This window comes from Rosa chinensis, chromosome 5 (genome assembly GCF_002994745.2).
Source record: "Rosa chinensis cultivar Old Blush chromosome 5, RchiOBHm-V2, whole genome shotgun sequence".
In the NCBI taxonomy this organism is placed as follows: domain Eukaryota; kingdom Viridiplantae; phylum Streptophyta; class Magnoliopsida; order Rosales; family Rosaceae; genus Rosa; species Rosa chinensis.
The window spans coordinates 37,188,196-37,260,010 of NC_037092.1; the positions used below are offsets into that span (position 1 = coordinate 37,188,196).

The following is a 71,815-nucleotide window of genomic DNA, read 5'->3' on the forward strand; positions in this document are numbered from 1 at the left end:
CTAGTGGCATCAAAGGAGTGGAGCTTGCTGCAATTAGCAGAGGAGAGAAGGGTTTGTGGATTGAGGTGAGTTGGGTTGAGGAAAAAATAGAAGAGAAAAGATGGGAGGAGGACAGAGAGGAAGACTTTGGCTACAGATGACATGGATCTAGAGATAACTCTGTGGAAGGGTTGAGAAAAAATAAACCGCAAAAACTAAAACAGTGAATACTGGGACTAGAAGCCCGAACAAGAGCATGCTCCCCTGATTCTCAAGCCGAAGATCTGGACCCGATTAGATCTAGATCGAGGCAAGAGAAAAGGGGGAGAACGGTTTCATATCTATTTTCTCTCTCTAGTTTCTAGAGAGAAGGCAGAGCATGGGGTTTTTCCTTCCACTTTTTCCATAACCGGCCATTAGAGATAGGTAGGTGTGCTAGGTATCTTCAATTTGTAACCGAGTAGGCAATGAAATTATTGTTACTACTCGTCACAAAGTTGTACACATCATGCATGTATGTATAGTTATTATTAAAGTAGAACAGATCATTGAAAAAAATTGAAGAACAGATTGAGCGTAGAAAAGGCAAAACTAGAACCTTGTAGATTTGGTGTTCAGTGTCCAATTGCAAATTATTATATGTTTTCGAGAAAGAAACGGTGCCAGGAGCAAAACATGTGTCTTTGCCACAAACTATGGGTTTTTTTTGAACATCTAAGGTTGTTTAGGGCCTCAATCTGGGTTTATTATTTCTGTTGAATTTTAGTTTTCTAGTTAGTTTTAAATTTACTTCTAATTTAATCTTTGGTTTTTAGGATTGGTTGTTAGAACCCTAGGGTTTATTTTGTAGTATTTAAGCAACCTTAAATAAACGATTGCAAACAATCATCTTTCATATTATTATCAATCAAAATTATATTCTCTGGTTGACTCCAGTTTTATCGTTTTAGGATTTAAAGCTTGTATTTTCAGCTTACTCGAACTATGTCAATTATAAATTCTTTTATGTAACAAAGTAGATTAAATTGAACAAATAGAGTACGTAACATATATATTGGTGTTATTTTTTAGGGCTAAATACAAATTACCACCATGTGGTTTAGGTCCAAAATTAATTCAGTCCATGAACTTCTAATTTCATCAAAAACACCCCTGTACTTTCAATTTTGATCTAAAAGGTCCAATTTGTTAGTTTTCCGACAATTGAGTTATTTAACTTGTTAATGTGGCTCATATATGACCAATGTTTTATGATGTGGTGTCGAGATGGTCTGCATAGTCAATTTAGGAGTGAGTTCTACTAATAAAAATAAATAGTTTTTCAACAAATAATTCAACTATAACTTGAACCCATAACAGAATATTAATGAATTAGACCTATTACATTAAAATTGAAAGTGCAGGGGTGTTTTTGATGAAATTAGAAGTTCAGGGACTGAATTGATTTTGGACCTAAACCACAGGGTACTAACTAATATTTAGCCCTATTTTTTACCAATCCATGATGAAGAAAAAGAGTAAAGAAGCATCTATAGTGAGGATTAATGGTAAGTTATCCATGTATAGGAAAATTAAACAATTCAAAAGAAAAATACCAAGCTAAATGAAGGCGATGGAAACAAAAAAAAAATTAAAAAAATGAAAGGTTTTCTGTAAAAAAACAAAAAGACAAAAACTAAAACTGATACAAGGCACAAATAGTTCAAAGAAATAGCCGTTGTGGCTAGTGGAAAGATGATTACTGATCCTAAACTCATGGGCCAGCACAGCTGTCAACTACAGTTTACAGCTGACCAACTCTTGTTTACTTTCGTAGCCCTTAAATAAAGCTCAAACTTCTTTTTTTTGGTTTGTTATTATTGTAGATTGTACTTAAAGTTTACCTTCATCTTATCCAGGGATCATCATTTGGCCCGCAGGCCCAAAAGCCCATGGGCGCCCATCCGGCCCTGTCCATTAGGCACGAGGTAAGACTAGAGCGGAGGGTTCAAAGCCAAAGCCCAGGCCAGGCCCATTAAAACCCATCTGGCCCGACCTTATAAGTCTAACCTGAAAGCCCATTTCTAGTATTAATTTTTTTTTTTTAGTTATATTGAACTAATTATTGCATTAGGTTATATTTTCCTTTAATTTTGTATTTTGTTTTGTTCAATCATTAACATATCATAATTTTTTCATAGCTTTTAAAGAACATGACATATAAATATAATAGGCTTGGCCCTGCCCACCCAAAAAGCCCAGACCGGCTCAGCCCTAAAAAGCCTGTACGGACCTGATCCCATGGGCAGCCCTGGGCCTTGATTTTTAAGAAAAGCCCGGCCCTGCCCAGCTGGAAAAATAGAAAAAATATGTTGTAGCTCTGCCCGGCCCGGTCTAAGCCCATTGATTTTGGGCAAGGCTGCCCATTAACGACCCATAATCTCATCTTATCGATTGCATTCGAGCTTTAGATTTTGTCGCAACGAGAACATAAAGTTTACCTTTATCTTAACAATTGCACCAAAACTCTCTTCATCACTGGTATCCAAATTTTTTGTTTCATCAAAAATGTATCTATGACTAATTTTAATTGACAGGACCTCCGAATTTCACCCTAAAATCTGAAATGGCTTTGTGGAGTCCACATCAAAACTTCCCCTAGAAGTGGACTATCCAAATCTTGTAAAAACATTCTAACACTCCTCAATAATCATATCCATCCTCATCTTCTGGAGCCTACCTGCTCTTCAATAATCCCGAATTTACATCAAAATGAATTCAAACTTCATATATCACGTTAACTATTCAAACAATCTATCAAAAAATGGGTTTGATCCAACAGTTGGATCTTCCCGAATCAAAATCCGAATTTCTAAAACTTCGGAAATTCCTGTTGTTCCCAAAGTTCATCTTATGACTACCAAACTATATCCATTTGTTCGTAATGATGAGCTCTACCCAATACACTAAACTAAAACACCTAAAACGGCCAGACGCCCCCCCACGCGTTGCCACCTCTAACCCCTAATTGGGTCACCGTACCTATGTCAAATTGTTCCTAACAACATCCCCAATAACTTTTCTAACTACAACATTGATCAATTTAAGTGTATAAATCAGAAATTACCTTGAACACTCTGAAACCCCAAATTTTCTCTACTCTTCAATTCGTCCTACGTGAACTAAATTGGTGGAAGAGGCTAGTATGGTTTGAAAGAGTGTGATGAAGCCTTCAAAGCCTGAGTGGTGGAGAAAGCTATGGTGGCCGGAAAACCCACAATTGACCAAGTTGATCGAAGCGGCCCCAAGGAAAAATTTCTCTTCAATTCTCTCAGTTTAAGGCTTGGCATGAATTTCTTCCATGAATGGCAAGAGGAAAGAGAGGCGGTCCATTTTTGGCCCGTGGCGACATCGGTGGTGGCCGAAGAAGGAAGAAAAGACCGGGTTAATGTTCGGGCATGATATGGGTCGGGTTAGCGATTAGGTCAATGAGAGAAAGTTTGGGACTAAGGTCTCGGCTCAAAATGGAAATTTCTCAAAATAGAAATCTCAAACTGCTATTTGTAGTGGTTTCTCGAAATAGTAACTCGAGATTTTTATATCGTAATTTCTTCATACAAACTTCGATTTTAGTGTGCTGTATGTCCACGAACTCAGTTTCATGTGTTCTACAACTTTCTAGAAGGAAGTTTCCTCAAAAAGTGAATAGAACAAAAAGTCAACTTTTAGCATCCTTGAATGTATAGAAACAAGGGTAAAAAGTAAGGATAATTGTCATTTACTGTCTAAATGACTAGGTAAACAAGTAAATTTGGGTACGGGGTGTAACAGTCTCCTCACCTTATAAAAACTTCGCCCTCGAAATTTTGTACTTGTCAACTGAAGAGATAGGGATGTACCAAATGCTAAGTATATTTATTGAAGAAAAGGAAACATATGAATCTAACGGAAGAGATGACGATAGGGTAATAAAGAGAATGGAAGTATCACTTGGCTTAGGCAAAGTATAACAGTTTGATCTAAATTGAATAATATACTCACACTAATCTCTTATGAAGGATGACTTTCCCTGTGAAGCATAGCCTAAAGTCTGGTCTGAGGTGCTGGACATCCACGCTGACCTCTACCTCTCCTAGTGTTATATCTGCCTATTGCACTAGCACAAGTACCACTGCTGAATGGACCATCAGATGCACTGTCAGATGCAGTACCAGAAGCACCACCCAATGCCTGTCTGGAGTTTTGACCAAATCCCGATATATTGCTCTGAATCAATTGCAGGCACTCTCTCATATAGTGACCCTGCTAGCCACACTGATAACACACTCAACTACCTGCTCGACAATGACCCTCATGGTATCCACCACAAGTCTGACACTGCGGAAAGTAGCTCTGACTCACATAAGTATCATAAGGATCACTAAACTAACCAGTGTTGTCCTTGAAGTTCCACTCATCCGTCTGATCATATCTCGTGTCACATCCACCAAAACTTAGTCTAGCTCTAGAACCAAAACTGTTAGGTCTACTGCTGCCTTTAGACTTAGATCCCGACATAGAAGCAGTCATCTTGGGTGGACCCTGACTAGGGCCACCAATCTCCAAAGGTCGTGAACGAGATAGAATCCTGGCCTCATATCTCATAGCAGCCTCAACAGCCAATCTAAACTCCGGGTAGTTATAAGGTGCCAACCAATCCTGATACTCCTTTCGGAGTCCCTTAATAAATCTATAGGCCTTCATTCCCTCAGTCGCTACCAACTTAGGTGCATGGCCGAATGCTGCAATGAGTAGAAGACGAACGACCCCGCCATCATGGCCAGCACGCCAACAAGAAACACCACCTCACCCAAACACCCTTCCCCGCATGGTTCCGAAGCTCCCATAGCAGATCGGAAAAATCCAATCTGAATCGAGCCTGTCGAACCCCCACCTCAATTCCATCCTGCCAGCTGCCGTCGTCGATCAAAGAGGACAGAACGCCGGTACCACCAGTCTACCACCGACAGGGTCTCCAAACGATCTCAAGATGCAGAACCACCACACGGCTTGCAATCTCGTTAAGGTCCAAGTCACGCCATCGTAGCAGAGGCTGAGAAACAACCATCCAAGCTTCCTCGCCCAACTACACTCACGGCGGCTTACTAACAAGGCTAACAGCCTAGCGTGGCACGGGAGCTGCTGGACGAGGACCTGCAAGCTTACAGAAGGAATCCTAGCCGCCCTCTATGAGATCTCGAGAAATAATCAAGAACGGGTTTATTATTAAGAGAATAAGGCATTGACACGAGAGTGCTAGATCCTGGTGTCATAGGAGAGGATAAACCTTGCACAGAGTGACATCATCTTCATTCTTGTACATTTCTAAGAAACTTTGTTAACGTAATACATTATTGGGGTATAATTTCCTAGCATTACTCCTGGTCCTGTATATAGTGTGTATCTAAATCTAAAGCCTATTTTGGGCCCAAACACCAACGGTTCTTGAACATTTATGAAGTGCCGACTCACCACAATCAGGTAAATTAATATAGAATGCATTCATATGCATGCAAACTAATCTAAATTTTTCTCTGGGTAAATCCATGAATATATTAGACAACAGGATGCCAAAACACCACGTGGAAAAGCTCAAAGAGCAAAACACAGACCCGCCTTGCCGAGGAGGAAACAAAAGAAAGACAAGATTAGGCCTGGGACTTTAGACCCGAGAAACAAAGGAACCGTCCCGAACCGAACCGGAACCGACGGTTCGGTGCAGTTCTTAACAAAAAAAAAGAGTTGTTTACTGTTAAAACCAAACTGAACTATTTTTTACGGTTCGGTTTCGGTTCTTATCATTCAAAACAAAAAAAACCCGAACCGGACACTTGTCCTATTAGTATTGGCTTATGAGTTATGAGTCATCAGTTTAGGTCTTTAGTTTGGTAATTGCTTAACTCGTTTACCACTTTAGCCTCAGTCTCAGACTTTAGTCTTCTTCTTCCCCTCTTCAGTTCGTCGACCCAATTCATCAGTTGATTCACCCTAAAAATTCTTACCCAATTCATCAATTCCTCATTTCATAAACCCTATCCTCAATTCTTACCCAATCAAATAAACCCCAAATCCCCAATTAGTGTTTGAAAACCCTAATTTCTCCGAAAACCCCAAATCCCCAATTGGAGAAATGGAATCTGATTCTACTCACTCTACTCATTCTAGTCATTCAACTCATTCTCCGGAAGCCGGCAATGAGATTGTGGCAGCTGAAGCATCTGAACAACCTGGAGTTGATGAACACACTGGTGAAGCACCATCTCCCAGTCCGACGGCGGCAACTCGTTCTTCGAAACATAAAGGGAAGAAGAAGGTTGTGAGCAGTGTGAAGAGAAAGAGGGAGAAGAAGATGAAGGCAGAGAGATCATCTGTTTGGGAGCACTTCACCAAATTCGACAAGCCATTAGTGGAGATTGTTGACGGAAAGGAGACAGTAGTCAGCAATACGAAGCGAGCTCAATGTAAGTACTGCCCGACTCATTTGGCTTGTGATTCTAGGGAAAATGGTACTAGTTTGCTTAGGAAGCATATAGAGCTAGTTTGCAAAGGGTACCCTGGTAGGAATAACCTAGAAGAGAGTCAACAAATCTTAAGTAGTGATGTGTTCGATCAAAAATCTACTTTAGTTTCAAGGCAATGGTCAGAAGAAGCATGTCTAGATGCTGCTTGTGTGATGATTATATTGGATGAGTTGCCTTTCAGTGCTATTGAAAGGCCAGGATTTAGGCATTTCTGTAAAGTGGCAGTACCAAGATGGGATGTACCTTGTAGGAAGGTGGGGGTTAAGAAATTTTTGCGAATGTATGATACAAAAAAGGAGACACTTAAGAGATAGCTGAGAGGACATTTTGTCTGTTTGACAACAGACACATGGACCTCATGTCAGAACATAAATTATATGGTAGTCACTACCCATTTCATAGATTCTGGGTGGAATATGCACAAAAGAGTGCTCAATTTTTGTGTTGTTCCAAACCACACAGGCATTACCATAGGAAAAATCCTTGAAAGTTGCTTGATTCAGTGGAACTTAGATAGGATTTTGACTATATCAGTCGACAATGCTTCAGCGAACAAGGTTGCCATAGAGTACCTTCAGAAAAAAAAAAAATGAGTGAATGGCCAAGGAAACCACTATTTGATGTGAAGTTTATGCATGTGAGATGCTTAGCTCACATTGTAAATATTATTGTGAGGTCTGGTCTACATATAATGGATAGATCAGTGGCTAGCATTAGAAATGTTATTCGATATGTGAGGAGTTCAGGGTAAAGACTTGATGTATTCAAACTATGTGCTGAAAAAGAGATATTAGATTGTAGCAAAGTTTGTGTTTTAGATGTGCCAACAAGGTGGAATTCCACCTTCATCATGTTGGACACAGCTTTAGAATTGAAGAAGGCTTTTGACAGAATGGCAGATGAGGAGGATGCAAAATATAGGTCATATTTTGATGAAGAGGACGATTTAGATGAAGAACTTGATGAAGTTGAAAATATTAGGGCAGCAAGACACTCTAGAAAGAGGGTAGGGCCCCTCGTTGATTCTGATTGGGAGAAAGCAATAGTTTTTGTAAAGTTTTTGAAGGTGTACTATGATGTCACAGTTGAAGTGAGTGCACAACTCAAGCCTACAGCACATAAAGCCTTCCACGACATAGTTACAATCAGGGAAGAGTTGGATCAGCTGTTTCACAAGCCCATTGACAATCAATCAACTGAGTCTGACAAGATTTTGTTTGGAATGGCTAATAAAATGAGGAACAAGTTCAAAAAATACTTTGGATCCATAGAAGACATCAATAAGCTTTTTTTTGTTGCACTTGTCTTGGATCCAAGGTACAAGTTGAAGAATGTTGAGAGAGTGTGTGAAATGTACCTTGCCATGGACTCAGTTGAGATTAAGAAGAAATCAAATGAATTGAAGTAGCTTGTGGTCACTCTGTGACATTTATGCATATTCTAGTGGTGGTAACAGTGCAGTGGGCGCACAAAGCACTGCACAAAAGAAGAAACAGGGCAGCAGCAAAGCAACTGCCACACCAAGACCAAAAGGTCACAAAGGAGGAGTGAGGGCTGCAATGCTAGCTAGCATATTGGAACAAGCAGCTTGAAGGTGAAGCAGTGGTGGTTGGAGGAGAGATTGATCGATACTTGCTAGATCCTATTGACTATTGAGAAGCCTGGAGATGATGAAAATTGGATTGTATTGAACTTTGTCCTGGGCTTTTAAATAAGCCATCTCTTAGTTAAGCATCTAAACTTATAATTGTTTGTCCAAGCCCACATGCACAAGAAACCCTAGCTAGCTAGTCAAACCGCCTTGGTCATATCTGTTACTTTTGCAATTCTGCATATTCATTGTTTTTTTTTCCATTTTTTTTTTCCAGAGCGGAAACATTTGATTATCTTTCCGGATTGAGATTTTCTTTGTCAAACTCTTACACGATCAATAGCAACTTTGCCCCGCAAATTAGTGCTTGACCTACAACAACATATATATTTGTTTTACTTATTTGAGTGCAAATTACAAACTGAACTGTCTAAATGATGATTTATAGAAAATTGTATTGCATGCGTATAGGTAACAAGAAGGAAAGACATACAGTGTTTTACAAGTTGTTTAATTTGGTGTTTGCATTGAGGAATTAATGTGGAATTAGGTGAAGATTAGTATAATTAACCTGCAGCACATGGATCTTAAAGTCAAACATTACCGATTAATTTAAATAAAACATACACCTAATTGTTATTCCAAAGTAAAATAGACAAGACACTGTTCCACAGTTAATTTCAAATACACCCTTTTACGTTTATCTAACTTATCTACATGTATGATTTTGATTCGGTTTCAAGAAGAGTCAAGATTTGCTGACATTAATTTCTCAAAAGCATACGTGCCAAAGGATACAATAGCAACTCACTATATGAGTCACTTGCTACTAGCACAGTCAAGATATACAAGTGTCATGTAGTAGCGCTATGAGTATGAAACCCAAATGCACCAATCAAAGTTGTATGCAGCTTAAGCCGTAGTTCTATGACCTTTGTGCACATAAGGATTTGTAGCATGCGAAGTTGCGTACTGCTGCATTCAGACTTATTTCCTACAAGATAGACATGTTTCAAAGTTCAAACGATGTACGTAGTATAGCGACTGCCATTAAAATAAGTCAATAGCCAATTAATGTGTCATTACAAAATGAAGAAGAATACCTATAATTGGATCACTCAAAACCACATCGTCATTTATCACCCATCTTTATTTTTAGGGAAATGCTAGCCTCAGACGCATGGTGTTTTTGAGTTAGACAACACGGCGATCCGTGTTTATTGAGAGCAGAACCAATTAATGTATTTCTTTTGTCATTTTTTCCCTTATGCTTGTTCTCTTGCTAAAAAGTATATTAGAATTTAGCAAATAATGTTCTTATCTAACTATTTTGTTCTCTTATTTCAATAACTCCTTTTGTCTTGTCCTTAATTGCCGACCCTATGAAAAATTTCTAGATACTCTCCTGTTTGAATATCCATCACTCTCTCTAGAAGGGAATAGCCTAAGGTGAGGCTCGTGAACCCATCACCTCAGGCCCACTAACTCTTTGGTGCCCAAAATTTTGTAGGAACACAATTATATAATTATCATAAACTAATGCCAACGCAGTGGCATATGCTACTCCCCTCATTGCAACGAACTGATTTTCATGAACTTTTTTTGTTTTGTATATAATAAGTATATGCAAATTTATTTTTATGTTTCGCAATCAGAGGCTCAGAATCAATTACATTGATTGAGGATGATAGATTGACATTGATATTTGCATTTCAATTTTCAATAACCCTAACCGACCAAAAATCAAATTTGAATTCGCTAGTGTACGTGAGTGGTGGGATTAGTTGAACATTGTTAAGTATCTATTAGAGTATTAGTGTAAACTTTGAGCATCTTAGGCTTCGTATGAACACACTTCAAAATCAAAGCCTCCATACGCCACTTACGGCACCAAAAGTTAAAAGCACTATTGCAGAAAAGGTGTACAATGACAAGTGACAGGAACACTTTAGTTGATGAAATTATATATATGATATGATATCCAAGATATCATCTAGGTATGAGTCCTATTCTGCTACATCGATATCATCCAACATAAAATAAAGTAGAATTAAAAACAAGGAAAGAGACAAATGACTTGAAGGGGATGTGGATGGTTTTTCTAGATCAAGCTTTGTCAATGGGAGGACTCTTTTTCTGGCCAATCGTCCCCCCTTGGAGAAATTTGAATAGGACGCCTAATATTGTCAAGAGGCCTCTAATAGCCTAAAGTCTACTTTGGATTGATTGTATTTGGTTTTTCCAAAGAGATGGTGTATACTTAATGAGGATCATTGAATAATAGTGGTGAGTTTGGTGACCCTTCTAAAGTCGAGTGAATTAAAGAGGTAAATGAGCCCACCATAACTTGTCACTGCTCTGCCATTTTGGCCTTGGAAGTGTGACTAGTTTGAGAAGAAAAGGTTGCATTGTGATCAATACGATTGTTCTAGATAAGCATTGACAGGTTCTATGCACTGTGATGCAATCAATATGTTCGTAGTTAGTTATCTGTTTATATGGAATTCAATGGTTTTTAGTTTACGGATTCAAATTTGCTCATCCTGAGTTTACTATGACCTGTTAAATCACGAGAATGTTGAAAGAATTAAAAAAAAAAATAGTGTTTTAGAAAAATAGATGCAGAGAGAATAGTAGAGATAATTGGGAGGAAATGAGTTTTACTTTCATTAATAATAGAAACCTCTTTATATAGAGCATTACAACCATAGAATCAGAGTCTAACAAGGAAACATAATCGTACAGTGATTGGATATCTACGAATATATCTCCGAGAATATCTCTAATATTAACCCTATTACAACTGAGACAAATAAATAGAGTATGGACCACACACACAATCTAGGTGTCCTTATACAAGTATAAGGTTAGGAGAGGTTTGAGAGAAAAAGTTGAGGTTATCTTCCCTGTCCGGCGGCGAGCCACTTCGCCGTCGTCGGACGAGTTTTCGTTGACTCCATGTGGGTCTGGTAGGCCGGGATTTCCTCGATCAACATCCTTGTTCTGATCGGGGCGATCGCGATGGCAGTTTGTGAGGTTAGGAAGGGGAGGATCGCGGATGTCGGGCTTTGGTTGGTTTGTCGCTGCCATGGTCGGCAGAGTGGGTTGGTGTCACGGGTTCAGCGTGGTTGTGCTATGGTCGTGGCAACGCAACGGGGTTCTGATCAGGCTAACCCAATCTGGGTTGGGTCCTTTGGATCCGATCTAGGGGAGAGTCTGATTGGCAGAGGCGGAGCTCACCCATGCCGTGTCAGGGATGGCATGTTAATGGTAGAGGTCCGGCCACTCTGGCAAGGCAGGGCAGCTGGTGGCCCAACAAAGGTGGATGTAGCGGGTTTTGGCCAGCCAAGCCTGGCGGTTCGTGTTCTTCCCAAGTCTTGTGATGAGGCTTAGGCTTGGGCCCTTTTATTGGGCCTGGCCTGGGCTGTCTTTTTATTTTTTCTATCTTTAGTTTTATTTATCTTCGCTTGTTAGTTTTGTCTTGTCATCGGCGTGTAATAAGTCCCTGCATTTTTTTGCAGCGCTAGTCGGGCTAAATGCCTGTATATGCACTCTAAGTGTCTTATCTGGCCTAGTGAGGTGACGATCTATGATTAAATGGTCGCAACCTCCTAGTGGCAGAATGAAACTAAGTGTCGTTGGATCTATTTTCTGGCGGCAACATAGTAGGAAAGCTGTGAGTTTGGTAATTATGCTTCGTTGTAATCGAGTTATCTTTCCAGTATGTCATCGCTATGACAAAGCAAATGGAGTAGTCAGTAGAACACTTTTTGCTAATTGGTGCTTGTTAGAATATATGTACTTTATAGAGACTCCCGATATCATTTCGGGATGTGTTATATATACTTATTGTAATCAGGGGTTTAGGCTCAATGTCCCCCCCCCCCCCTTGTATTCGGCAATTTCATTAATCAAGATTTGAGAGTAGCAGCACCAGCCCTTCTTTAAAAGTAAAAACAAGTATAAGATTATGTAGATCATAATATTTTGGGTTAGATATGATGGAAGTGATTAATTTACATAATACATCAAACACGATTTATTTATTTTTTACTTTTCATTATTGTTTTACATAACAAATAATTTTCTCAAGAGTTGAACTCATCAAAATCCCTCACTTACAAAAAAAAAAAATTATACCATTAGACTAAATGATCATGGGCTATAATATAAGTATGAGAATGTAACGTGTTTTTTATGTTTTTTTTTTTTCTTTTCGCATATGCTAAAAGACTGACTCTACATATTTCTCATTTCCCACTATGTGTCCCAATTGCTTCTTACAAAATACAAAAGATGGTGAAGGCACCACCTTGAGTGGGGGACTTTTTTCTATAAGTGGGAACTATCCTAATTACGTTATACATGCTTTTAGGTGTAGACACTTTGGAATGATCTAGTAACGGCTATTTGGCGTCCCACGTTTTCAAACGAGAAAACTAAAACATGTTATTTTAATGATTTGAGGAAGAGGAGGGCAAATGAAAGTATTACAGCTAATTAAATAAGTTTAGATCCAACCAATTGAAATGCTTTCCGTTTTGTGATGGTCGTAGTCATTATCCAATTATGGTAGGGGCTGTATTCAGGCAATAGTCCAATATATCCTCGACATTTCTTTGCTTTCCGTCAATACTAATTAAGCTTATCGCCCGACCAACCTGAGGTGTTTTTTTCTGACCGTTAACAAATCTATGCAACTTGTTTAGCTTAATAATGGAGGACTTTTTTTTTTCCTTCCTTAATCGAATAGTTTCATTAATTAAAGTCGAAGCTCATCGATCAGAATAGTTCCACTCTAAACTTCATTAATTAGATATTTATGTGTAGATCATTTATATAATTTTTCAATCAAATTAAAAATCGTTAAGACATACATAATCGTGATTTATTAGTTATGAACATGAACGGTTCATGTTTGATACATTTGGTTCGTCCATTGATTTGATATAGTTCGATACCTTAACGATTAGCTATTTGGAAGAAAATTTTCTGAAGCGGTCTACTCATACATACATAAACATCTAAGAGCAACTCCAACAGCTTCCCTATAATTTCTGTATAATAGAGAAGCAAAAGTCAAAGCTTTAGCATCTTTTTCTTCTCCAACTCCAACAGATTCTCTATTCTACATCAATCTCTAAAATCTCCATATTCTTCCTTAAATTTTAGAGATTGCTGTAAATATAGGGAATTTGGTTTTCTCTTTCATCATTTTCTCTAAAATAGAGATAATTATAGGGAATCTGTTGGAGCAAAAGAGCCTTATTTTTTCCTAAAGTAGAGAAAAATCTAAATATGGGGAAGCTGTTGGAGTTGCTCTAACGGTTGATTTGCAATAATGTAATAAAAAAGTGGGTCTCTCAAACCGTTGATTAGAAAATCGTCAACTAGTCCTCATTTTATCCTCATTAGAAGAGCTCTTATAGAAGCGATCCCGACAAACAATAGAAGCTTTATAATGCAATCTTCTTATTCGAGCATATCCCACGAAAGTGTAAAACATATTCATGTCAAATGTAAATGTAAAGTGTGCCTTCATTCTATCTGATATGTTTGATATAATATTTTAATAAAGCTCCAACCAAGACCCTTTATTTTATTATTTTATTTTTTTGGAACTCAAGGTTGATAGCTTGGGATCAACAAGCAGAAAATGACTAGAGACTACAAACACTTAAAAATAGAGAGATTAGTGAGCAAACAATCAATTCTCTATTCAAGCACTACAACTCATTACAATTCAGAGACGCTCGCATAAATGCAAGACTAGTACAAACAAAAATAGCCTCGCCTCCTAAGGAAAAACGATCATCTAAATCCCACACGCCTACACTCAATTGTGGTGCAAATGAAGCATAGAAACATCTCAGAAAATTCCCAGAAGTTATCTCTACTTACACTAGACTTGAAAAACAGGTCAGTCACATTCAATATAGTTACCAACTCCCATAAAAGTCATGATCTGAATAACCTAGCACTTGAAGACCATATTTCAACCCAAAATACGAAGATGGTCCAACTTTTGGGCTAGGCCAGCCCAAGCCACTAGGTAACAAGTGAGGGTGACAAGACACCCTCCTTGCAAACTCTTGACCTAGGCCCAATCAACCCAAGCCCAGACTCAGGCCTCCAAGCCCAACTCTAGAGTCCAACGAAAACAGGGCTTCTCTTCCCTTTTACTCCTGTTGGCCGGTCCACTACTGACCAGGCCACCATCTCCACTTGCACCGCCACTGCTATTTGTGGCGATCGACTCCTTTCGACCATTGAGGAGATTTGTGACACCAAGAAAAACCAAAACAAGCAAAATGACAAACAAGTTTGATCAAATTAGAACTCTTGCAGAAATGCCAACATCACCATGAAAGAAAATCGACAAAAGGCTAGCCACCAATCAGCCAAAGCACGACCACACCCCAACAACAGCACCACCGCCACCTCTCTACCACGGTTGGTCACCGCCAATTTGCATGAAGCCCTAAACTAGGGTTTCAACTAGGGTTTGAGTGTTTTACTACTATGTGATTAAGACCCTTTAATAAATATCTATAATACCCGCAATAATTACCCTTTAAAAGATCATAGAACAAGGAGAAAAACATAGGTCACCATTTTAATATCGCATATTATAGTAGAGCCAACTCGGAATTAAGGCTGTCTTCAAACTTGAAACCCATATTTAACTTCTTAGAGCATGTTTAGCATACTCTCTATCTTGGCTCTTTAGCTATTTTGGGAAGTATGTTTAGCTTTTTGTCAATTTTAAAAGCTGCACCAAACTCCTAAGAGCAAGTCCATCCGTAGTCAAGAAATGTCAAGGTCGAAAAGTCCAAGTGTCGACCAGTCAAGAAACTGTTCACTGTTTCTTGACCAGTCAGTACTGTTCATTATTTTTATTTTTCATTGTTCATTGAATTTTGTACAATTTTATTTTACTGTTCATTGAAAAAGTTGAAAAAAGCCTATAAATAGGCATGGGATCAGATGGACGATCCAGAAAGCTCGAGAGAGAGAGAGCTTGGAGCTCTCTGACCCGAGATGCACTCGCGACTGACTGGAACTTCCACGTCCGGCCACCCAACGACGGCGGGATACCACCAACGTTTTCGTCTCGTCGTCGCCATCACGCCTGCGGTCTCGGATGCTCATGCACCCGATGAGGAGGGAGAAACGACAGAGAAAAGCCCGAACCTTCACCAGCAAGCTCTACAATTTCCGATGACTCTGGCCACCGATTGGGCCGCATGTGGTATGGAACTAACTCCTCTCATCGTGCTCTACACTCTAGTATAATTAGATTTTCGATTTAATCGAGTTTTGACAATTTGGTTTCTGGGTTCATCTCGGTTCCGTCGCTGTCTTTGATGCCGGCAGCTTTTCGGCACCTCAGGGCTTGGCTTCCAACGTCTCGTCCTCCACTTTCTTCCTTCAGCGCGTCGCCTTCTCCAGTTGTGTAGACGACGTCACCCACGTTTGGGGCTGGGCCGAGCTGGCAGAGGGCTTGGCTGGTCAAGGAAAATGTCATGGAGTTGGCTTTTTTCTTGGCTTCGGTCAAGAAAAGTTGGCTTTTGGCTGGTCAAAAACCCACCGCTGGAAACCCATTTTCCCCCTCCATGGTCACCACCTCAGCTTTTCCTAGCTGGTGACTGGTCAAAAACAAACCGGTGGAGTTGCTCTAAGAGCATCTTTAGCAGACTCTCTATTTTAGCTCATTAACTAAAATAGAGAGAACTGATACAGACGTTTTAGAACTGATACTTTGGTTAATATTTAACTAAAAAATAGATAACAATACTAAAGATGCTCTTAAAAATGTTATTTTGCAATCCCGTTAGGAACAGAAGCTTCCAAACTCTTAAAAGGGTTATTGAACCTCACTATTAAAATGAAACAGAATCTAATCCAAAATTATCAAGTTGCTGAACAAAATGTCCAATTGGCTATATACTCCAATTATCCAAAACGATCTCTTGGTCTCTACTAAAACCAGCCAAACCAAACAAAGTAGTTTGGCCACCAAACAGTCTCAAAATTAAGACCATCAACCCACTTGACAGGAGACCCCATAAGTCAAAATTGTATACCAAATTAATTAATTATGTCTCTAAATTTCATTCGGTCAAGTAAATCACCGCAAAATAAGAAAGACGAATTCATTGTGATAGCTCTAACCAAAAACTACGAAGAACTTAAGAAAGAAGCATCATTAGTTGCCGAAAAGTCTAAAAATGTCGCAAAATAACTGCAAAATCTTTACCCTAACAGAGTGAGAAGGGGACACAGATGTTCACATCTCACTAATTTGCACTTATACATTCACAGACCATGACTAACCTGCAGTAACAAACCATCCCCTTTGAGCTCAATAATGGGAAACCCTAGCGCTCTGATGAGAAGCACTAACAGACTGACACAAACACCAAAAAGAGAAAGGCGATTGCAGTGACAAGTCATCTGTTTCGTGTCCCACCAAGAAGCGCACTCAACTCTTGTGTGATTGGTCCGCCTCACACAAACGCGTGGGACGGTGTCTCTGCCAAGCCCATCCCTCCCCTATGGATCATAAAACAAAACAACCAAAAAATCTCCAAGCTTTTGGATTATTTATATATCTACATATACTCCTCCAATACCCAAATTCTAAGGCTTTCCGACAACCTTCAACACTCTTCTCCTTGGGTTCTTTTATTTATTTTATTATCATTACTTTTATTCTCTTCCTCCTCCAAAACAGAGGGCATTCTCAGAGAGAAGAAGTAACAGTAGCAGCGCCTCGATCCACAGATTTCAAGCAAATTCGTTTTTGACTTGGGAGCCCAAAGAGTTAAAAGGCAAGGGAGAAAAGAACAAAACCCATCTCTGCTTTTGCTTTGTTTACTAGTTTTTTTCTACTTGCCCCTTTATTGGTTAAATTCATTTGGTGTGGCTTTTTGAATGCTACAAAAGGGTTTGAAATTTAAGTGGGTTTCTGTTATCAGGATCTGGGTCTCACTGTGCTTGATTTGCTTTTCCCTGTTTTCACTCCCTTGGATTCCGGTTGTGGTTTGCTGTGTACAAAAGTGGTAGCTTTATTGGTATCTGGTAAAGGTCTTGGCTTGTTTTTAAGCCAGGGGGTTTGGGTTTTGGAGTAGGGTTTCTATTTGGTGCGTGTTGGCTTCTGGGTCTTGGGAATTTAGTTCATCTCAGTTGTGGGTTTTTTTCTTTCTGAATTTTGAGTTGGTTCAACTTCTGGGTTAGCTGCAATTTCAAGGTAAAGGTTTGATTTTTGAACTTAACTTGTTCATATGGGACTTGGGTCTCTGAGTTACAATTCATTTGTGTTTACCTTTATCAGGCTGAAGTTCTGGTTTTTTTTTTTTTAATGCTCTATTTCTGGTGTTGGTTTGGGCTTTGGAGTTGTTCTTGGCTGATGAAGTTTAAATTTGACATTTGGTGTTAGCTTCAAGAAATACTAGGATTTGGATTTGGTTGGGTCTGGTTGTTTGTATTGTACTTTGATTTCTCAGCATCATAATTTAAATATGGAAGGTCACTATCTGGGTTTTACCTGAGGCCGAGGTTTGCTGGAACAATACTAGATTCTTACTTATGCTCTAGGGTTTTGTATTTGGGAATTGGCTTTAGTACAATTGTCTTCAATTTTGCTTAAGCTGTGAGCTCTGGGTCTTTCAAAGTTAGCATTTTAACCTGGACTGACTTAAGAAATCAATTTTTGGCTTTGTCAGGTTTCCTTTCGTGGGTGTTTCCATGGATTCCCCTCAATCTGTTGTGTCTCCGTTCAAAACCTCTGTTGTGTCTGAGCTTGAGAAGCAGAAATCTGACTGTTCTGTTCACACCAACTCTGGACCATGTTCTAATGGAATTGAGGCCAGTAGACAGGAAACCAATGTTTGTAATGTAGAGGACTTCATTGGTGTTCTTGAGGTGTATGTTCATCAGGCTAGGGACATCCATAACATCTGCATTTACCACAAGCAAGATGTCTATGCTAAGCTGTGCCTGACAAGTGATCCAGAAATTACAGTATCCACCAAAACCATTAATGGTGGTGGTCAAAATCCAGTCTTCAATGACAAGGTCCAGCTCAATGTTCGGACTGTTGATGGCTCCGTCAAATGCGAGATTTGGATGCTGAGCAGGGTGAAGAATTATCTTGAAGATCAGTTGCTGGGGTTTGCTTTGGTGCCTATGTCAGAGGTCCTCATCAAGAATGGGAAGTTAGAGAAAGAGTTCTCTCTTTCTTCAAACGATCTCTTTCATTCCCCAGCAGGGTTTGTGAAATTGTCTCTCTCTTATGCTGGAGATTCACCAGAAGTGATGTCCTTGCCTTCAAATCCTATTATGGAGGACACAGAGATAACTGATTCTGTTCCTTGTGAAGAATTAGATAAGATAGAGTTCCCAGACCCGGATATTGCCAATGAAGACCAGCTGATGGTTTCAGAGTATATTAAGATCCCATGTTCGGAGTTTGAGTCTCAGAGCTCTGAGAGTTTTGTCACTGCTGATTGTGAAACTCATGTTAGTTCTGAAGTGGGCGTTCAAGCAGCAGAAAGTGTTTCGACTGCTGCATTTGGATCTATTCAGGCTCAGAAGCTTGACTCTCCCCCGAGCAGTGTGTCAACTAATGGGGTTTCATCTCCATCTGTCCAGGCAAGCTCAGAGTCATCTGACGCTCCTGCATCTCCAAATCAGGAACAAGTTTCGGCCTCAGAAGAGAAAAAGGCAGATCCTAAAGATGGCGAGACTGATTCATCTGGTGGGGTGCCAAGTGATACAACCTCAAAACCTGTCGTCACTGTCAATGTTCCAGAGCAAAATGTGGTGCAGCAGGATTTTGTAGACATGTACATGAAAAGCATGCAGCAATTTACTGAGTCTTTGGCTAAGATGAAGCTTCCTTTGGACATTGAATCGCCAACTAGTTCAGGAAATTCGAGCTCTGATCAGAATTTATCAACACCAAAGACAAATGGCTCTCGTGTGTTTTATGGGAGTAGAGCTTTCTTCTAAGCTCCTGGTTCGCTGGTTCAGATGAAGACTCACAGGTGACTCTAGATGTTAGATTGGAGGCTAGTACTAGTAGTGAAGTGTAATAATGTGTTTTATGTATTGTTGTGCTTTCCTTTGTATGTTGCGGTGTTTTAGATGACTTGAAATCTTGACTTGTACCTGTTACAAGCTTTGTTCTGTCACAACCTTCTGTTAGTATATATGAACTAATGTTAATCTTCCCTCTTGCTCTTTGTAGCTACTTTTAATCTTAACCTTTTAATTATTGTGATATCGAATTCCCTCTAACTATAGGCTAATGATGTTTATAATCATATGATTGATGTTATGGTCCCTACATTCACATGGTGATTGAAGGAAAAAGTTGTAAAGCCAAAGCTTCTGTCGTTGTGCTTTCGGCCATTGCACGTGATTAGGTTTAGATTGAACCGGATCTTTACCATCTCTATCCATATGACATGGACAAGCTTATAGTTAATCCCCGATCAAATGCTATTATCTCTCTTTGTGCCTGTTACATATGATTGAGATATGGTTTTGTTGACAGGGGTGAAGTTTAATTCCAGGGGACTGTTATGGATAACACAGCAAAACCATCCTTTGCCCTTCCCTGCTATTTTGAATTTCTACATTTTAAATGTGAGGCAAGACTTCTTTGAGGCTCATGATAAGAAAAAACGTACATTATAACACCAAAGAGAATACAAACATTTGTTTATCCCAACCATATTAGATAGTTTCATAACATCAAAGTGGCACTTCTATTACTTCGTGTGCTCTGAGGTTGATATGCCTCCTACAGATCCATGCAATCTGGCCATCGTCTCGGTACCTCACCCTCCATAAGCCAAACTTCTCTGCAATATCTTTTCCAGTTGAGCATCTCCGCTCCCTTAGGAAATCCAGAACCCACTGCTGTGCAGTTCTTAGATCTTGCTGGATATCTCTTGAGCTTTCTGCAGCCCTGCTTCTGTTCCTTCCCTCCATACGCCCAATTGCCACAGCTCCAACAACTCCTGCTGCAACTGCCGTCCCTGCTCCTGCGCCTGTTGCTCCATGAAGGAGGGAAGAATCGGCCAGGTGCGCAACTTCCCTGCTCAAATCAGGTATCATTTCACCCATACCAGCAGCTAGATGAGCTCCTATCTTGAGAGCAAATGTCAGCAGTTTCATGAACTTTGTGGTGTATGGTGCCAAGGACTTCACAGTTCCGTTATCGACCTGCATCATTTCACACCCCATCTGATCTTCCACAACATGCATTTCTCTTCGGAACTCACATAACATGTGGAGTCGAAGAGCATTCATTCCAGGAACCATGTTGGTGATCAATCTCCTAGAGTAGTTTTCTGTTCTGACAAAGTAGAACATGTTGGGCACTTTCCTCTCTTCAATTTGGACATTGTAGGTCACAAGGTAATTCACTTTGCGGTGAAGCTCAGCAAGGAGTCTATGCTCATAATATCTCAAACCTTGGATCTCCTGTTTCAAGTCTCTGATTTCTTGTTCAATGATCTTCAGTCTCTGCAGAACTACCTCAACCCCTTTGGCAATTCCACCAAAAGTTGGTTCAACTGTTGCAAGCTCATCACTGGTGGATATTGTGTTCTCTGCTCCATCTGTGTCGCTCTCAGGTGGGATTTGCAGTTCTTGAGCAAGGTTGTATAGGTCATGATATCTGCGGTGCAGTACTTCTCGGAAGTCATCATCTGATAGGAGGTCTCGGGCAAAGTCAAAACCAGCTCCCATTATTTGTCTCCCGAAATCTGAGATTGGATCCCATGTGTGCTGGTAATCATACATGCTGTCTGCAGGAACAGAAAGCAATGCCTGTTTCAGCTGTTGCAATGAAACACATTGTATTTTCCTGCATCTAGGAGGTGTGAGGTTTCGGACACATTCTGGCCGCATCACATTTTCAGTCAAGGTGATGCCATGGCAGAGGCTATGAATTGCTGGTATTATAAGCTGCTGGATGACTCTAAGTGTTTCTGTCAGGTTCTTGGTGGAGCATGCAAGAACATCAATGTAGTAACCAAGCTGTCCTCCCAGTTCAACTCTGATGTAGATTCCATTGATATTTATTGAGATTAGGTGCTTCTCAAGACTGTAAGTTGCTCCATGTTGGCTTTTCAAGGCTATGACTTTGTTATGCAGATGCACCTGTGTTTGCAACATACAAAGTTTGATGAGAACATAGATTTGTAACTGCACAGGATGTTATCACATTTCTAGTTTTAAGGTAAATGAACCTTGAACCTGTACTTTTCACATTTCTAGTTTTAAGGTAAATGAACCTGTACTTTTTTCCCTTGCATAATATAGATATATCTGTGTCGTGTCTGTATTTTTCATATGCTTGATTCATATGACCCCTAGAGTTTGGGTCTATATATATTAGTGCTTGTCAATGTTATATAATCGATAGCATTTAGCTAAAATCACCATGACTCATGTGGCATGGAACAATTATAACAGCAAAGCAATAGCAAGATTTTCTCATCAGTTTGTGCTTAGACACTTCAAAATAATTTTCCTTATAGCTTAAGAAAGTTAAGAGAGAAATATCAACAAGAACTGAAATAAAAATGAAAATAAGGATTGGGGTAAGTCTTACCTGTAATCGAGGAAAGAATCCCGGTGTGAGGAACATGTGGCTTGAATCATCACATTCAAGATGCCTACCTGCAAAAACGCATTCAGGTCTGCTTAACTGCCATCTTTGTGGCTTTCCTCTGCCTTCTTCAAGAAGTGAGGGAATGAATAGCAATGAGTTAGGGTCTGATGGGTCTTGTTGGTAACATAGTTCGAGTTTAAGCATCATCCTCACTAGGTCACTAGCCTCTAAGTTATCAAATATCTTTGAACCCATTCCAGGAATTGGACTCTGTAGACTTCCTCTAAGAATTTTCTCCAAATCTTTCCTGCTGATGAATCCATTATTCTCTGAGGAGCTTTGCTTTCTTACATCTAGTCTTATTAGTTGGCCAAGCACATCACCACAGAACCACTCACAATCCAAGATTAGAAACCCCAGTTCATCAAAATATATTAACTCTCCTATGTGATGAAGGCAAGTAGCTACAGCTCGTCGCCTCTTTTCCATCTTCGGTCTGTTATCATGTCTTGACCGAATTCTTAGGGACGGAATCTTCACTTGGCATAGCTCATCAAACTCCTTCCACTGCATGGCTGGCTTGTTGTAGTTCTCTGATCTCCAGTCTGATAGCATTTGCATAAGATCATTGCAAAGCTGATAGATTCTCGGAACTCTTTGGAGAACCGTCCTGCTTGTCGTTAGAAGGTGATGAGTGAGTTTACTCACTGATGCTGATGATCTTGCATCAACTGTGAACACTGTTGGGTAGAAGTCAACAAATCCCTGGAACTTGTCTCGCAACATTTGGATTGAGTTTACTGCAACCAGCAAGTTCTGTGATGGCTGATTGACTTTGTCATAGTGCGTGAGCACGATTGTCACATTTGGTAGCATGCATTGCTGAACTGCTCTTTTTGAATTTGACACTATGAACCTGAGCCAGTACTGGAGGTCCTCTTCTATCTCCATTGCATTCTTTGGCTCTCTATTGTTTGTTTTCCTAAATAGACTGGATACTATGAGAAAGAATGATGCACTCCCATGCCCCGGAAACATGAGATCATGGAGGGAATAGAATTCATGCTGACCAGCAAGATTCCATATTGAAATGTTCGTGTCGTCATCTTTGAATGTTTTGATCTTCACTCCGACTGTTCTGACCGCTTGCTCAACTGGGTTCACTAGAGATCTTACTTGGTCCACAAGGGGAAGCTTTGATGAATAGAAACTCTGCAATATTGTATTGCACAATGTAGTCTTACCTGAAAATCAAAATACAAATTTGTTTTTCAAAAGCTAACAAGTACTTGAGGAAATCAACTTTGTAGTCTAAGTTGGATGATTACCTGCATATTCTTGCCCACAGAAAAATACCCTACAACTCTTTGGCACTGTAAGTGGCATGTCCTTCAGCAAATCTGTTTCAGGTTCTGCCTTCCCATTCTGACCCAATCTTTGATAGAGCCCATCAGTCTTTCCTGAATTTTGCAGTGGTGTTCTCGAAAGATCGATATCTTCAATCCAAGGATTTACCTGTAATGTCTCCATGATTGTTTGCAGTAGGAACTCTCCTTGAACACCCTTGCAGCCCTGTAAAGATAGGTGTCTCAAGGAGGCATTCTTCTCCAAGCTCCTGAAAAGTTTGACAAAATCATCTGGTCTTAAACTCTCATCATCGTATATCCCCAACCGAGTCAAAGTTTCATTGGATGTCAGCATCTGTAAAATGGCTGCAAGTCCCTCCCTTCCAATCTTTGTTCTTCCACCTCCAAATGTCACAGACTTTAAAGTAATGTTTGCTTGATATTGCAGTGCAGAAAACCGGCTCAAAGGACAGAGTAAATGCTCAACTCCTATACCCCCAAATCTGTTTCCATCCAAATACAAGCTCTCCAAACTCTGGTTCTTGAATAGTCCAGCTGCTACATATATGACTCCCTTATCTTTCAGGCAAGTTTTCGACAAATTTACCTCTTTGAGGCTCTGGTTTTGCTCCAAAACCCATCGAAACTCCTTGGCCCATCTTGACTTCAACCGCACTCCAGTCATGTCGAGTGACTTGACAGTTGAGTTCCAGCCAAGAGCACAGGCAACCCTGCATGCACCTGAAAGGTCGAGCCTGTAAATTCGGAGTGTGCTATTTTCAGGTAGAAACTCAACCACCTTAGAACTCTTTTCGCCATTTTCTCCACTCCACACATGAACTTCCATAGCTCTATTCCTTGCTAAAACCGCAGAGATAAGTGGGGTTGCTGTGATTGAATTCGAGTCAAATATTGTCAACAGCTTCAGTGTTGAGTTCACTTCAATCATCTTTGAGAGCTCCTCTGCTCCCTTGGAGCCAATAGAGTCTTCCCATATCTGTAACTCTTCCAAGCTATCATTCACTTTAAGGGCAGAAGCAAGAAATCCAGCTCCCACAGACCCAACATTTGATTCAGTAAGCATTACCTCTTTGATCACTCCATTTCTCTTCAGAATTTCAGATAGCTCTGATATGCACTCTCTTCCGAATCTGTTTCTCCGAAACATGACTGACTTGATGTTTGAGTTACACTCAAGCAACACAGCAAGATCACGCAGTTGTTGGAGCTCCCATTCGATCTGGTGGAACTCCAAGTTTCTTAGAGACAATTGGATTGCTTTGGATGTTCCTAAAACTATGAGGAACTGAGGAAAGTAAGAGAGGCTGTCTTTTGAAATGTTTATGTTCATGGAGTTCTCGGTTTCCTGGTAGCAGCCAGAAGAGGGTTGTGAAAGGTAGAAGGAGATGTTTTGTAGGTCGAGGCTTTCGGATTCGAGAGCTTGCAGAACCCATTGGAGATCTTTGAGGTTCTGGCTTGTTGCCATTGTTATTTGAGATGTAGGAACTCTTTAGAACTCAGGAAACTATGCATCTACCTCACAAGATATATAATAGTGAGGTAAAGTTTATTCTTTTTCGCTGTGATGGTCCAACTTTGGCCTCTAATGTCTGATTGGTAAATGATTCATGTTCTAAACTTACAGCTGAAGATTTATGTTGTACCTTTAAGCAATCTTGTTATACATTACATGTGTGAACATAAACACACCTCTACTGTTTTGCATTGAAACTGCATGGTGGTGCACCAGTAATCTCTAAGAGCAAGTTCACATGTTGGCTCACCAGGTTACCCACTATTCACTGCTTTTTAGTGTTAATTTACACCCTTTGGGTCACGGGTGATTCAGAAAGTGACTCTGGGTGACCCAGGGCACGAAGTACACTGTGCCGGTGATCCAGATGGTGAAATTCACACTAAAAAATAGTGAATAATTGGTGACCTGGTGACCCAATGAGTGAACTCGCTCTAAATAACACTGACACGTGGCATGCTCTATGTTTGGACTGAACAGGTTAGAACAGATGGAAAAGGAAGTGAGGAAAAGTGGGACTGTTCACTTTGTTGACATTTTGGGCAGTGAGCAATGCTCCATTTCTCTTCTTTTACACATTGAAAAGGACAGGGGAATCCAATAAAGCAGATGGAAAAGGCCGTTTAGTGTTGGGAGACAAACATCTCCTTAATCAGGGGATCTCAAATTAGTGCGATTCCTACTGTTATAGTTTGAATTTCTTGTCTTTCTATCATATCCGAATGCCAATGCAAGTGTGCAATACTAGCTTACATTGTGCACTGTCCAGGAACCCAAGAGAGAAGCAACAGTGAGAGTAAGGAAGAGTGATGAAATCACCATCCCTTTCCACTTTCAAACACTCCAAAAAGGCTTAAACCTCAAATGTATTCCGATGGTGAGTGTCTGAGAATCTTGACTCTATGGAGGAAAGGAAGAGCTCAAGTGACGTTGAAAAAGAAAAGAAAGAGGATGAATTCACTGATATAGGTTGAAGTTTCAGAAAGCAACCACAAACAAAAGAGTAATATCAGAGTGTTTTGTAGGCTTGTATTTTAAAGAAAAAAAAAATCAATATCAAATTATTTGTGGTGGGAATCCCAGTTGACTAGTTGGGGCATTCATAGAGAGAAAAATAATAAATCCCATACTCCATAAGAAATATAAGAGCCAGCAGCTTAGCCAGGCTTACAGTAATTAAAAGAAAAGCATGAAGAAAACACTCCTATCTCTTTCAACATACTATTCTCACCGTCTCGCAGGAGATGCACGGTACATAAAATGAAAGTGTCTTCCTGAGTATGTATCCGCAGTCTGATTTTACACCTCAATCAAATTCCAAGAAAGGAACCTATGTAACAAAATAACAAAAATCAAACCTTACACAAAACTCCATGCTGAATATGTCTACTTCAAATCAAGGAACCCCATTAGAACTGCATGATCAGATTCCTTGTAAGCTCAAAATCTTTATAAGGGAGATATATAATATTCACAATCCGTCACTGTTTGACTGGTTTTGCTTCACTACGATCACCCTCTTGATACTCAAGCAACAAATCTCCTAAGTAGCGATTCCTGAGGTACACAGCAATAGAACAGAAAGAGGAAAATAGAGTGAATTCCATGAAATAGCAAGTACGTATCAGCATAAGACTAATTTATAAATGTAAATGTTCAGCATTGTCTGTGTAAAATCTAGAAAACTGCTTTAACCAACTTTGATGTTAATGGCAAAGTTGATTAACATTATGGATGGCCAGAGACTTTTAAAAGTGTAGGTTTGGGTACTGCACACTGATCAACAACAGCATCTTAATAATAGAATAGAAAGAGGGACAGAAAATAAGCTGCAGAATACTTTTCAAATGAATAATTAAGGAAGAATCGTTCTCTCTTAGATGCATAAATATGCATGTAATGCATGCTATGAATTATATCAATGGGAGCACTGAAGATGTTTCTATCTCGGGTTTAAACATTCATATTGTCTCATATGAATTATTCACTATCCAGAATGATCCTCAAACTAAAAATAAATAATGTACAACGCAATTAAATCCTTCAAACTTCATACCAAAAGCTCTTCTTTTGGAATTAACAAGTTCTTTGTACAAAGTTAGTGTAAGAAGACAACTAAAGCTTATTTAAAGGAAGTCAGGAGTGTTACCTCTATTTGGTTGTCTACTGGTCACACTGTAGCTTCCAATGTAATCCTGAGAATAATCCTGAGAATTACTGGCTGTGGCACCTGGGGCAATATCGCCCAGACCATAACTAAATGTACTAGAACCATCTAGCTCAGGAGTGGTGGAGCGCCAAGTTGAATCACCATGAACTGAACCACTATGGTAGAAGTCCCCATAAGACCCCTCATAACCAGCAGTTGATGTAGGAAATGATGATGTTGGGGATATACCAGTGCCATTGATTCTTCCATAACCTGCTCCTTCAAACCCATAGCTGTTACCTCCATTCCTATAATTACTGGGACTAGTAAAGCCAGATAAAGTCCCTCTACCTTGAGTTGAAAAAGAACTGGGGCCCAAAGTCGAACCACTAATGCCAAACCCCCCATTTGCAGAGCTCAAGTAAGCTGCAGTACTGCCAGGATTCATGGCATTGTTGATGCCACTGTTTCCCCAGACATTCCGAGTAGGTGAGTTTACTAGAGAGGTGGTCCTTCCATTACCGGCATTATATCCAATAGGATTAGTGTACCTGTTTGAGTTGCCATTATAAGTGGGGCTCAACATCAGTGCATATCCTAGACTATTACCGAAGTTGGAATTCCCACCATAGCTTGAGCTCAACCCTGGCTCCAAATTCATACCCATTCCATATCTATTAGTGCCAATTGGAGAAAACCCACTACGACCACTAGAAATTGGATTGAACCTGTTATCCATACCGACACCAAAGCCCCCAACTAGGCTCATATTATAACCCTGAGCATAACTGTTAAGTAAGTTATTGGCCCTACCTGGACTATAGTTGTATCCTATCTGAGGGCTCCGGAGGGGCCCTGGGGATTGCTCTTTGGGGACTGCCCTCTTGACCTCAACCATCTTACCATTGAGTTCATGGAATGTTTTATGCAGAACTCTGTCCACTGCGTCCTCCGAGTCATAAGTGATAAAGCCAAAGCCTCTAGGCCTTTGGGTGTTGTGATCATACATTACTACGACATCAGTGACAGTACCAAACTGATCAAAGTATGTCTTAAAGTCATTCTCGGTGACTGTGGATGCTAAACCCCCAACAAAGATCTTTCTCGTGCGTCCAGGACCAGGAGAACTATGTGCACCCCCAGTTCTGTTTAGCATGTGCTGATCCTCCTTAGGAACAGCCTTCTTTGCTTCCACCTAAATTCAAAACAGCATAGTTAGCAAAACAATTGATGGGTGACCGCTAAGCATCAACATTTATCCGACGCAGATTCCAAAATCTAATCGCATTTCAACTTGATTCGTATCTGGTGTTATATAGAGTTTACGCATTTGAAGTTTATAGATCCTATAAACAAATTTCATAGAATACCAACTTAAGCACATGCTGCAAAAAGATAAATGCAACACTCACTGTGCGGCTATCGATCATGTGCTTATCCTTAACGACCCTATCTGCAACAGCAGGATCAGCAAAGACAACAAAACCAAAGCCACGAGCACGACCGGTTGCCCGATCCCTCATGATCACAGCCTCCACCACCTCTCCATAGTTCTTAAAATATTCTTTAAGCTGTTCCTCATCTGTGTCCCAAGAAATCCCACCAATGAAGATCTTGCCGAGATCTGGTTCCATCCTTCTATGCAATAAAAATCCAATAACCCAATTCAGCTCAAATAACAAAACACTTGGAAACACACACAATTCATCACAAATTGAAAAGCCATCAATGAAAGTTCACAATTCAATAGGAAAGCCAAGACCTTTATCATTAGCAGAGTCTAATCCAAAGCAATACACTACTTAATGTCCATAAGAGCAAACCAAACAGATTAAAAAAGCAATCGAACTCAGAAAAGTGATTATCTAGATTTACCTTGTCCAAATTCAGACAGCAGGAGATGTAAAAATTCAATCTTGGAACATCAGACCTTCACCAACAATCAGATCAACAGAAGGATTCCTAGCAAAACCCAAACAAATGAAAAAATCAGCATAGGGATCAGAGACCCAATACTCAAAAAACACAAGATCAAGATGGAAACTTCACCATTCAAGGAGGACCCAGATAAGAGAAAATGATAAAAACTAAGATCTAAGAAATGGAATATAAGTAATGGAAACAGAGGATGTGGTGGTCATCCTCCTCTCTCTCTCTCTCTAACAAAGGCTGGCTCTGTCTCTCTCTATCTCTCACCCCTTTTCTATTCTATCTTTCGTGGCTATTCCACTTCCTCCTTTTTATAATTAAATAGGGGAGAAATATAAATAGAATGTGAAGCTGTAGGTAAGGGACAAATTTTTATAAATAGACTGACAAATCATCTGGTCTAAGAATATTTGGAGGAGCCATTCAGATCACAGCGGATGTTTCTTTGCTCAAATGAAAGACGATAGAATATGAATTCCAAAAGAAAAGCATAATGACAACATTGGTGCAAATTACAGCTCCTATTGATGAAAGGAGCATTTACCACACCATGTCAAAGGTCTCATCTTTGTTTACATTCTACTATTAGACTATTAGATGATTTGTTTATAAATGTTTGACACCTTTTGAGAAGTAGGGATTAGGGCTGGGCATGTAGCCCAAAAAACCGAAATCCGACTCGAATCGGCCTGGGACCGAATTGGACTATTCGGGCTTTTTAAAAAAAAAAATTGAAAGTTATTGAAAGCCCGACCCGATACTATTATTAAACTGTCCGGGCACAGGCCTAAGAATGTGAGAAAAAAAAAAGCCCAAAGGACCGATATCATTGGTACTTCGACATATGTCAGCATATTACTCATCCAGAATCAAGCTTACCATAGAGTTGCAGCAGGGGATTATGAACCCAAGTAAAACCTAAACGCACCGTCTATCCCAATTCTATATTTCGATCAAACCCTAGCCTCTCTCACGACTCAGTCGCAGCCTCTCTCTCTCTCTCTCTCTCTCTCTCTCTCTCATTCTCACTCCCCAGTCCCGATCTGATCAAATTCAAACCCAAGCAAAAAGATTCCCGATTCCAGAAATGCTATGAACAACTCTCTCATCGCAGCATCTCAATCCCTCATTCTTTCTAAATCTAATTGCAGCCTCGTTTTCAGTTCTCAACCTTCTTTTCTACTTCTTCTTCTTCTCGCTTAGAGGGTCTGTAGCTTCAATCTCATCTTTATTTGCTTATTTTTGCTTTCATTTATAGAAAGAAAGATTCTCACTTTGTTTGCTTACTTGCATGTTAGGTGCCTTACTGACTATGGCCACTGATGATTTGAGGATGGGGAAAGAAATTGTGCCAGCATCTGGAAAGAAAGAAGAACAGCAGCTTCCAACCAAAGTGAACAAGAGAAAGAGGGCGGAGAAGAAAGTCAAGAAACCAGTGCAGCCATTAAAACCAACCTCAAGGAGTTGGGTCTGGAAGCACTTCGAGAAGTATGAGAATCCTCTGTACGAGACAGTAGATGGAAAGTAGAAGCAGGTTGGCCATGAATTACGAGCTAAGTGTAATTATTGCTTGAGTGATTTTGCTGCTGATTCTGGTTTTAATAGCACTAGTACACTTAGTAGGCACGTTGAGAAAGTATGCAAAAAGTATCCTGATAGGTTAGACTTAGAACAAACTGTTTTAGGTAGTGATCAAATAAAAGATGCATCTTTAGCTATGAGGAAATGGTCCCCTGATGCTTGTGACACTGCTTGTTGTAAGATGATTGTCATGGATGAGCTTTTATTTTCTCACGCCGAGAAAGATGGATTTAAACACTTCTGTGAAGTGGTTGTGCCTGTGTGGAAGGTTCCTTCTAGGCGGGTAATTGTTAAGAGGTTTTTTGCATTGTATGATGAAAAAAAGAGAAACTAAGGTTAGAATTAGCCAAGAACAGAGTCTCACTCACAACCGATACATGGACATCGATTCAAAATGTAAATTACATGGTTTTGACAGCACACTTTATTGATCATGGCTGGAGAATGCACAAAAGAATCCTAAACTTTTGTGTCATTCCCAACCACCAAGGCACAAGCATAGGAAAACTTTTAGAGTCATGTTTGGTTCAGTGGAAGATTGATAAGGTTTTAACAGTGAGTGTAAACAATGCATCGGCTAATAAGGTAGCGATAGATTACTTGAGGAGGAAGATGGGCGGTTGGGCTATTCCCCCTGTTTTGGGAGGCAGTCATTTACATGTTAGGTGCCTTGCTCATGTTCTAAACTTGATTGTGAGATCAGGTTTGACCATTTTAGATAGGTCAGTGACTGCAATAAGAAATGCTGTGAAGTATGTGAGGAGTTCTCCGGCGAGGTTGGATGCTTTTAAGGTGTGTGTAGAAAAAGAAAAGCTGGAAAGCAATAAAATATATGTGCTTGATGTTCCAACTAGATGGAACAGCACGTATTTGATGTTAAATACAACCCTAGCATTAAGAAAGGCTTTTGAGAGGATGGCAGAAGAAGAGGAGCAAAAGTTCAGTGTTATTTCGATGAGGATGATGAGTTTGATGAGGACAATGAATTAGTACAAGGTGAGGTAAAGAACAAGAAGCGTAGGAAGAGGATTGGAACACCTGATGGAAGTGATTGGGAGAGGGCAGTAGTCTTTGTGCAACTTCTGAGGGTATTCTATGATGTAACCCTCATAATTAGTGCATCGACAAAGCCAACTTCCCATAGGGCATTTCATGACATCGTGGCTATAGAGGGAGAGATAGATGCTCTATTTGTGAAGCTTGAAATGGCCAAGGGCAGCGAGGCAGAGAGGATTTTGGTTAGTATGGCTATGAAAATGAAATCTAAGTTCAAGAAGTACTTCAGTGCCATTGAAGATCTAAATCAGCTCCTTCTAGTGGCATTAGTTTTGGATCCCCGATACAAGCTTAGGAACTTTGAGTATACATTGGTGAAGTAGCTGAATTTTGATGTAAGTGTTATATAGAAGAGCAGGCATCTCAAAGAGCTTTTGATAAGCTTGACAGATTTGTATGCAGCCTCATCTAATGCTTCCAAAAAAAACAACAACAAAGAAGCTGCTCCAACTCCAAGTGATTGCTGCAGCTCCTCGGCATCGAAATCAGTGAGTGGAAAGATGGCTGAAATGTTTGCGGATTGGGAGAGGGAGCTCCAAGATAGTTGTGAAGTAGTTGTCGAGAGTGAGGTGGATAGGTACTTGTTAGATCCCATTGAGATGCCTCTAAAGAATGTTGAGTTCAATATCTTGGTGTGGTGGAAGCTCAATGGTGCCAAATATCCAAACCTACAAGCTATTGCAAGAGATGTTCTTGCCATTCAAGTATCTACAATGACATCGGAAAGCTGTTTTAGCACGGGGAAGAGGGTTATTGATCCCTATTGGAGTTCCTTGACTCTAAAATCTGTTGAAGCATTGATATGCTTGTAGAATTGGATCAAATCAGAAGATGCCTCTTCCATTGAATGTTATCCGACAATAGAAGAGATGGAATTCTATGAGTCAGCTGAAATAGGTACTATCATTTCAAGTTTGTGTCTTTTTTTTCTTTTGTTTAAGCTGCTGTGTGATGTCATTTAAATAAGCATGTAGTAACTGTTTTGCTATTATCCATAGAATATGCAAAGGAAAAAAATGCTGCGAAGTCCCCAAAGGGTACCAAAAAACAAAAGAAAGCTACTGTTTCAGAGCAAGGTTAGGATGGCAATGGGGAAGGTAGGGTAAGAGGATTAAATTACCATCCCCATACCCGACTTCATTCTCCATCCCCTTACCCGCCCCAATCCCCGTAATAAGAAACTGGGGATTCCCTGTCCCCGTTCCCATTGGGGATTAGGTTCCCATACCCGCCCCAATCCCCGTTAACAATATTACTAATTTATTATATAAAAATTCATACAAATAATTATTGATTGTAAAGTATGAAGTTAAAATCAAACATCAACATAAAATAAATTCTTCATTTCAATAAAACAAAAACAAATATAAGTCTCACTTAAAAAAAGAACAATAAAAGTCTGCATTCGACAAAAAAATATTCCACAATCAACTGCTTGGTATAACCTAACAACTTACTCATTCACTCCAACAAGGTGAATTGAATAATATGAAAAATATATTGACTTAATTTAAATATTGATAAAAAGATGAAGTTTACATAGATATTTATTTATAAATAATATCAAAAATATACATAATATATACATATATATATATATATGATAATTCTTATTGGGTGGGTATCAAAATACCATCCCCGCCCCATACCCTATTTCAAAATTCGAATACTGGGGATCCCCATCCCCGTTTCCCCATTTCCCCCGAATTTCTCCCCATTAGGGTCGAATACCCGATGGGGATTATTGCCATCCCTAAGCAAGGTTGATCTGTCTATCTTTTATATTTTATTGATGTTCATATTTGAAAGTTGAGTTATTGAATGTTGTTGAGACTTTGTGGTCATATTTGATATTACATTAGTACTTGATGTATTATTTTTTATTTTTCTGCTTAGTTTTGATGTTTGGTATTGAATTTTTTTTTATCAGGGAAGCATGCCATCAAAGCTAATTGAAGGTAGCTGTCTAAGCGTCTAGCTGTTATCTGGAATGAGTGGAATCAAGTTGCTGCTTCAGTGCTTCTTGAAGTTAGAACTTAGAAGCTTGGATAATTTGGAAGTTTGGAACATTGATATTTATGTTAACTTGGTTAAATTATGTCATTCTGTGTTTGAACTTTGAACTGTAAACTTGTAAGACCCCGGAAATTTGTTATTAATTTCTAATGGTTTCCGATAATTAATAAAGTGTTTGTTAAAACTATTTCGTGGTTCAAGGGTGGAGCGGAAATTATTTCGAACAATTATTCGCTCGAAATGCTTCGTCTCAAGGTTGACTTTTTATATGTTTTGATTTTGTGAAAACTTCCTTCATGAAAGTAATAGAGCACGTCGATATGAGTTCGAGCATATGCGGAACACGAAAATCAGAGTTCGTAGAAAGAAGTTATGGCCATCAGAAAAAATTTCCATTTTGGAATATATAGGAAAAATCCGAAAAAAATATCAGAATTTCTGAAAAGAGAAATATTTTCTCTCTTCTCTCTCCCGAGTTTTTCTCGGGTTGCCACCTTTGTCGGCTTATTTCTCCACCGTCTGGCCACCATTGGCCGTGATTCTTGTTCCTATCTCTTCGCCTCACTCCCATATACAACCCTATGAAGTTTCACGATGTAGGTCGGCCCGTGCATGACGCAGCAAGGCCGGGAAGTTTGGCGGCGATGCTTCAAATCACCTTGGTCGGAGTTCACGTTTCCGGCCACCATAGCAGGTGATTCTTAGAGGCTTTTGGAGCTCAGAGAATGTAGAAGGGTTCTCCCATGGTAGCTTGCAACGATTCGACTCGTGGTGATCGAATTTTGAAGATTGGGAATCCAGGGTTCTTCGGGTTTCAAACATTGCTAGGTAAATTGAGGCCAAATGGCTTTGATTCTGACTTTGTGCTAATTATAAATGTTGTTGGGCTTATTGAGAAGAAGATCTTTTGATTAGGAAGTTTTGTCAAATTTTGACTTTGAGCCGGCGCCGGCGCCGCCACTGTGGTGGTGGTTTCTGACCACTTCTTGCCACCCTAGGAACAGTTTATGTTCCTCTTTTTATTCTACACATTGATATGATCATTTCAATATATATTTTGTAATTTTTGGAAATCGTATGAGCAAGTTATGAATTTTCAAAGTTTAAGGGTTTTGGGTTCGATCGGTTTTTGATCCGAGAGGATTCGGCCGTCTGATCGACTTGTAATTTTGATAGATTGAACGTATAAGTATTCCGGAGACCTCGGGTGGTCTCAGATGAAGTTTCACCTCTATTGGCATTACTTTCTAGATTTTAGTGCAAATGGGGGTCCGACCATTAATTGTTTTCGATTCGTGGATTAAGTTGTGTCGTACATTCCTTAGGTGATTGACAGAGACTAGTCAATACCTTATCCTTACTGTAAGAGAAGATGCAGCGGGATTTTGAGGTGAGTAAATCTCACGTGGTTCATTTACGAACCTAGTTATTTAAGAGTCGGAATTGATTGATTATTATAAATCATTTTCAAAAATAAAGATTTGTTTGAAATAATATGAACTAGATTGACTACGGTTCATAAGGCTACGACTCACAGGTAAAAAAATGAATTTAAGTATAAAATGAATTTCTTGGTTTTAATACGTATAAACTATAGTTGGTATTAGTGGTCATTCCTGTGTGAATGACTACGTGTGTGTGTGTGTGTGTATATATATATATTTACGTGGAATATATATACTTGATGGTGTGACATTGGTGAAGTAATGATTGAGAGTTGATTGAATTGTTATTTCAAGCATTTCTCTTACGAGCATACAATTATCATGATGTGTTGATTATTGTGTAAAAGTGTGTTTTGCTTGAGGAAAGTATTTGAGTCAAGTGGACTTTTTAAATGTTTTTGGATCTAGTGTCACAAGGTGACAGACAATGATTCAATTAGAGCTCTAGTCTGTTTGCCAATGCACTGCTTGGGGGATAACTTTGTGTTATCATGCTCTTGAGTGCAATGTACTGCTTGGGGGATAACTGTGAGTTATCGTGCTTTTGAGTATAATATACTGCTTGGGGGATAATTTGTGTTATCATGCTCATGAGTATATATTTATAAAATAGAGTTTTGGTTGTCCTTTCTTTTGTCGTCCATGTGGGACTTTGATTTCAAATGAATTGTGGGGTTGATTTTGGTTACTTTAAATTACTCTTGAGTTGAATAATTTGAAATGGAATTAAAAGGGGGATTTCATCGACTTTAGTGTGAGTTGTTTGACTCCTTATTGATTTTCCTCTTCATTCTAATGGTTGATTTTAATTGTAATCTCCTGAACTAAACTATACGCAGGGATTACTATGGTTTTGGTTTGTATAGTTTTGGTGATTTCCTGAACTAAAATTCTATGCAGGAATTACCAGTTTTCATTTAGAATGATTTGATTTGTCATGGTTGTGACATGTGCGTTCCTTACAAGGAAAGAGAAAAGGATTTTGTTGTTGGAATTAATCGTTGTGTTGATTGTTGTTCTCGAGTTGAAGAGGTGTTGTTGTGGTTATTTAAGTTTACTCACACGAGCTTGCAAAATCTTACCGGGTTTGTCGTTTTCAACCCAGTGAACTATTCCACTGTGTAGGGGTTTTTGTGCAGGTCAGAGTAACAGTCATCGAAGCTGAGGGTTGGTTGCTGTTGTAGCTTGGGCATTGAAGTGTACGTTAGTTTTATTCTTCCGCTGTGTAGTGAGTGTGTTTACTTATTGAATTGTCATTCAGTTTAATTTGTAAACTCTTTGTAATTAATATGTGACTCTAAAGAACGAGTTCGTATTGATGTTGGTGAGCTCGGTTTGCTTTAGCGCTTAATTTTAATGAAGAATTTTCTATGTGTTTTCTTGTGTTTGTTAAGTTATTGTGTTTCGGACCCGAATTTCTTTATTTAAAATTCGAGGCGTGACAAAACTGCTGTGTTAATTTAATTTGGGACCTGGAACTTATTCATTGTTGATTGTTGAATGTTGAATTTGATACAAGTCTTCTGAGTGCATAGAATGATAGAATAAGATTTGGATATGGAAGAAGTTTAAAAAAATTTCCAGAAAGAAAGGCAGGTCTCCTGCTGTCTTTAGGCTTAAAATCGGGCCTGAAAAATACCTAGGGACCTGCCCGTTTTAATTCGGTCTGGGCCGGTTTTTGCAAATTTTTTTTGGGCCCGGCCTGTGCCCAGTCTTAGTAGGGATATTTTTTTAAAAGACTTTTTCCTTGTAACCAATATGCATCAACTGAAATTTTGAAACCACCTTTAATTTTTTCTGAATAAATAACTAGTGCGGCCGCCCTTAAGTTTTGATTAATGAAACCGTCGAATACAATTAGGGAGGACATTAAGCCTAAACCTTAAATTACACTAGATAACGTCCTGAAATGATATCAGGAGCCTCTACCGAATACATGTATTCAACCAGGCACCAACTAGTAAAGAGTGCTCTACTGGTTACTTCATTTACTTTGATATAGCAGTGAAATAACAGAAATATAACTCGATTACACGAAACATAATTACCAAAAACACAGTTTTCCTATTATGTTGTTGTCAAATGGTAAATTTGATGACACTTCGTTTCATCTTTTCAATGGAAAGTTTCTTCCATCTAAAAATGACATGCCGCCTCACTAGGCGAGATTAGGCACATTGAGTGCGTCGATTGGGACAAAGCCCACTTAGCCCTATGACATAGTGTCACTAATTAAAACCATAACATAAAGGAAAACCAAGCTAGGCCCATTAATTGGGCCCAGGCCCACATTCCAGTCAAATCAGTAAGGGGAGTCACGCAGTCCACCAGTCCGGCCCATGAAGACCCCATCACCAACCCTACCACCATCACCTCACACCTACTGGGTCATCACTGCCGTCGGGGCACCAGCAACCCAAATCTTGTGCCCGACTCAAGACTAGAGACAAGGTGCTTGGCTCTCAATTTTTAAAGTTAAAAAAGCTCAACCAAACCATATTATCACATCAACAACTCATAATTACAACAACTAGTTTTCCGTGAGTCGAACTCACAATCTCCCACTTACGAAGGGAAGACTTATGCCACTAGACCAAATGGTACTTGGCCTACTCTCGTGTTTTTTATCGAAGCCTTTCCCCCTTTGACATACTATTCGAATATGTTATTGGATTTCATCAGATAGTACTTCCCCAATTTGCTGATAACTTTCGTGTGTCATATTTAACGATCTCGATTGTTACTTATGTTTCCTCTAATGACCTTCTTTGGTTTCACAGCCTTTGATTAGGTGATGATGGGTTGTCGTCAAGTGGGTTCACGTTTGTTAATGGCCAAATTCTTGGACCAAGGTTGGTGGTTTTCAATCAGTAGAGGTGTTGGTTTCACCTTAGGTCTGCTCTGGTCATCACTTCGATCATTGGATTTTACAATTGCAGGCGACCTACAGAATTCTGGCATTTAAGGAGACCAAAGTTGTAGCAATGACTAAAATATCGAGAGTCATGAAAATATCGATTGTTCAAAACAAAGATATTTTGATGGAAATATAGAGAAAATATCGAATATCGATGGAAATTTTGCCAAAATTTTACATAAAAATTGTATAATCAACTAAAAATAGACTAAAAATAAAATATCAAAAAGATGTAAAAATTAATATCGGTGCTTGTGAAAAACAAAAATTTCTAGAAAATATTAAGGATATTTTAGTAGTGCATAGTTTCAATTCTACACCGCTGGTTAGATGGAATTTTAGGCTTGGCTTGGAATGTTAAACTGTGTTGGATTCTAGGCATGTATTAAGTCTTGGGTCCGAATTCAGTTTGGATCTCGATTATGCGTCTAGGCCCAATTTATTAATGTTGCTTTTGGACCCTAGTCGATGTTACATATGGATTTGGGATCCGTGTACTTCTTACCCATTTTCACTCAGGTCCATTAAAACTTCTCTTTCTCCTTTTGGGGCTTGAGGTTAGATTTAGCAATTTTTTTTCAAGCGGTGATCACTGCATAGCTTTGCATTTGGTAGTGACATCAGAGAAGTGAGTGCGGTTTGCTTGTCGGATGACTTATTCTTCTTCGTTTGGGTCTTGCCATCAAATTACCATAGGGTTTAACTCAGTACCACAAAGAGTCTACTTGTGGCTAACTACATTCATTCTTTAGTCACTTTCTCATTTGTTTTCTCATAAGAAGAGTTAAATGTTGGTTAGTGTAACATTGCTTTTGGATATCTTTCAATTTTAAACCTTATCTAACATTGTGTTCTAAGTTCAGTTCTCCACGCGCTAACCCTAATCTTGACTTTACCGCTATTGTTGTCTATGCTCGTTCGGCTACTCCGTGACGGTGGCATAGGCTTATGGCCCCAGCAGTGTGCGCTGAGTGCTACCGGACTGGTTGTTGGTGCAGGTGACCGGAGATTGGGGCTGGGTGGGTTTCTTTTGCCTCGACTGTAGCTGACGGCGATGTTTGCACATGTTTGCCTTGAATCCATGATGGTGGTGAGTGGTAGTGTGGCTGGGATACAAACCTAATCTTGTTCATTGGTTTGGGGTTGGATCTACTCGGATTTCGTAGCAAATCTAATGGAGGTTGGGGTGTGGCTTGGCTTCAGATTGAGTAGCAAAGGGTGGTGGTGAGTGTTTCGGTGTTGGGTTTGTTCTCTAGCTTGGTCTCTCAAGGATAGAGGTGGAGGTGGTAGGGGATGTAATCTGCTGGGGCTTTGCCAGCAATGTCTGTTCTGCGGCGGCGAGATGGGCTTGGGGTGCGACAGTGGTGGCGGGGCTGCCTGTGCAGTCGTCTTGGGCTGGGTTGAGGTTTTGGACCCTTCTGGCCTTACTCTAAATGTGGGCCCGGTTTGGGCCTAGGGTACTACTCTAGGTCCATTAGGTTTTGTTAATTATATTAAAGCTTTTAGTTATTTTTATGTTTATTTGGCCGTTGTTGAGTAAGTTACTACCTCTATTTGGTAGGACGCAGTGGGCTTGGTCCCCGTCTATGCACCTTGTGTGCCTTGTCTGCTCTAGGTAGGCGGCGAGTTCCTTGCTTGGTCAAATGGTCATTGCCGCCTAGTGGCATAGTGAAACTAAGTGTCACATGATTTATTTTCTGGTGGCAATTACATAGTGAGGAAGCTGTGTTATGGGTAATGATGCTTTTTTCTAATAGAGTAATCTTTCCAGTATGTCACCACAATTGTAAAGCGAATAGAGTAACCAATAGAGCACTCTTTGCTAGTTGGTGCTTGTTAGAATACATTATTTTAGTTGAGACTCTTGTTATTATTTTAGAAGTTCTCATGATGTTTGTTGTAATCTGGGGTTTAAACACCATGTCCCTCCCCCCCCCCCCCCCCCCCCCAATGTATTCTGTGGTTTCATCAATCCAGGCTTAAGGGCAGCCACACAAGCCCTTATTCAAATATATATATATATATATATATGTATGTATGTATGTATGTATGTATATACAGATTTTATCCAAAGCGAGGCCTCGCTTTGAAATTTCAGAGTGAGGTTAGGGTTACTTTTTGGTCTCATATCCACATCTCGACCGTTCATTTTTTAGGTATTAATGTATAGATCATCTATGCAAACTTTCAGCCAAATTGATGATCTTTAAGGTATCTAACTCGCTTAAACCAATGGACGAACTGAATCTGTCAAACCTGAACCGTACTAGCTTTAAGGCAGTTGTTAATGCCTTAATGACTATCAATTTAGCTGAATTTTTTTAGAGATGATCTATACATTTGTACCTAAAAACTGAACGGTCGAGATGTGGATATGCGACCGAAAAGTGACCCTAAACTCCAACCTCGCACTTTAATTTCAGAGCTATATATATATTATATGGGAAAAATTCACCAACGGTGTCTGGACACTTAGGGGACTTTCAGAATGATATCTGAACTTACAAAGTTATCAATGTGATACCTGGACTTATTTTTCGTATCAATGTCGTACCTACGGACGATTTCCGTCACGGCTCCGTTATCAGTAGGCACGCGAGGCGCACGTGATCAAAAAAATGAGGGCAAAACAGACTTTTTATACCCAAATCCCTCTAAAGTAGATCAAAAACTCAATTCCCTCCAAGGAGGGTTGAACGCCTAACCTCTCTCACACCCACTCAACTCCCCACCACTAGAGTGCAAACTTTCCTTTCCCAGATGCAATGTCTCCAAACTTTGTATTTATACTCTTTTTATGCGATACCGAATAATTAAACAAAATATATAAACCTTGGAAGGCGTGAGGTTCGAACCCCCAACCTCTCTCGGAACAACTCAACTCCCTACCACTGGAGCACGAAGAGTCCTTGATGCAATGTCTCCAACTTTTTTATTTATAACATTTTTAGGCAATACCAAATAATTAAACAAAACATAAACACCTTGTAAGACATGAGAATCGAACCCCTAATATTAAACACAAAACAGAATCTTCTCTCTCCCCCCCGGTGTATAAAGTATAAATATAAAGTTTGTTCGAAGTATAACAGCTGTAGCTCGTGCTCCAGTGGTGGGTAGTTGAGTTATTGTGAAAGAGATTGGGGGTTCGAATCTCACCTCTTGCAAGGTATTTATGTGTTGTTTAATTATTTGGTATCGCCTAAAAATGTTATAAATAAAACGGTTGGAGACATTGCATTAAGGACTCTTCGTGCTCCAGTGGTAGGGAGTTGAGTTGTTTCGAGAGAGGTTGGGTGTTCGAACCTCATACCTTCCAAGGTTTATATATTTTGTTTAATTATTTGGTATCGCATAAAAAGAATATAAATACAAAGTTTGGAGGCATTGCATCGGGAACAGTTTGCACTCTAGTGGTGGGGAGTTGAGTTGGTGTGAGAGAGGTTAGGGGTTCGAACCTCCTTGGAGGGAATTGAGTTTTTGATATACTTTAGAGGGATTTGGGTATAAAAAGTTTGTTTTACCCTCATTTTTTTGATCACGTGCGCCGTGACGGAAATCGTCCATAGGTACGACATTGATACGAAAAAATAAGTTCAGGTATCACATTGATAACTTTGTAAGTTCAAGTATCATTATGAAAGTCCCCTAAGTGTCTAGACACCGTTTGTGAATTTTTCCCTATATATATATATATATATGCCTCGCTCTGAAATTAAAGAGCGAGGTTAGGGTTTAGGGTCACTGTTCGGTCGCATTTCCACATCTTGGCCGTTCAGTTTTTAGTTACTAATGTATAGATCATCTCTGCAAGATTTCAACCAAATTGATGGTCGTTAAGGCATTGATAACTGCCTTAAAGCTAGTACGGTTTAGGTTGGACAGATTCAGTTCGTCTACTTGTTTGAGTGAGTTAGATATCTTAAAGATAATCAATTTGACTGAAATTTTGCATAAATGATCTATACATTAGTACCTAAAAACTGAACGGTCGAGATGTGGATATGAGACCAAAAAGTTACCCTAAACCCTAACCTCGCTATGAAATTTCAAAGCGATGCCTCGCTTTGGATAAAATCATTATATATATATATATATTGTGTGATTTAAATTAATCTAATAAAAAGTTGAATATCTTTTAACTTTAAACTTTATCCAACATTATGTGATAAAAAATAATCTAATAAAAGTTGGTGGATCACAATAAAGACACACAAGTAGACAATAAAGGCATACTAATCTACATTTGACGAAAAAAAAAAACCCTCTTTCGTGTAATTTTTTCCTTTTTAAAATTATTTTATGATATTTTTACATTTATAATTTATTATTTCTTATCCAATCATTCTCTTTACGTTTTTCTTTTCCTAAAATAAGCATAATAAATAGAGTCTTGTTGAAGGAAACCCACATTATGTATGCATGACCCAAACATGATACTTCTTCTAGTTTTAATAGGATAGAATATTAAAGATATCCTAATCCGTATTTGATTAGGATACCTTGTACAATTTTACTCCAAGATACTGTACATGTAGTCCTCTATATAAAGAGACCCCTATTATCAATGAAAGTATCCAAGTATAGGGTCTGAGTGTGGTGTGGTATTTATCTCTCTCTGGGTTTTGGAGCTCTTAGAAAGTTGGCACAATGAAGATCAAGGAAGAGAAGGATGATGTATTTGAAACATTCATATGGAAAGTCCACTTGCTTGAGCTCAAGCACAACCAAAATTACTCTTGCACTTTCACCATCGGTGGCCTTAAATGGTGAGCATATCTTCTCTTGTTTACATTTTGCTTTAGTTTTCATTATGCGAACATGTTAAAGATTAAAATTTGTTGTATATTATGTCATCATCATCTTTTTAGCTTTGAAGTTGACAAAGGAATTTCATGCTAGCCAAGCTTAGTGTTTTACCCATAAATTTTCAATTTTAGTAAATAAGCTTTTAACCCTTGGGTGCCTAATATCTTTTCGCTGAGAAGTTTGCAATGCATAGGTTCATATAACTATTCAATGGAACCTGTTTCAAGGGATCCACAGGAGGTGGAGAAACCTAAATATGCAAATGAGGAGATGGAAGAGGCTATTGAGGAGAAAGATTTAATGGGGGATGAGGTAGATGCTAGTGAGATTTCTGGTTCACTTAAAATGGTTTCTGATCTGGTTGAGGAAGTGATTACCTCAACTGAGGATATTTCTATTGCTTTTTATTTTGCTTGAGTGGGGAAGATCGACAAGAAACTTGATTCTTTGTAGTTAATTTATTTGTTTTCCAAGTAGCTAAGTTTTTTTTGTTTTTGCACTTATTCAAAAAATAAACCAGCCCTAAACCTTCCTGGCCCGTAGGGCCGAAGCCCGACCCGACCCTTGTATTAGGGCGGGCTGGCCCGACCCTTTTTCAAATAGGGTAGGGTATGGGTCATGCAAATGAAACCCGGCCCTACCCTACGGCCCGGCCTGATTGAGCCTGAAAGGGCCAAGCCTGGCCTGACTCTACCCTAAAATTTATATTTTATTTTTAATATTTTCTATTACATGATACATAGAAATGGAATTATGGAAATATATAATATGTCTATTAGAAAATGGGTATATACTACCAATCTATCCTAAACTTAATTAATGTATGAGGCCCATTTTACCTAGCCTGAGTCCGAGTCCAAGTCTAAAGTGCTCTAGGTCATCCAAGGATTGACCTAAACTTCTAATATGACTTCCTCATAACTCAGGCGGCAGCCATTTGGAGAGAGAATTCGCACAGAGCCACCGGCCATTCCCAATCTGCTGCTCTCTTCTTCTCTATTCTACTTCCCCAATCTTCTTTATCCCACCAAATCTTAACCGCCTTCCTCCAAAACAACCCCAAACTCAATTTTGATTAGGAACTTGAGCTGATATATATGATTTACTCAAATCAATTGATCAACCTAACAGAGCCATGTTGTCGAGGAGATGAGTTGAACTTCCGCGTTTGAGAGCTTCTATTATCTCAGATTCTCATATCAAGATTTACTCATTGAACCAGATTGAAACATTCAGCTTTAAGCTCGACCGTATAGAGAAGGATCAGATTCAAAGAACTGAATACGTTTCCAATTCAGATAGCAGCTAACCAATCCAGAGTTATTTAGCACATTTGAGTGGTGATGGTGGTTTTCTGGTTTTCTAGTTGGGTTGAGAGAGAGAAGGAAGAAGAAGAAGACTCCCAAATGCAAAGAAGACTCTTTGTGGTTTGGATTTAGCTCTCATATGCCGGCATTGGAGTAAGACTATCTGGTAAGACTATTTCTGTTCCTGGCAAATTTATTCTATATTTGGCTGTTGAAAACTGAATAATTATCAAACTGTCTAGTTGGTATGTATGTTGGTATATGTCCAGTCTATATTCAATTGGTATATATGTTGAATCACTAAATGCTTTATATCCTTCATGGCTTCATGCTAATCGACCCATAATTTTCAAGCTGTTCAGTTGGATTGGAGCTACATATATATATATATATATATATATATATATGTTGTTGAACTAAAGTCAGACATATGTCCAGTTGTATTTGTATGTGACTCAAAATTTTTGCAAATTCTCATTTAAATTGAATGAGTACTGATCAATTAGGAATCTTTATCCATAATTGTAGGAAATTCTGAGTCTAATAGCATGGTGGAAGTTCATTGACATAATTGCAGGAACCTTCAAGTCCACAAGAATGATTTATTTTGTAATTTTTTTTTGGAAGAAGTAATTGTTATCATCAGACTGCTCTTCATATATGTGTTCTTCTCAATGCTTTTGAAGAAGTTTCTGTTTCACTCGATCTAATTGATATCACTAGACATTAGACACACTTTCTTAAGTTTTAAGGGACTTCTATTTAATTGCATATATTGATTTTTTTTTTTTTTTACCTTCCAGTTTGAGTTTATTTTAAGTAAGCCCGACCCGACCCTATCTAAAAGGGCTGGCTCGGCCCGGCCCTTTCGGCGCTTGCGGAATGGGACTTAAGGGCGGGTAAGGGCTTACATATTGAAGCCTCAGCCCGACCCTACCCTAAGCCCTAAAATTTAGGGTAGGGCTGGCTTTAGCCCGGCCCATGGTAACCCCTACTCTATATGATGGTTTTTCTTAACATAACTTACAGACAAACCATTATTGTGTACTGCTTGTTGAAATGCATAATGAATGACATTTTCAACTGAAAAAAAAAAACTATTCCAATTAGTTAATTAGTAAATATCTTGGTATTAAAAGTTAAAATGAGTTTAAAATAGAAAAATGTAGCTTAAAATCAAATATTAAGAATGTGAATGAGAATGGACTCTTTCTAGTATTATTATTATTATTATTATTTTAAGTAATTCAATGAGAGAATAATTACATAAGCATAATAAATAGAGACTTGTTTAAGAACAAGAGAATTTGGGAGATAAATACGGTGGGCCATGAGACTCGGCTGGTCCCTATGTACCTTTGCCCTTGATGGTGTCCAACTTAGGCCCATTTTGGCCTTGAGGTCTAAGCAGCTTAAGCTGCTTATTCATTAATTTAAGTTGGATTAGGTGTTTGGTAAAACAAGAGGTTGTTCCTCCCACTTCCCAATGTTATAATTCAGAAGCTGCTAAAGTGATGCTTCTAGATTAAGAAATTTCAGAAGTTGAGACCATTTATTGGCTTTACCTAAATTGCCCTCATCTAATTTGTTATATTACATGATATCATCACCTCTTACACGCTCTCGAGTCACGAACTTTATTATGGACTTTCACCACATATCTGCAGAAAAGCACTCATTACAATCTTATTTGGTAAGGCTATATGGTTATTAGATTTCATGTGTGAAAAGTCAATCGCTTGAATTGGGAATTGAATGTTTTTGACATTTTGATTTAGGGTTGTATATCTGATTCTTGTTTATCTTCTGTTGTATTTTGGGTTTCATCATCTTAGGTGGTTTCTTGTCTACATGATGAATAAATTATTACGGGTTCTCTAAAATTAGATTAGGTTTTTAGATTAAAACTTTCAAAATAGAGATTTTGTTTAGAAGTTTTGATGAAACTATGATCACACAGGTAACTGAATTGAAGAAAAGGGACTATTCTGTTGCAATTAGAAGAAGGTTGTATCTGCTTCCTGATAACCTAGCAAAGGTAAGTACGATCTGCATGTTGTTAATTGCATATGTTTAGTCTCTTGTAATACTTTGAAATATGGGTACTTTCAGTGTTTGTGGAGTCATGTGAATGTTATGTTGGTACCACAATTGCATGATTGACTAATAGAAGGCTAGTCAATGATTTTTCTTTAGAAGACACAAAATTATTCTTTGTTTATAACTTAACAAGCTCAAAATAGATTTCAAACGAGTTGCATTTGCTAAATAGAATTTCAGGATTTTATGATCTACTAGCCTCTTGGCATGCGCTTCGCGCTTGCCAATCTGCTTTCATTAAAAATATATAAAAAAAAAAAATAATAATCAAAAATTAAAAAGTCAAATTTTTTTTGAAAAAAAAAAGGTGAAATTTTAAGAAAATAAAAAAGAAAAAATTGAAGGCAGCATAATGGTTTCAAAAGTGGGAGTTTTTTTCCTTATCTTTTGTCTATCATTTCTTAGGGAAATAACTGATTTGATTTATTTACGATTTTAACCTTCTAATGTAATTTTTATTTTCTAAACAATTCAATTAACAAAAGGGAGCTTCTATTCATACCTCCAAAATTGGTATTTGAACCTCTCTCTTTTTCCAATTTATGGTTGACTTCGTCAACTCATGTCAAATTACCAATAAGGACACAAAAGAGGAAAAAAACCTCTCTTTTTTCTGAAAATATTTTTTTTAACCCTACCCCCCACCCTTACCCTTCCATGATGTTAGTGAGGTTTGAATCTGTGACTTCCACATATCGGTTATCCTAGATAACCAACAGGCCAGTGGCCACAGCTCACTGACAAAAAAAAAAAAAAAAAAAAACTCTTCTTACCTCTACAAACAGTATGTTTCGATGAGGCAATTCGCAAAATTCTAAGCTATGCATTGCCTATTATATTGCTGCTTGCGTTTTTTACCCAACTCGAAGCAATTAGTAAACATGTGTCTCTCTCCAAGCTAAGGAGTATTATGTTGGACTGGCTTTGGAACATCATGACCACTTTCAGTATGCGTACATGCAGTACATAATCCATAATTAAGTGATGAAAACTTTGTATTAAAAAACTCAGTTAAATTAAAAAATTTGAGATTGGGAGTAATATCTAAACATCTTAGATAGTGGTATACTAACATGCTTCTATATTCAATTGATTTAAGGGGAAATACTCATAAACCCCAATTTCACCAATATACTTCTCATACACACCAAAAACTTATTTTTATTCCCTTTCACACAAACTTTTTCTCTTTTTCTTCTCACATACTGTAACAACCCGAAATTTTAATTATATATTAGATCATGTGATAATATTTTCTTTACTAGCTTGTGTGTGTGTGTGTGTTCGAGAAGTCTATTACCTATTACATGTAGACTTGTGAGGAAGCTAGTTTTACTCAATTGGTTTAAACATTTTCGGATGAGACCTTATAAACCCAATCAATGAATCTCCTGTTAGTCATTGTTCGTATCCAAGTGTGAGTAAGTATTCTATTTGGGTGATTATGAAAAGTTAGGAATTATAGGTGTTGATGAACCTGTAAACTAAGCTAACTAGTAGCTTGAAGTGGCATCACTCAATTTATAGCTCAAGCTCTATTTATCCATCATTAAAACTTCTAGTCTACTGCTATCACATGGATATCCCCAGATTGTAGAAATAAAGCTTATCTTCTTCCTATATGTTTTTATATATAACCTTGGTCATTAAGTTATAAAGGGATAAGAGCTTTCATACCTATCTCTACAATACTTACTGATGAAGGTTTCTATTAAGAGATAGGATTGTACAAGTATATCTATTGAATGCTTAGTGATTAAGTCATTAAGTGATAGGTATGGACAAACACATCTATATGCAGATTTTATTATAATTGTTTTGCTTGATGGCCAAGAACCTGACTAGTATAAATAGCAGCTATCTACTTGTTTCATATCCACACTACAATAAGAGAAATAGGAGAACAGAACATGAGTGAGGGAGATAGAAAGAAAGGAGTAGGATAGAAAGAAAGAAATAAACAGAAAGGAAAGGAAACAAAAGAAAAGAGACACTGGAAGAAAGAGAAGGATATGTGAGAATGAAAATAGAGAGGGAAGAAGAGAAAAGGAAAGGAGTAGAAGAAAGAGAAAGGAAGGCATGATTGCAAAGATTATTTTCGGAGAATTAGATTTGGGATTCAAAGGTGAATTCAATCCTATAATCTATTCCAATTGTTATTCTTGTTATTATGTTTAACTTAGCTCTTGTCTAAATGGGTTTAGGCTTCTGCACAATTAGTAACCTAAATGATTTTCAAATAGAATGTAAGCATAGAAACAAATCAAGATGATTAGAGAACTGGTTCCATAAGAATGGGTATCCTGAGTAATTCTTAGGTTGCTTTTTGGGTTAGATTTCTTATTTTGTCTTAACAACAAGAGGTTAGAGTGATCAAAGAACCTATATGCATCAGTTTAACAATCTTAGACTGAGCAGTAACCTCAAACATTAGTTTGTAGGCATTGGAGAAAGCTAAAACAAGTTTCTGCATTATAATCATTTAGTTAATTTTGAGCAACCAAATCCTTTGATCTAGACTTTCATTTTAGAAACCATTTGCATGTGTTGAAAGCTTATAATGTAAGCTTGATATCTATATAGTTTTGTACAATTTCATTAAAGACTCATTGGTTAAGTTTGAGGCTAAAAACAGAGGTCTGCAATCTGTTGTTTTTGACACAGTTTTCTTTTCACTAAAAACTGTACATTTCCGCTGGGTATTTGAAGTTGGTGTCTTCATGAAAGTTTCAGTAGACATCTCAAAGATCATTTCAGAATTGAAATCTCATGAAAAAGACTTTTCTAGAGTAAGTTATGATTTTTCGAAGTTGAGGGTCTGCATCAGGAAATTCTGCAATTTTCATTATGTTTCTGTTTGTTCCATTTCGTTTCAATAGTTTCCTGTATTCAAACTTGTTTATTTCGACCACCAACTTAACATAGAGATTCTTCTATTTTTAACAAAACTTGTGACGCTATTTACTGAATTCATTTGAGATACTTATGTCATTGTGAAATCAGTTTTTCGCGTCAGTTTTCCTTCACAATAAATCTGCAAGACGTTTTTGGTTAGTTATTTAGCATTTCAAGTGAAATCTAAATGGCTTGAGATTTTAGGTACCATTTTCTTAAGACATAAGCTCGATATTGAAGTATGTTCCTAAGGCAGAATCATAGCTTTGTGTTTAAAATAAATTATGTGCTTATGCATAGGAAATGTGAATTGTACTTGGATATTTACTTTTTATGCAGGAACATGTATCTACACAATAGCTTGAAATCCAGGTAGGGGGATCTGGGAACCTCTACTCAATTATATTGTATGCATATATGTTGCCTGACATGTTTGTTGTGGAATGAATGAATATTTGATGCAATTACATTGCGAAGTATATATTATTAATTGATGCATTATCCATTGAGTACATATGAAGTATAAGGGTGGCGATGGTGATATGTATAATGTTATCGATATAAGAAAGTTGAAATTTATCTTTTGCGTAGTTGAGTCCATAACCTCAGCAGGTACCAGATCCCAGGTATGCCCATTGTTAATGCCCATTGTTAATGCGCAATTAGTATAGGATTGAAAGGGTAATTCGGGACTGGCGAAAGGGGCATGGACAAGATGACTAGCACAAGAGGGTTAGGGGGATTGATTTTGGGTGGGGGTTAGTTCATATAGTTGAGTACTCTGAGACTCTGAGTCACCTTCGTGGTAAAATACATGGTATGGGACATGTAGGCTCAGTTTATTCTGCTGTGTGAATTATCGGGAATAGAACATGCATTCATGCATACCATATAATGATTGTTTGGTTATCTTTTGTGTGAAGAGAAATAGCTCCCTACTGAGCCACAGGTTGAGCTCACCCCTTAACAGTCTTGCAGGTTATTAAACACAAGAACTATGAAGATTAGTGATCGAAAGCAATTAGAGTTAGTTGGAGTTTTGTATTTGTAAGATCATTATTCCAGAAGTGAGTACTCTTAGTGATCTTGAGTTGGATTTATCCTTATACCGAAATGAGAAGTCAATTCCATTATCAAAGTGTCGATTTTATTTTTTTTTCTATTCGTTTATTTTTATTTTTACTCACACCTCGGATTTTGGGAAATATTTAAAAAATAATAATAATAATAATTTGACCCGGATTCGGGGCGTGACACATACCCATCTTTTCTACTTTTATATCTTTAATATCCCTCTTTTCTCTCTACCACTCCGATCTTTGCATGTTTACTATTACTAAAATTAGCTTTTCTTTTGTTGAAACTTGGTGGGCCCATATTGATTTGTTTGTTTAAGAATATAATTGCAGCTAAAATCTCATCCTCTCCTTAAAGGTAAACAGTTAAATTTCACTATTCATAATTTCAATCATCGACAGACTTGAGGAAATAGTAATAATACAAGCAAAGAATTAGGAGAAGAAATAGAAAAGTTGAGAAAATTAAAAGATTATAGATCAAGGCTTAAAAGAGAAACTCTCGACTACTGGGATATCATCTTTATAGTCCAGACAAGAATTTATAAAGCTGAACAGAATATTGAAAATCTCTTATATACACTTAAAGAGGAACAAAAACCTCTTGATTATTTGAGCATTAGTTAGATCCGCAATTCATTGGTATCAGAGCTTGTAAAGAGCTCAAAAGGGGAATCCCCAATGGGGACAATGTCTGAATTACTATTATAGAAGTTGAATTCTCTACTAAAATCTTCTGATGAGAAACATCAGAACCTGATACAAGAAGTATCTAGATGTCAAGATCATCTAGAAAAAGTGCCGGATATAATCGCCCAATTAGAAAAATTGGAGCACAAAATAGATTATATCAAAGAACTTCCTAAAAGGGAAGAAGAACAGCTAACAAGTGTTGGCAGAAAAATCAATGAACAGCGAGAAATACTGGATTCTATGAAAAGTATACTGAATGATATAGTAAAATCAGAGAAAGCTAATTGTTAATGCTCAGAATACCTCCATATGATGTCGGCTTCCGATAACGTGGACGAGGGTCCAATCTTTATATGTATAGAGTTCATGAAATCCCGCTAATCTGTCAAAAGAAATACAACGGCGTCAAGAGGGGAGACCGTAGTTGGCGGTCTTCGCTCCTCCTATGCTAAAGTTAAACGATGTCCTTGTATTGACAAATGTAGCGGTAAATGGCTATTGAATGAGTATTGAATGAAGAGAGAGAAGTGGACCTTTTATAGGTGACATAGTGAGTTACCTCAGTCTTGTTTTCGATGTGGGACTAATACACTTCAGTTTGCTAAGTTTTGGTCCTTTCTGCAGACGCAACTTTGGGTGGTGCGTGTCGCAGAGTCAAGGCATATTTCGGCCTAGAGTTGGCGTGCCGGTGGAGGTTGTCTTGCTGTGTTTCCAGGGGCTACACTATTGAAGTCATTCCGACAAGGTGACATGGTTAAGTATGAGTGCTGATTATGGCTGGCAAGTGTTATGTATGTACAAGTCCCCCAAGTCCTCAGTCAAGGAGGGATTTCTTGGTTAGGGAGTTACCACAACTAAGGCGGAACCTTTAGTTACATGTCAGGCATAATCAGTGCTAGTGCGTCGTCAACCATGGATTTTGTCTGAGCGAGCGCTTTTGCCTTTTCTGGTGGGCCCCTGCTAGGCCCTCCAGGGAGTCCCCCACTCCTCGGCTAGGAAAGACCTCCGTTTGGTAAGATGATTGTTTGTTGAGGGGAGTTGTTTGACAGCATGAGGCGGTGGGTAGCGATCCCACTCTTTCGGTGCCTTAGCGTAGGGAAGTTAAAGGCCAGATCAATGGCTGCCGTAAGCTATGTTAACCGTTCCCTTACTCTTTCCCGGAGGAGAAGAACTTGACTGCACCGTCTCGTTGAGGACGATATATGGATAATGTATGATATCCCTGGTTAGGTATGTTCCACTAAATATAAACTCTGTCGGGTAGAGTGACTGTTGATTGTTAGCAGAAGTAATGATGTCGGAGAAGTGTTGGTTGATGAGTGATGGTATGATTGCCTTGCAAGTTTGTTGGAGCAAGGTAAGTGTTAGCGGTGAAATAATATTGTTGGCGGTAACACTTAAGTTGTGGTGGATAGTTGATTCGTTGTCTGGCAACTCGTAGCGGATGACAAAACTACTTAGCTGAGGATCAAGCTACTTAGCGGAGGATCAAGCTACTATGGCGTTAAATTTTTGAAATTTGGAGCTGTTCGGTCAGATTTTGCATGATCTTCTGACAGAGTGGATGATACGTGGGAACTGTTGATAGGGGTGGCGTGCGCTGAAATATCGCGGTACAACCACTGTCCCTTCATCATAAATGCTGCATTTATGAGCGCTTCAGTTTTACAGAGGCGTCGTCTCGGTTAGTGAGGGTACGTGTCGTGATCTTGAGGGGTGACCATGTAATGGCAATGGTTGAGATTTGTCGAAAGAGTTTGTATTTAAGGGGGAAACGAAGTCGAGTTTCCCCCACTTTTCCTATTCTATGCATTTGCCTTCTTTGCCGAGTGAGAGAGAACCAGAGAGAAAGGATTTAGAAACACCGTTGATCGAGTGGAAAAAAGAAGGAGGAAAAGAATTTGAAGGGGAGCGAAGGTGATCGAACTCATTTCGTGGTTGGTTTGCTTCGTCGCTCTTTGGCGTTTGCTTCAGTGAATTTAAGGTATGTTCTATGTTTCTGGGTTTTGTTGTGTTCTTGTTTTGGTCTGCCTTTATGTGTGAATGCATTTGCTTCGTTTGTACCGAAAAGATATGTTTGTGGTTTTTGTGTTTTCTGGCCTTTCAGTTGGGACTTTTCCGGGACTTTCTGGGATTTTAGAGTGATTGTTCTTGAATGAGTTCTTGTGGTTGATGGCATAGGGTAGGTTTAGATCTAACTTGACCGCTAACTTCTAGGTTTAGAGTGTTTGTGTGGCATGCCGGCCGTTATCGATATCTCAAGTAGTGAAGAATCGGACGTGTCGCCTCTTAATTCGTCGGAGAGGGGTTTTATTGATTCGTTGCGTCTTCCCACTTCTACAGGAGGTAGCTTGGAAGAACCGCTAGATATTGTCCCTATTCGGACCATTTCTCCGCTACCTATGGCAGCACGTCAAAGTGAAGAACATGAAGTTGTTCGTCGCACCAGGGAGGAGGAGGTGTCCGATAGTAGCGAAGAAAGTGTTGGAGCCTCTGGACAAAGTGACGACGGGGTTGAGATTAGGGATGAAGGTCAGAGTTTCGGACCTACTAACTTCTTGTGGGTTCTCAGCGATGGTGTCGAAGAAGACGAACCTTCCTCTATCATGTCATGGCAAAAGATACAAAAGATGAAAGATAGGTTTCGCTTGCCCAGCATTGTGAAGTTATGGCCGTTAGAGAAGGGTGCGAGGGCTACTGATTTGTCGGAGGGTTATGCCACTATCCATGAAGCTATACTGAATCACGGAGTAAAGCTGCCGCTACTTCCAAGCCTGCAGTATCTGCTGCATGAGTTGAATGTTGCGGTAGGCCAAGTGTCCATAAACATGTGAAAGATGCTATTGGCTTTGACCGCTTTGTGGGATTTGTCGGGGTGTGAATTTCCGATAGTGGCTGAAGTACTATTCTTTTATGAGTTGACATATAACGAGAGGAAAAAATGTGGCAGGACTGTTAAACTAACTCGTCGACCTGGAGCTCCAAAACTTTTGGAACATATGCCTGATTCTTCCACAACATGGCGGGCCGCCGTGTGTGTTGCCACTGAAGGTTGGAAATATGACACGAGGCCAGAGGGGGCGAAGGTTTAGCGGTTCCGGGTTCCCTCGAAGTTTCAAGCCATAAAAGGTTGTTGTCTATGTGCTTGAGGCTTTATTTTTGTATCGAGTGCAATATTTGCTTCCATGCTTGTTGTCTATGTCGCCATGTTTTGTAATTGCGTCTGTTCCATTATGTGATATCCTGTCTCTGTTTGCAGAGGGTTGGAGACTGAAGTTGATGGATATCGAACGACAGCGGCTGTGCCAGGTGCATTACTATTGGTCGCACAAAAGCTGCTTGGATCTTCGAGTCCAAACACATTGGTCGCTACTTATTCATCTGCGCCTGACTCGGGAGCCTGGTAGCTAAATCTATTATAGAACTGTGCTATGTTCTTATTGTCTGAAATGTGACGGTATATGTATTCTCTTTTGTAGCGGTAATTCGTACTAACAAAAGAACCACCGAAGTTCTGAAAAAGGCGATGGCTGACATTGGCGGTATCAAGGATTACGTCAATTTTATGATTTACGAGGCGGCTAAGGTGCGGAAGCAAACTGTTGATCCGTAAACAAAGGAGATAACGATAGAGGGATAGGCAAAAATTATGGCAGCTCCGCTACACTCGAATCATGCCAATCTGTAGAAGAAGAAGGTAGGGGAAAAGAAAAGAATGTGGCGGAGAGTGAACTAGAGAATGAAGAAGGTACAGAATTTATTCTTGAGGTACCTGCTGATAAGTCATAGGGGAAGGTGAGAACTGTTGTCGGGGAGCCAGACCTGGAGGTGGACGATGCTGAGAGAGAGAAGAGAGCAAAAGTTGTGGCCGACAGAGGATGGCCCAAACATGTCTGTGGGAATGCTGGGGGTCAGCCAGTAGCGAAGACTGGTGTGCCGCAGAAGAGAAAACTTTTTGCCTCCGCCATTTCTCCATATCCTTCAAAGAAGATGAAGGTTGCAGAGAAGAATGTGGCAGTTGGCCACAAGGATGTCGGGGGAGGTAAGTTTGTCTCTGACAACCCTGTTATTGAGTTAGTCCAAAGTGCGCCTGCCAGTCAACAGGCTTTTCTGCTCAAGGTGTGTGAGCGGCTGGGTCTTGGCGGGGAGGCGAGAGTTTCACGGCCAGCGGCGTCGTCAAAGTTAGAGACAGGCCTCGACCTGATTTTGAAGAGTGATCATGGTCTTTATCTTCACTAAGGCTCAGCGAAGGAGCGCAAACTGAAGGAAGAACTCCTGCAAGCACAGCGTGATTTGTCGGCAGGGAGGGAGAAAAACAAATCCACCGCGGGGGACATTGCCAAACTTGACGGTGCACTCCTTGACGTGAAGGAAAAATTTAAACGTGCGATGGATAAGATTGTCGCCGACACGAATACCATTGCCAACCTAAATGCCGAGTTGGCGACCCTAAAGAAAGATAAGGCTGAGAGAAAGAGTTAGAGGAGGCACTTACCATCGCTCAGTTACAGGAGGCGCTTACCGCCAAAGAAAAAGAGTCGGCGAACTTTCAGTCTGCTAGGCAGGAAGAGATGGCGAAGCTGGTGGAGGACGAGAAGGAGATGGTGCGCTTAGAGGCGATTGATGCTTTTAAGAAGTCGGTAGAATTCGAGACACTTCTGACTGATGCAGGGAAATAAGGTGCTGCCGCCAACTTTAAGGAGCTCAAAGATAGCGGCTCTTCAAATTTTGACAAGACAATGGCTGATCGATCCCCTCCACAGTCCATGCCTGGCGAGGATGTCGCTGTGGAGGATGTTAAGGGATCTGAAGATGGCGGTTCCTCAGAAAGTGGCTCTTCTGATGGTAGTGAAGAGAGTAGTTCGTCTGGAGAAGATGGCGCAAGGTCTGATGGTAATCCTGAGACTCCGACGCCGACAAGTAAAGCTGAGAAGAGAAAGATGGGTACTCATCAGCTTGTGGAGAAACGTCGCCGTGGTGATCGCGTTTCGGGGTCCTCTTCTCAGGTCGAGCAAGACTAGGATGTGTTGATATGGAATTTTTAATGTAGTTGCTTTCCTTTGTATTGTGGCGGTTTTGTCATATTTTTTTGTAAGCAGCATGAACAATTTTTTGGTTGGGAGGGCCCAACTTTTTAAATGTGATGCTTATTTTCTTTTCCTACGTTGTGATGGATGTTTGTCTGCTAAGTCCTTTGGGATTGTGGTGGCACTTGTTTTTTTTAATTTTTTTTATACGTCAATGAAACATGAAATGGATTAAGATGGGCCCAATAGATGCACATATATCGCCTTTGTCCTGAGGAGTAAAGGTGTTGGCCTGGCCAGACTTGATATATTTGACTTGTTATTATGTTATATATATATATATATTTATATATTTTTTATTTGTACATGTGTGGGACAATGGTTTGAATAATTCCTCGTTTCATTGACGACTGGGCAGACCCAGCTTCTTACAAAAATATGTACCCGTAGGGTAGCTTTTCTTAGCTAAACTTTGCAAAAATTAGCTAAGTGAAGATGCTCGTGGGCATGTTGTGGCGCTACTTATAGTAGTAGCGGAGATGTTGAGTGCTCCACGGGTGAGTAGATGTGACGCCTTCCTTGCTTTTCAAGTAAAATGTGTCGGGGCTCACCACTTCTACCGTTTGATAAGGTCCTTCCCAAGTTGGGTGAAGTGCTTTTGGCAGTGGTATGACTTCTTTCATGACCCAGTCGCCAAGTTGTAGGTTTCTGGCCTTCAAACGATTGTTGTAAAAACGCGACACTCGCTGCTTGTTTTGCAATTTGTGTAGGTGGGCTTTGTCTCGTTTTTCCTCCAATAGGTCCTTGTCGAGATTGACGCCGGCAACGTTTGTTGTGGCGTCATGTCAGTCAATCCTAGCTGTTGGTTGGGTTACCTCAATGGGGAGGACTGCTTCTGTGCCAAACATTATACATAATGGAGTTTCGCCGTTGGCGGATGTTGGCGCTGTCTGGATGGCCCAAAGAACTTCAGGGAGTTTTTCAGCCCATAAGCCTTTCTTGTCCTCTAATTTCTTTTTTAGCAGCTTCTTGATGATTTTGTTGGCGGATTCAACCTAGCCATTGGTTTGGGGGTGTGCTACCGAAGCGAAACGCATCTTGGTGCCTAGTTTGGCGATGAAGCTGATGAGTTCTTCGTTGTTGAATTGCATTCCGTTATCGGTGATGATTGTGTCGGGCACTCCATAACGAAAGTAGATATTTTTCCATAAGAAATGTTGAACCTTAGCGGTTGTGATGGCCATTAATGGTTCAGCCTCGATCTATTTGCTGTCGTAATCGATGACTACGATTATGTATTTGAACTGACCTTTGGCTGTTGGGAGTTTTCCGACAATGTACAATCCCCACATGGAGTGAATCTAGGGTGCAATAATGATGGATAACGGTTCTGCTGGTGCATGCGGAAGGTCTGTGTACTGCTGACATTTGTGACATGATCTTGATGTTTCTTTGGCGTCATCTCCTAATGTCAGCTAAAAATATCATTGGCGCATGGTGCGGTTGGCTAATAATCTAGCTCCTGAGTGATTGCCGACTCTCCAGCGTGTATTTTTGCTAGGACTTATTTTCCCTCTTCTAGCGTTAAACACTTTAAGTTGGGATGTGTGAACCCTTGGCGGTAGAGCTTGCCACTTTGAATATTGTAACGTGTTGCCCTTCGTACCAGTCATCTTGCTTCGACTTTGTCTGATGGCAGTGTGCCATCACGTTTGTAGTTGAGTATCTCATCCATCCAATTTGGGCTTTCTTCGATGGTGTAAATTTTCGCCAGAGTTTTAGTGATGTTGGGTTATCAAGGGTCTCCACCCTAGTGTCGGCGAGACTTTGATGTGGTTGAGCTGTTGCTAGGCGTGCTAGGGAGTCGGCTTTTGCATTCTTTTCACGGGGTATTTGTGTGATGTTGAAGAAACTGAACTTGCCGAGCAGGGTATTGGCGTGTCCTAGGTATGCTGCCAGTTGTTTGTCTTTGACCTGAAAAATGTCATTGACTTGATTGACCACCAGCTGTGAGTCACTGAAGATGTTGACACTTTTTGCTCCACAATCGATGGCCAACAATAGTCCTGCGATAAGTGCCTAGTATTCCGCCATATTGTTAGAAGCCTTGAAGTCAAACTTGAGGGCGTACTCTACGTTAATTCGCCCTGGTCTTGTGAGGATGATATCAGCGCCGCAAGCCTTGGAGCACGCAGAACTGTCCACATAGAGATCCCATTGTGATTGTGTCTTCGGTTGAGTGGTTTCAGGGTCTGAATGCTGCCCTCCGACATTGCATTGGTGGTATGTTCCGGCTGTGGTTCCGTTAGCTCTGCTATGAAATCAGCAACAGCCTGTCCCCTGATGGCGGTTCTTGGCTTGTAATCGATGTCAAACTCGCTGAGTTCTATTGCCCATTTGCTAAAGAGTCCTAAGTGTTCCGGACTTTGGAGAACTTGCTTTAGCGGTTGATTTGTGAGAACATGGATTGTATGTGCTTGGAAATACTGACGCAACGTCTTAGAGGCCATTATGAGTGTTAGCACAAGTTGCTCAAGTGGCGGGTACCTTGTTTCCGCTCCATTCATACCTCTGCCGGAGTAGAACACTGGCAATTCTTCTGATGCTTCTCTACGAACAATTGCGCAGCTAATGGCAAACTTGGATACTGCTAGGTTGATGTACATTATTTCGCCCAGTAATGGAGTTGAGAGTAGAGGAACAGAGGCCAAGTACTGCTTGAGGCCCTGAAATGCAGCTTCATAGTCAGGCGTCCAATGTACTACTTTGCAAAGGGATCGCTTTATTGCCTTGAAGAAGGGCAAGCATTTGTTTGTAAGTCTGGAAATGAACCGGCAGAGAGCCATTAACTTTCCCTGTAGACTCTGTACCTCAACTTTTTTCTCCGGAGATTTCATGTTTATGACCGCTTGTACCTTGTCGGGGTTAGCCTCTATTCCCCGCTCATTGACTATATATCCGAGCAACTTGCTGGCAGTTACGCCAAAGAAACATTTTTCCGGTTTCAGGCTCATTCCATATGCTAGCAATATGGCAAAGATGATGCGGAGGTTGGCCACATGACCGCCAGCTTTTACGCTTTTGACAAGTATGTCGTCGACATATACCTCAATGATCTTACCCAAGTGTTCCGCAAACATTGCGTTCATCAACTGTTGGTATGTGGCTCCGGCATTCTTGAGGCCAAAGGGCATGATATTGTAGCAATATAAACCCTTGTCGGTGGTGAATGTTGTGCACTCCTGGTCGCCGGGGTGCATCTTTATCTGGTTGTAGCTAGAAAAGGCATCCATCATACTGAGTAGCTCATGTCCTGCTGTTGCATCAACCAATTGGTCAATGCGAGGTAGCGGGAAACTATCCTTAGGGCATGCCTTATTCAAACCTTTGAAGTCGACACACATCCGCCACTTCCCGTTAGGTTTCCTTACCATTACCACGTTGGAGATCCATTGTAGATAATGAACCTGATGGACGAAGTCTATGTCCCGCAACTTGGTTACTTCTTCCATGATGGCCAGATATCTTTCCTCGTCAAATGCCCGCCGCTTCTGCTTGACGGAGTAAAAGGATGGCTTGATGCTGAGCTTATGTTGAATTATGTCAGGAGAGATTCTTGGCATGTCAGAGTATGACCATGCAAAGACTGTAATGTTCTCTTTGAGAAACTGGGTGAGCTCAGTAGCTATCTCGGGAGAGAGTTGGGCTCCGATGCGCACAGTTCTCTCTGGGTGCTCGTCAGAGATGCTTACAATGCAGAGCGTTGTTTTTGGATCGACGGGCTCTTTTTTGTAGTATTTTTCTTCGTCATCTCTGGGGTCATCAATTTTGTCCGTCAACTGTGGGGTATTAGCTACCGTTAAAATTTCACGACAGTCTCTTGACCTCGACACTGTTGTTGAGTAACACTCTCGTGCAATTGATTGGCTTCCCCTGACAGACCTAGTGTCGTTGGGTGTTGGGAACTTCATGAGTAGCATGTACCCGGCTATAATGCATTTGAGTTTGTTGAGAGTTGGGAGATCGAAAATGGCGTTGTATAAGCTGAAGCAGTCTACCACAATGAATTCAGTATGTATTTCTGCAGTACAAGGGATTGTCCCGATCGACAAGTGCATATAATCTGACCCCAGAGGTTGGGACATGTCGCCAGAGAAACTGAGTAGCTGCTCGTGGTCTTGCAAAAGTTTATTGTTGCGCTGCAGTTGCTTGTAACAGTCGTTGAATATGACGTTGACAGCAAACCCTCTATTTACCAGTACCCGTCCTACAGACCACTTGTCGAGGACTGCATCTATCAGAAATGGGTCGTCATGGGGTGAATGAATACCTCGCTCTTCCTCCTCAGAGAAAGTGATTGGTTCCCAACCAGTTTTTGCCATTTTGGCGGATCGGTCATAGCGGATGTTGAATACTTCTTTTGGGTGGTTAGCGAGCTCATAATGCTTTCTTACTATGTGTGATAAGCTGCCTATGAAAGCACCACCATCAATGGTATTAATCCTCCGCATTGGTTCAATGTTGGCGACAACTGGAGGTGGTTGTCGAACCTTGTACTGCTTCAACTTTTCGTCGCGGTATAATGACTCAATTGCGGTCTTGAGGGCATTGCAGTCATTGGTGTTATGACCACTATCTTCATGGTGTTTGCATCATTTGTCGGTATTTCTAGGTTTCCCTACCCTGGGGGTACTTTCTTGGGGGTGGTGGTGGGATTTGATCTTTGCACTGATCATATATTTCTTCATATGACGTTGTCAAGACTGTAAAGACCTCAAATTTTTTAGCATTTATGGAGGGCTTATTGTGGCGGTTGTCGCGATTATCGTGGCGATCATTGTGAAAAGATCTGTTGACCTTGTTGTGATACTGTTGATCATTTTGCCTCTTGTCTTGGTAGTTGCCATGCTGCCACTCCCTTTTTTTTTGTCATTGGGCAGTGTGGTTATGTTTGGCGTGGTGGTAGTGTTTCCTTGTTGGAACGTAGCGGGTTGGGGGGTTTTAAGTGGAGTTTGTGGTGGTGGTGGTGTGGGGCCATAAGTGCTGTATTCAGCTTGGGCATGCAGGACTGCTTCATTCATGACGTAGTCATATGTGGCGTTTGGACAATTACAGTTGAGGTGGTATAGAAAACTTGCCTTGTGGAATCCCTGCTTGAAGGCCGCCAGTGCCATTGTTTTGTCAAGATCCCGACATCTCGATGTGGCGGTCCTCCATCTTGTGATAAGTGATTTTAATGACTCATCAGTATCTTGGTTGATGCTGAATAATTGGCTGGAGTTGTGGTAACCGTCCGTCATGAGGATGAACCTTGACAGAAATGCATTTGACAGAGCTGAGAATGAGTCCATGGAACCTAGTGGGCATTCAAAAAACCAACTCATTGCCTCGCCATCTAACGTTTCGCTGAATAGGTGACAAAGCGTTGCGTCATCAAATCCCTTGTTATTGGTTACTTTCTTGAAAGTGTCCATGTGCACGAATGGATCTGTTGAGCCGCCAAATTGGGCTATCTTGGGTGTCTTGGCATATGTGGGTCTGAGGTTTGTAAAATTCTAGTGGTAAATGGACCTAGTCATGCCTCAAAGAGTGGATTTTGTGCTGGCGGTAGAGTGTCGGCCTCGTCTCTCAGCAATCTTTCCTCTAGTTCCCGCATCTTATCCAATATCAAGGTGGTAGTGTCAACAGTCGGTCTAGGCATGTGTTAGGTTGGCGCCACCATCTGTTGTCGGGGTGCCAGCATATTCCTGGTTCCCCTTTGCTGACCGGCGCTGAATGAATTATCATATTGCGGCTGTGAGTCCGCCACCTGCTCTTGTGCTAACTATAGCGGTGGTGTCGGTCCTAATCCCGCTAGTTCAACTGCGTTTAGGGAGACACCCATTTGGATTACTGGTATCGGTGCTGCTCTTGTCCCTGTGCTAGGACTGAGCCTTGTGCTTTGGGAGTGTTCACTTTGGGTTGGTCGTGCATTTGTTCCTAGCACTTTCTTCAGCTCGTTAAATTTTGACAAAAGCGTCGCCACTTGATTTTGAGCTTCCGCCTTCTCCTTTCGTTCCTTTTCTTGCTCTCTGTTAGCGTTGTGAAAGTCTACCAAGGCTATCTCTAACATAGCAGCAAGATCCCGGCCTTGTGCTTGACAGCTTGTGCCGGTCTGATTTTCTACGACAGATTGTGTTAGGACCACCTCGGGGGTGTTGAGGTTTTGACCGTCCACTTTAATTGGTGTGGTGAATAATTCCCGGTTGACGGTTGTTGGATTGGTAGGGTTGGGCTGAGGGTTGGCAGGTTGATCCGCTTGGTCTCCAACGCCCTCGCCGCTTCTGCTACCCATGGTAGGTTAATGGGATGACTCTTAGTTCAGAGGTTCCCACAGACGGCACCAATGTTAATGCTCAGAATACCGCCATATGATGTCGGCTTCCGATAACGTGGATGAGGGTCCAATCTTCCGATATGTATAGAGTTCACGAAATCCCGCTAATCTGTCAAGAGAAATACAACGGCGTCAAGAGGGGAGACCGCCAACCGCGGTCTTCGCTCCTCCGATGCTAAAGTTAAACGATGTACTTGTATTGACAAATGTAGCGGTAAATGGCTATTGAATGCGTATTGGGTGACATAGTGAGTTACCTCAGTCTTGTTTTCGATGTGGGACTGATACACTTCAGTTTGCTGAGTTTTGATCATTTCTGCAGAGACAAATTTGGGTGGCGCGTGTCGGCGCGTCAAGGCATATTTCGGCCTGGAGTTGGCTTGCCGATGGAGGCTGTCTTGTTGTGTTTCCAGGGGTTGCACTATTGAAGTCATTCCGACAAGGTAATATGGTTAAGTATGAGTGCTGATTATGCCGGCAAGTGTTATGTATGTACACTAATGGATTCAAACCATTAGAAAAACCTTAGAAGAATCCTACTCCGAGCATGATTTTTCTAGAACCGTCTACTAGTCTGACTAGTATGAGGTATGAAAAACCAAAACACTTGGTAGCGAGAGATGTCAAGATGATGAGCATCTTTGGGAAAAAGAAAGGAGTACAACTCCTAAATGCTGAAGAATTTGAATACAATGAAATTGAATAGGAGGTAAAAAACTCCGCAATTCCAAAGTTAGATTTTAAACAAATTTACAAAAGGGGAAAGTTTGAACTGATGGATAACCATCATTTCAAATTATTGGAATTTACAACCCCCTCTACAACAGGAGAAATAGATCTCTTGATGATCACTCCTCAAGAAGTTGCCAGAGGAAAGGCAAAAAATTATCAATTCATGCATATTGGAGCAGTCCAAGTAGGCGTAAAACTTCTTGCCTGAGAAGGTATAAACTATTCAATTCTATGTGTCTTACAAGACAATAGACTAACAGATTTTCAAGTTAGTCTGTTGGGAACACTTGAAGCATCTTTATGCAATCAAGTGGCATATTTCAATTGTTTCCTAAATTTCTAAACCAGCTTGAAAGATGCCGCCTACTGTCTCAGACTGAGAGTCAAGACAGATGGTATATCAATGAAAGAAAATATGCAAGAACTTGCAATAGGATACAGAATATACTATAAACTTATGAGTACTATAGTAGAATCGAAGACAAGAATATCAAATATCCCAGGTCTTACTACTGGATTCCTCACCAGTCAGAAGAACCATTCACAATAGATTCACAAGGTTACTTGAAATGAAGTAATTTTTCCTATTGAATGGAAATTATATGTCCCAAAAGAACACCAGAAAATGCCAAAGCGGCAATTTATGAAAGCAGAAAGACTAGAGATATCAGTCTAAAATTTGACGATCACAGAAAAAGTGACGTATGTCTTGAAAATATCAGGATAAACAAAAATCATCTCAGAAGATGCTACAGCACTAAAGAATTTAGTATTAGTGGTACCAAATTCACTATTGAAGAACCAACAGATCCTATCACTGAAGAAGAATCAGAAGCTGATCTAAATAGACCAGTAATTATGCTTAGAGCAAAAAAGCTCTATAAACTCTATGAGGAAGCAGAATCTTGCGAAAATACTGAACGATTAGAAAAACTAATCGAAGAAATGAAAAGTTTCAAAACAGGAAAGGTAAGAAAAATCCTTCCTTATCAAGATATAGAAATGGAAGACGGAGAAATCTCCAATTCCAAAACTTTCATCATTAGAGAAAAAGGAAAACTGAAACTCCCTGTGCAGAAATCTCCTACAGGTAGAAAAGAAGAAAGAAATTCTCAAAGATTTGTCTCAGAAGACAATATGCCTAGGGTGCCAATTACAAATTATGGTATATGGCTAAATCTAGACAAAGCTCTAGACAAGAGAAAAAATCTTGACCAATGGGTGGATAGTCTCATGATGGCTTTTGCTCTTACCCTTGGAAAGTTTGAAGCACCAGATCTTCAGGTGTTCTATGAAACTATTCTCACTGGAGTAGCAAAAAAGTACTATTTGTCTTTCAAGGAGACCGCCAGAGGAAGAAGCTAGCTAGACGAGATTAAAAATACAAAACCTCCGTATGATTTTGCAGTACTCCTATATGAACAATTTTGTGGAGATCTCTCAAATTTGAGTGAAAAGGCTAAAGAAACGGCCAAATCAAATATCTATGCTCTTAAAATTTGTGACATGAGATATTTTGAAGAATACCTGAATGAGTTTTAGGAATATTACTGTACAATAGGTGAACTAGAGAATATTGATCTAGTAAACTTATTACACAGAAAACTCCCTGAACCATGGAGAACAGCTGTGAGAGAAAGTATAGATGAAAAACCAATTGAAAGATTTTCAGTTGGAGGAATTGCCGACAGAATTAGGCAATTACTAAAAGAGCAATGCAAAGCGAATCTGAAAGCCAAAATGGCCAAAAAAAAGCTCAACGGTACCTGTGCTTCCCGACGAAGTTCAAGTAGACCACCGGAGGGTCGGTACTGGTGCTGCCATACGCTGGGCCAGCGGGGCTTCCGGATGTGGGTTCGGGGGCATGAAGGTGCCAGCTAGGCCGGTGGTGGGGTCTGCAGTGAGCACCTGTCCTAGCGTGGGGACACCGCCAATTGTCGGTATCGGGGTGTCCTGCGGGTGGCCCCTGTCTAAGGTGTCGTCATGCGCGACCCTCCGTTGGAGTGCCTCTCGTAGGGTCCGATTTTGGTTGGTTATATTTTTGACTTCCCGACAGGCTGCCATGGCAGCTGCGCGCTCGGCCTCGACCTTTGCATGATTCTCCATGACGTCGCACATCGCTATCTGTAGCGCGATGGTTGGATCGGTAGTTATAAACAATCGAGTCTCGGTGTTCGGGCTCTGAAACTCGAGAGTACGTTGGACCTCGCGGGTCATTGTCTCGCTATGCTGATCGCCGTTGCTGGTAGCCATCAATGTGTTGTCTTGTCAGCAAGGAGCGAGGGGAGTCTTTCTAGAGCCAAATGTTTCAGTGGTTTCGAGAGCAGTCTGGTCCAACTGAACACGGGATGTATTGGTTTGCTACTATCGCTATCGGTCTCGCCTATTTGCAAAACAGACGAAGGTCAACAGGAAGACAGGGTGTGCCGGCCTTCAACGCTCCTATGTCTAAGTCAGTATCGAGTAAGATAGTGATAATGGAAAGTGATAGTAAACAGTTACCTCTTCAGGTCATTGGAGATAACCTTAATGTAGCAGGTTTGTGGGAGCTAGGTTCCGTTTCTTTCGGTGTGTGATGCTTGGGATCCTGATATCCCCTCTAGGGGTATCGGGACCCCCCGCTGGGAGCTTATCTCGCTAGTGTATTGGCGATATGAGCCTTGTGCTTCCGATATTTGTGCCTAGGAGGTATATGCATACCAACAACTTCTGTTATGGAATATTGGATATGCCTACCAATTGGGGATGTCATGAATCCAAATTTCGAAAGAAAAAAGAAAAATATTACTCAAAGCGGTTCAGAAAGAGTAATAAGAAAAAAGATTGAAAATTGAAGAAAAGTTCCAACTTCAAAAAACAGCAAGAAGAAGATCCAAAAAATAAATTCTTCAAGAAAAAAAAAAAAGAATCATCAAATCAACCATCAGAATAAACAAACAAGCAAGAAAGCTTGTAGATGCTGGTTATGTAAAGCTGGCCCATAAAAGTGTAAAAGATCTACTAAAGCTCTATTTGAAGAATATGAGCCCATAGTAGAAACAACGAATATGAAAGGCTACGAAATAGCATATTCAGATGAAGAAGATGATGACAAGTCAGTTTACTCTGCCTGGTCTGAAAAAGAAGAATCATCTGACTCTGAAACAGATTCTGAAGTAGAATACTTGGAATCTAGGCAGATGAATGTTCTAAAATTCAAAAACTGGGAAGAAAGTAAGACAGAAGCAATTATGTCTTCATATCAGGTGAACCTTGTACCCTGGTACATTCATTTGTGACTACTACTTATGTCATGAAAAGAATGGACTTCCTATGTGTACCTACATGTGCCAGAATGAGCATAATTAGCTATAATGAGCCACGCTCATTGTATCGCCAGAGGTACCGACTCCCACCAAAGGGGTGACCTGCGAAGGCACGGCCAGGCAGGCTACCGCTTGAGCCCTGGACCGCCCCCAGATCACCGCTGACGCACCGCGTCAATATAGCATCAGAAGCTCCAGACGCTGGAAACCGAAGCACGTCAGTCCCACATCGAAAACACGAAGAAGATCAACCTCTTCCTCAACTATAAAAGGTTCTCTCCTCTCTCCTCATTAATTACGCAATTACTACTCATTTATTGTTATGCTGCCCATGTACAGTGACTGACTTAGGCATCGGAGCAGTGAAGACCGCCCAACGCGGTTTCCCTCTGACGCCCTGTCTATCGTGTTGCAGTAAACGGGAACCATATAATCCTCGGAGTAGCGGTCCGCCCACCGGACTTGAGCGTTAAACAAGGAATCGGCTACCGCCGGACTTGAGCATTAACATTGGCGCCGTTTGTGGGAATCCTTGAACAAAAGGTCATCCAGCCACAATCACCATGACTAACGATAGCGGGGGGAACGCTGAAGAGCAGGCAGATCAATCCGCCATTCCCCAACCCACCAACCCAGCAGTAGGCATCAACCGCGGGTTATTCACCACCCCGGTCAACCCCGGCGGTGAGATAAAGCCAAGTAGCAGCCGCCCACCAGGCCAAGACCTCGCCTCTCTCTATGAGCTGGCACTGGCGGATCTTCACAAAGCAAACAGAGAGCGTGAACAAGAACGCAAGGAAAAGGCCGAGGCCCAAAGGCAGGTGGCCACGCTTGTGTCCCGCTTTGATGAGTTAAAGAAAACGCTGGAAGCCACCGCCAACCCGGCGCGAAGCGAGCAGTCACGAAGCACCAGGCACAGTCGACCTGGTACCAGAGCATTGATACCAGCACCAGTCGTGCATCTTCAGGTCCCGCTGCACCCACTAGAGCTAGCGGGAATGGGACCACCCCATGTACCCCAGTTAATGTTAGAACAGGAGGCGGAGTCATCACTGCACACCCACCGCTCGAGACCTAGGGTGAGAACAGAGGGAAACCCACCCGCTCCCAGGCGAGGATCAGTTCAGCGGAGTACCCGGCTAGACCCCGCCGGCGATGCAACCGCTCAAATACTGGAAAGGATGCAGCAGTTGGAACAACGGTTAATCCGGGCGGAATCAGGCACCCCAGCACCAGCTTCAAACCCACTTTTCGCGTCCAGGCCAGGACCATTTACCGCTGCAATTTTGCTGGCCGTCAGACCGGCGTATGCAAAAACCCCTAAAATGTCGCATTACAGCGGTAAGACTGATCCCTTCGTCCATATGGACACCTTCAAGAAAGTCACCAACAACAAGGGATTCGATGACGCCACCCTGTGCCACATGTTTAGCGAAACGCTGGACAATGAGGCAATGAATTGGTTCTTCGAATGCCCGCTGGGATCCATTGACTCATTCCAGGCATTGTCGCACGCTTTCCTTTCCCGGTTCATCCTACTGTCCGTCGGGCACCACAACACAAGCCAACTGTTCAACGTCAAGCAAGGTACGGAGGAGACACTGAAGGCATTCGTCACAAGGTGGCGAGCGGCAGCATCTCAGTGCCGTGATCTTGATAAAACAATGGCTTCGGCAGCTTTTAAGCAGGGACTCCTCAAATGGCCATTTCTCTATCACCTCAACTACAATCACCCAAATGCGGTATACGACCACCTCATGAGTGAGGCGGTCATTCATGCCCAAGCATAATTCATCACATATGGAGAAACCCCACCGGCACCAGCGACACTAGCAAAGTCGACACAACCCTCCTCCAGTCAGCATGGGACCGCTAACAAAACCTCCACACCTCCAACTGATAAGAAGAGGGAGTGGCAGCAGGGTCAGTACCAAAACAAGCGACAAAAGGACCAACACTACAAGGGAAACCGCCCATCCCATGGGGACAACCGCAACAAACATTCGGAGTCTTCCCAGCGGTATGCAGTATTTACAGTCCTCACGGCTTCGTATGAAGAAATATACAATCAATGCAAGGATCAGATCCCACCGCCGCCCCCGGGAAAATACCCAAAAACAGGAAAGCCAAGAAACACCGGCAGGTGGTGCAAATACCACGAAGACAGCGGTCACAATACCAACAGCTGTAACGCCCTCAAAACAGGCATTGAGACCTTGTACCGTGATGGCAAGCTTGAGCAGTTCAAGGTGCGTCAACCGCCACCTGTGACCGCCGACATTGAGCCCATGGGCCGCATCAACACAATCGACGGAGGTGCTGCAATCACCAACATGTCTCACAGAGCTAGAAAGCGTTATGCGCGAGCTAATCACCCAAAGGAAGTCTGCAACATCTGCTACGAAAGATCCGCCAAACTCCCAAGGTCTGGCTGGGAACCTATTACCTTCTCAGAGGAGGAGGAACGCGGAGTACATCTGCCCCATGACGATCCTTTCTTGATTGACGCTATTCTGGGCAAAATGTCAGTGGGAAGAATCCTGGTTGACACTGTATATTCAGTGGTTGTTACAATGACCTTAAGCGGAACAGGAAATTTGACAGGACCAGCCCCGGATTTCACCCTGAAATCTGAAGAGACCCTGCGGGGCCCACCTTAGAAGAAATTCTACTAAAAATTTGGCGGAACTTCCCCTAAAATGGGCTACCCAAACCTGTAGAAAACATTTACACTTCTCAATCAATTCATCCTTATGCTCCTGGAGCCACCCTGCTCCCCAAATCAACATCAGTCTCCAATTCACAAAACGCACATCTCAACTCGATTAGCACAAATCCCATAGGTAATCAGAGCAATTCTAACAGAAAGATATAAGAGGAAAACCTAATTCAAACGCAGTGCGGAAGCCATGCTATGGACTATGCCTCAACTCCGTGTACGCCTGACCTCAACCAATTCGCCTGCAAACTGGGCATTTGAAACCGAAGGGCCCAGGAGAAAGTACATAAAATACGTTAGCGTGAGTGGACAAAAATAAACAATTTTTAAACCAAATGGATTTTATACTTTCCCACATTTATTTCTTTAAAAAAATTCCCGATGCATGCAGTGATTAACGAAAATAAAACAAGAGGAGTTCCGCTAGTAAAAACCGACTAGCCCCGCTAGTCTCAAACGATTAAAAGAAAAGGTTGAAACTCTGAAACTCAAGGAAATAAAACCAGCCCCGCTGGCTAAAATAAATCGGATTAGCCCCGCTAGTCGAAAATAGTATAATGAGTAGGGGAAGACGATAGCCATACGAGTGAGCCTCCCAGGCTCGGGTGATAGCCTCCCAGGCTAAAATACTCCCATTACTCCCATAATATACCTTTACGCCACTAAGTGTAGCGATAGGATACCGGGCTACAGAATTACTGTCACAGAGACAGTAACCTGCGCCACAAAGGCGGAAAATCAATGCTAGCAATGATAAGTCACCCAAAATATGGCAAAAGAAAATCCGAAAACCTCATAAATCCATAAAACTTCCCCAACTCTCGTAAATGAATTTCCAACGACGTGTCCCACACGCCAAGATAATCTCAAGTTCAAAAATAAATAGGAGATAAATAAATATAAAGACTAACTCCATCGAAATCTCATTTCGAAAATCTCATAAAAATCTCAAATCACCGAGTATAAATATAATATAAATAGTATAAATCCGGAAATCACATCGGAAATAAATAAATAAAATAAAATAAGCATAATCCAATGACGTGACCCCGCACGCCATAAAACCTTCAAATAAACAAATACCCAAAACCATTCCTGAAATTAACCATATGCTCGGGAAATTAATACGATAAACAAATTATAACCTCGGAACCAATTAAATAAATGCATGCATCATTCTTTGAAAAATAAAAGTCCACTCACAGTACTATTCCGACGATCACGCAAACGAGTTCCTTTATCTAGCCGTAACTCGCGACATTGTCCTGTACACAATTATATTTCCGTAAACGGCAATCCGATAAAATAAATACGAACCTAAACGAAACCTCGAAAATCCCTATCTCCATTACTTCTCAAATTCCACCCAAATGTCTTCCACAACACCAATTCCTCAATTTACATATTCCACAATGAAAACGAGGGAAATCCGACTGTCGGATTTCCCACAATTCCATCACAAAACTTCAAACTTCGGAAATTTACAAACAATTCCAAACTCCTCCAAAATTCACCAAACTTCACATACAAGCTCTACAACATATATACAATTTAATGGGCTAAAACAGGAATTAAAAACCAACCGTACACGCCCCCACGCGCCACCCACAGTGGCAACGAGTAGGGCCCACGCGCCAGTGTCCACCACCTCCGATGGCCACCAAATTCAGGCAACACCACCTACTCATCTAGCCCAACGTTTCTCTCAACTACAACAAAGCCAGAATATGCCTAGAACTACCTCAACAATTAAGGAGAAGATTATACCCGAAATATGAACAGTGTCAAGAAATTCAAACCTTCGATTCTTCCTCCACGCTGCAAATCGTGGCTTGAGGCTAGGGGCAAAATGATCCTTGCCAAAAACCGAACCTTCGACACCGGTTTGGTGGCCGGAGACGGCCGGAAACGGAAGATATCGACGTTGACCACTTCTGCTACAGTGAAACTTCAAGGACCCGATGCGTCATTTTCCGGCCAAGTCGCCGTGAGTTAGCGCCGTGGGGAGGTTGGGTAGGGGTAGAGGAGTCGACCGGTGCTGGTTGTTCGCTCCCAGGTGGCCGGAAGAGGGAGATGGCCGGAGTTGCAGAGAGAGCCGAGGAGAGGAAGAAAAACACGGGAGAAAGAGAGAAAAGAGAAAAAAAAAGAAAACTTACCTGCCACAGTAACTTTTTCAAATTTATACTACTTACCATGAACAGTAACTTTCACAATTTCGCTTATAACTTTCGCATACGAGCTCTGATTTTTACGTACCACATATGCACGCGCTCGGTTTAACGCCCTCTACAACTTTCATGAAGAAAACTTTATCAAATTTTGACCCGAACAAAAGTCAACAATTTAGGGCCACTAAAGTTACCGAAAAAGAGTAAAGGTAAAACAAATTGTCGTTCACTGTCCAACAACTAGTAAACCGGTGAATTTAGGTTCGGGACATTATAAAATTGCTCCAAGATCATGAACCACTGCTCAGCTTCTCCGGTGACGTCACGCAACCGCTGGGCTCTGACTATATGCGGCTAGTTATCGGTACCAGTCCATGTATGGCTGAAATACATACGGAGTTCATAATTGTCGATTGTTTCTGCTCATATAACGCCATCATTGGTTGCCCAGCGCTCAACAAACTCAAGTGCATCATCGCCGGGTACATGCTGCTCATGAAATTCCCCACACCCAACGGCACAGGCTGTGTCAAGGGAAGTCAACAGTTGGCACGCGAGTGTTATTCTACTACTATAGTACAATCAACCCGCCGCCATGAGATCTTAGCGGTAGGCAGTCAGGCACTGCCACCAAACATTTTTGAGGACCCCAGGGAGGACGAAAAGAAGTACGTAGGGAAGGAGCCGGTCAACCCAGAAACATCACTGAGGGTTGTCAGCATCTCGGACGAGCACCCTGAGCGGACAGTCCACATAGGCGCTCAATTAGACCCAGAGCTGGCGGCGGAGCTCACTCAGTTCCTACGTGACAATGCTGCGGTCTTTGCCCGGTCGTATGCAGACATGCCAGGCATCTCCCCTGAGATCATCACACACAAGTTGAGCATCAAACC

At 40.6% G+C, this 71,815-nt stretch overlaps 4 protein-coding genes across 7 annotated transcripts; 2 read left to right on the forward strand and 2 right to left on the reverse strand.

Annotated features, from left to right (window-relative positions):
- The first annotated feature begins 6,127 nt into the window (after nt 1–6,127).
- Nucleotides 6,128–6,832, forward strand: LOC112203758. Its single transcript, XM_024344679.1, has one exon. It carries the CDS (start codon nt 6,128–6,130, stop codon nt 6,830–6,832), a length of 705 nt encoding a protein of 234 aa, XP_024200447.1.
- A 9,855-nt stretch (nt 6,833–16,687) lies between these two features.
- On the forward strand, nt 16,688–19,366 carry LOC112164901. 3 transcript variants are annotated; one of them, XM_024301256.2, is made up of 2 exons: nt 16,688–16,940; nt 17,836–19,366. In XM_024301256.2, the coding sequence occupies exon 2, from the start codon at nt 17,860–17,862 to the stop codon at nt 19,123–19,125; it is 1,266 nt and encodes a 421-aa protein (XP_024157024.1). In that variant the 5' UTR covers nt 16,688–16,940; nt 17,836–17,859; the 3' UTR covers nt 19,126–19,366. The 3 variants fall into 3 exon arrangements, with proteins under 3 accessions (XP_024157024.1, XP_024157021.1, XP_024157023.1); XM_024301253.2 differs by having other exon boundaries at nt 16,689–16,943; nt 17,838–19,366; XM_024301255.2 differs by lacking the exon at nt 16,688–16,940 and adding an exon at nt 16,950–17,362 and having other exon boundaries at nt 17,838–19,366.
- Nucleotides 19,367–19,765: 399 nt separating this feature from the next.
- LOC112164898 (protein TORNADO 1) lies at nt 19,766–24,696 on the reverse strand. Its single transcript, XM_024301250.2, has 3 exons — nt 23,071–24,696; nt 21,743–22,986; nt 19,766–21,288 (listed from the first exon to the last, which is right to left on the reverse strand). The coding sequence occupies exons 1-3, from the start codon at nt 24,572–24,574 to the stop codon at nt 19,873–19,875; spliced, it is 4,164 nt and encodes a 1,387-aa protein (XP_024157018.1). The 5' UTR covers nt 24,575–24,696; the 3' UTR covers nt 19,766–19,872.
- A 1,031-nt stretch (nt 24,697–25,727) lies between these two features.
- Nucleotides 25,728–29,082, reverse strand: LOC112164900 (heterogeneous nuclear ribonucleoprotein 1). Of its 2 annotated transcripts, none has more exons than XM_024301252.2 (5): nt 28,821–29,082; nt 28,647–28,733; nt 28,184–28,406; nt 26,772–27,966; nt 25,728–26,179 (listed from the first exon to the last, which is right to left on the reverse strand). In XM_024301252.2, exons 3-5 carry the CDS (start codon nt 28,403–28,405, stop codon nt 26,166–26,168), a joined length of 1,431 nt encoding a protein of 476 aa, XP_024157020.1. In that variant the 5' UTR covers nt 28,406; nt 28,647–28,733; nt 28,821–29,082; the 3' UTR covers nt 25,728–26,165. The 2 variants fall into 2 exon arrangements, with proteins under 2 accessions (XP_024157020.1, XP_024157019.1); XM_024301251.2 differs by having other exon boundaries at nt 28,184–28,409; nt 28,821–29,076.
- Between the last annotated feature and the right edge of the window lie 42,733 nt (nt 29,083–71,815).

Coding starts and splice junctions, on each gene's coding strand:
- LOC112203758 (XM_024344679.1), top strand. CDS start 6,128: ATGGAATCTGATTCTACTCACTCTACTCATTCTAGTCATTCAACTCAT.
- LOC112164901 (XM_024301256.2), top strand. CDS start 17,860: ATGGATTCCCCTCAATCTGTTGTGTCTCCGTTCAAAACCTCTGTTGTG.
- LOC112164898 (XM_024301250.2), bottom strand. CDS start 24,574: ATGGCAACAAGCCAGAACCTCAAAGATCTCCAATGGGTTCTGCAAGCT. Junction 22,987..23,070: donor CTGTGGGCAAGAATATGCAG/GTAATCATCCAA, acceptor TTTGATTTTCAG/GTAAGACTACATTGTGCAAT. Junction 21,289..21,742: donor GATTCTTTCCTCGATTACAG/GTAAGACTTACC, acceptor TTGCAAACACAG/GTGCATCTGCATAACAAAGT.
- LOC112164900 (XM_024301252.2), bottom strand. CDS start 28,405: ATGGAACCAGATCTCGGCAAGATCTTCATTGGTGGGATTTCTTGGGAC. Junction 27,967..28,183: donor ACATGATCGATAGCCGCACA/GTGAGTGTTGCA, acceptor TTTTGAATTTAG/GTGGAAGCAAAGAAGGCTGT.